Source organism: Rutidosis leptorrhynchoides, chromosome 4, assembly GCF_046630445.1.
Source record: "Rutidosis leptorrhynchoides isolate AG116_Rl617_1_P2 chromosome 4, CSIRO_AGI_Rlap_v1, whole genome shotgun sequence".
NCBI classification, from domain to species: domain Eukaryota; kingdom Viridiplantae; phylum Streptophyta; class Magnoliopsida; order Asterales; family Asteraceae; genus Rutidosis; species Rutidosis leptorrhynchoides.
The window spans coordinates 468,684,081-468,756,169 of record NC_092336.1 but is presented as its reverse complement, the minus strand read 5'-3'; the positions used below and the strand labels follow the sequence as shown (position 1 = coordinate 468,756,169).

At 36.1% G+C, this 72,089-nt stretch overlaps 3 protein-coding genes across 3 annotated transcripts; 1 reads left to right on the top strand and 2 right to left on the bottom strand.

The window, feature by feature from the left end:
- Positions 1-47,736: 47,736 nt before the first annotated feature.
- LOC139842268 (pentatricopeptide repeat-containing protein At2g03380, mitochondrial-like) lies at positions 47,737-49,761 on the top strand. The gene has a single exon (XM_071832431.1). It carries the CDS (start codon positions 47,737-47,739, stop codon positions 49,759-49,761), a length of 2,025 nt encoding a protein of 674 aa, XP_071688532.1.
- Positions 49,762-49,765: 4 nt separating this feature from the next.
- LOC139842266 (putative pentatricopeptide repeat-containing protein At1g69350, mitochondrial) lies at positions 49,766-52,015 on the bottom strand. Its single transcript, XM_071832430.1, has one exon. The coding sequence runs from the start codon at positions 52,013-52,015 to the stop codon at positions 49,766-49,768; it is 2,250 nt and encodes a 749-aa protein (XP_071688531.1).
- Positions 52,016-52,330: 315 nt separating this feature from the next.
- Positions 52,331-55,053, bottom strand: LOC139844497 (putative SNAP25 homologous protein SNAP30). The gene is made up of 6 exons (XM_071834721.1): positions 54,991-55,053; positions 53,918-54,416; positions 53,235-53,325; positions 52,984-53,126; positions 52,765-52,862; positions 52,331-52,448 (listed from the first exon to the last, which is right to left on the bottom strand). The coding sequence occupies exons 2-6, from the start codon at positions 54,335-54,337 to the stop codon at positions 52,349-52,351; spliced, it is 852 nt and encodes a 283-aa protein (XP_071690822.1). The 5' UTR covers positions 54,338-54,416; positions 54,991-55,053; the 3' UTR covers positions 52,331-52,348.
- Between the last annotated feature and the right edge of the window lie 17,036 nt (positions 55,054-72,089).

The following is a 72,089-nucleotide window of genomic DNA, read 5'->3' as shown; positions in this document are numbered from 1 at the left end:
GATTGAAGCTTTACATATTTGAAAAATAGAAAAAAATTAATTCATCTTTCATGTAGATATCATTGGCCAATTGTATCTAGATCTTAGGATAATCGTATGCGAATGTGACTAACGAAATGGGATTCGAATCTGTAAATTGAAAACGATTTTGTACTTTTTGAATTTTTTATATTGATTGAGAATGTATTCTTCTGTAAAATGAAACTTAACATGATATGTGACTTATTGTTAGTTTATGTCAATCTCTGAAACCTTATGCATTGGGCACAATAGAGCCATACTTTATGTGAATTCTGATTTGAACTGAAAACTGAATGATCAACTTGCACGAATAAACTGTACAAATTGGCTAAACAAAAGTGGCTAGATTTTTTATATGTGTTACTTTGATTTGTCCTTGACCTATGGCCACTGGTCTTGTATCAATTGCATCTTTCTAACTCCGGTTATAGCCGAAATGAAATCAGTGCGCGGACAGAAACTGACCTGGCAAACCCCAAATGTATTCCTTCTGATTCCTAACTTTTAATTGTCGTATGAGTCCCTGGCTGGACTTTTTGGAATCGATTTTGAGTCTAATTATGATCTGGATTTTTTCATATTTACTTGAATTTTTTACTATGATATATTGTGCTAAGTGTGCTACGTGTTCGTAAATTTGGTGCATGACGATAAACTGAAATTGTGAAAATGATTATTCATGACCTAAAACGTATTGTATGACTTAGTTTTGACATGTTGACCAATATTTGACATGAACCTACTGATGTTGACTTTAGTTGACTACATTGACCAAGTTTGACTTTCGGTTGACTTTGTTTGACTTGCATGATATAGTTGACTTTTACTTTAAATCGCGTCGAGTCGAGCAATAAGACAACGTACAATATGATACCACACTTATATAAGATACATATATTGACCAACCTATATACGTATACTTAGGTTACACTACTCGGATTTAAACCGTACAAGTCATTTGTCTTTCATTCCGAGCTTATTCAAAGGTGAGTCTACAGTCCCGCTTTTTACATGTTTTCAGGGATGAGAATACACACTGTTATTTACATTTTCAAATGCTTTATATTGACATGAGTACTACACATATGCATATTGAGTTTGTTCAAAAAGCCTCTAGCTTGAATACTTTTAATACCATTTGGTAGGCACAATTTAGATGGACGGATCCGTTAGGTTGACAACCTCACCCACTATAAAAGCAGTGGTGCATTTATTTTGAACATTTAATACATCTGAACGGTGTATAACATTTTACGAGGTAAGGTGGGTATAGTGGCTATACTCGGGTCTTTGCTAGTATTCAGGTGCTCGGTTTATGCTTGCGATAGAATCTTGTGGTCAATGAAATTAAACTATTTTTCTGATAACTGTTTTTCAGACATTGTTACGTTATTTTAAGCTTGTAGATTCACCAACATTATTTGTTGACCTGTTTTTGCGTGTTGTTATTCTCAGGCCCTTAAGAGGTATGCTTCCGCTGTGTTTGCTGCATGTCTGGTCGTGGAGTCAGCATTTGATTTTAAAGAACATTATTTACTTTCGTATTTAAAAATTTTATAATGTTTAAATACTGTTGGCTTGTAGTTACGATCACAACAGTGTTTCTATTTTGGGATTTCTGACTTTTGTTTCTGAAAGTTATTATTTTAAATAAAATTAAATGCGATTGCTTTAAACGTCTCATATAGAGGGCGTAACTGTTAACTGTGAGACCGGAATTAACACGCCGTCAGATGGTATTTTGGCGGGGTGTTATAGTTGGTATCAGAGCTAACGGTTCGTAGGGAAACTAGGACTTGCATTAGTGTGTCTAATTTGGTCATTAGGACGCCTTGATGAGTCTAGACTACGACCGGGACTTAGTCATTACATGAGTACTTTGTGACTAACGTTATTTACTTGACTAATCTATTTTATTTGTGTTCTTGTACTATGAGTTAGATGTCACAGGATTCAGGAAGCAGTGACAGTGACTCCAGTGTGGCTGAGGTGAATGCTCCAGCCCCAGCACCAGTACCTGCTCCGCATCGGATACCTAACCATCCCGTAAACCTTTATGCGTTGGATTTGGTTCATACTAACCGTAACAGGGATATTATTGATTGTGTTAACGCCTTGAGCGATATTGCTAGGACATATCCACACCCCGATGATCTAGAGAGGATGGAGGAAAGAGTCACAGGTATAAATACTTATACGTACGAGGCTGAAGCAAGGTTCGTTGAGATGGCGAGATTGATAGCAGCCTTAACTGCCAGGGTTGCTGCGTTAGAGGTGGAACGTAATAGGCCGAGGAATGATGGACCTACCTTCCGTACCCAACAGAAAAGGAAGTGAAGGGTCGTTGACCATGAGCTTCTTTTCCTTTTTCATCCACCATACCTTCTTTAATTGATTATATAAGACTTACCGGGTGTTATAAACCGGGCTATTAGCACATTATGTTTATTGTTTGGTTTACTACTTTGGAATTTGGTTTATCACTCTGGGATTATACTTATATTAATGGTGGATTATGCTATTGGTAACTATTATCTTTTATTGCATGCGGTAATATTTTGTAATTAGTAACTTGTATGATCATAATACTTGTGTTATGTTATGTTATACTACTACTATTGCCATTAATGTTACTACTTAGTGTTACTATCACCACTATCACTACATAACACTAGTACCACTAGTGTTACTACTAACACTACTATCACTACTTACACTACTTCTCACTACTAGCGAATCTTTTCGTACTATTATTTACTAGTCTTCAACACTCGTTGCTAGTATATTTTCATATATAGCGTTGTTTTGACACTGACCTGGTGTGTTTTTCTGTGTTGAAGATGCCTCTGAAGGAATCAACCGCCGCCCAAATCAGGAGAATGGTCGCCGAAGGAATCGCGGCTGAAAGAGCTGAACTAATGAGAGAATTCAACAACGCTCGAAACAGTAATGATCGTGGTGGCTCGAGCAACACTAATGGAAATGGCACACAAGGCCGTAATGGATGTTCTTACAAAACGTTCACTAGTTGCAACCCGCATTCTTTCAACGGAACCGAGGGACCAGTTGGTCTCACCAGGTGGTTTGAGAAGCTCGAATCTGTTTTCCGCATTAGTGGTTGTAATGATAACGACAGGGTAGGCTTTGCAACGGGCACACTGGCAGACAGTGCGCTCACCTGGTGGAACAACTATGCTCAATCCCTGGGTCGTGATCAGGCTTATGCCCTACCTTGGGACACTCTGAAGCAAAGAATGATCGAGGAGTATTGTTCGAGGAACGAGGTTAAGAAAATGGAACGCGAGTACCGAGAGCTGAAGTTAGTAGGCAACGATCTCACCGCCTATAACAAGAGGTTCTTTGAGTTGGCGTTAATGTGTCCTGAAATGGTTACTCCGGAAAGGCGTAGGGTAGAACTGTACATTGAAGGTCTGAGTGAGAACATTCAAGGCAGGGTCACTACTTCAAAACCCGCAAATGTGCAGGAAGCTATTGACATGGCTAGTTTGCTGTTGGATCAGATTGCCCAGAGAGGGAAGGGCACTACAGTGAATGAGAATAAGTCAGACGATGGTAAAAGGAAGTGGAACGGTGGTCAGGACAGGAATTTCAATCAACAGCCGTTCAAAAAGCAAGATTCTTACCGTAACGACACTGGAACCACAGGAACTAACTCCGGGTATAAGGGCAAAAAGCCACAATGTCAGAAGTGTGGCAAGCATCATACTGGAAATTGTTCTGTTCTAAATTGTGACCGTTGTAAGAAGTTTGGTCATTTGTCAAAATATTGCAAGGTTAATCTCAACGGCAACACCAACAACAATAGCACTGGAAGCAATACGAACAATGCTAATGGTGGTAAGAACTGTTATGGTTGTGGACAGCTGGGTCATTTCAAGAAGGACTGTCCTAAGAACAATAATGGGAATGCTCGAGGAAGGGCGTTCAACATCAATTCTGCGGAAGCTCGTGATGATCCAAAGCTAGTCACGGGTACGTTTTCACTTGATGATCAACTTGTTTATGTTTTGTTTGATACTGGTGCTGATAGAAGTTTTATATCAAAGGATATTTGTCACAATGTTAAGAAACCTGTTTCTCCCCTAGATAACGTGTATTCCATAGAACTAGGGAATGGTAACTTGATGAGAGCTGATAAGATTTATCGTGATTGTACTTTGACGTTAGAAAGTAAGCCTTTTAGCATTGATATGATACCTATTAAACTGGGAAGTTTTGACCTTGTGGTTGGAATGGACTGGTTAGCTGATAACAAAGCCGAGGTGGTATGTGACCTAAAGGCTATTCGTATTCCTATTGCTGATGGTGAACCTATGATGATTTATGGTGAAAAGAATGGCTCACAATTACATCTCATTAATTGCTTGAAAGTCCAGAAGTATGTGAGAAAGGGATGTATCGCGTTCTTGGCTCATGTAAGCCAAATTGTACCAGAAGAAAGGAGACCCGAAGACGTTCCTGTGGTTAAGGAATTTCTTAAAGTTTTTCCAAAGGAATTACCTGGTCTCCCACCGCATCGAGAAATTGAGTTTCAGATAGACTTAGTGCCAGGAGCGGCACCAGTGGCTCGCGCACCATACAGACTTGCACCTCCAGAACTTCAAGAGCTGTCTAGTCAATTGCAAGAGTTGTTAGACAAGGGATTTATTAGACCGAGTTCTTCGCCTTGGGGAGATCCGGTCCTGTTTGTTAAGAAGAAGGATGGGTCGATGAGGTTGTGTATCGACTACAGAGAATTGAACAAGCTGACAATCAAGAATCGATATCCGCTACCGAGGATTGATGACTTATTTGATCAGTTGCAGGGATCCAGCTGCTATTCGAAGATTGATTTGAGATCCGGGTATCATCAATTGAGAGTCAAAGAAGCTGATGTCCCAAAGACAGCGTTTAGAACACGTTATGGACATTATGAGTTTACAGTAATGTCGTTTGGTTTGACGAACATACCAGCAGTGTTCATGGACCTCATGAACCGTGTGTGTAAGCCATACATAGATAAATTCGTCATTGTGTTCATTGATGATATATTGGTGTACTCCAAGAATAGAGAAGAGCACGAACAGCATCTACGTTCGATATTGACTATGCTTAGAGAAGAGCAGTTGTATGCAAACTTCTCTAAGTGTGACTTTTGGTTACCAGAAGTACAATTTCTTGGCCATGTTGTAGGGGCCAATGGAATACAGGTCGATCCAGCAAAGATTGAGTCGGTTAAGAATTGGGAAACTCCAAAGACGCCAACGCAGATTAGGCAATTTTTGGGTCTAGCTGGTTACTACCGGAGATTCATTGAAGGATTCTCTAAGATCGCCCGACCATTAACTGCATTGACTCATAAGGGTAAGAAGTTTGAGTGGTCAGAACCGCAAGAGACTGCATTTCAGTTGTTGAAAAAGAAGTTAACAACTGCACCAGTATTGTCTCTACCTGAGGGAAGTGAAGATTTTGTTGTTTACTGTGATGCCTCACGTCAAGGAATGGGTTGCGTGCTTATGCAACGAAACAAAGTTATTGCTTATGGATCGCGTCAGTTAAAGATTCACGATCAGAACTACACTACGCACGACCTTGAGTTAGGAGCTGTTGTCTTTGCACTTAAAATATGGAGACACTACCTGTTTGGAACCAAGTTCACTATCTTCACTGACCATAAGAGTTTACAGCACATATTCGATCAGAAGCAACTCAACATGAGACAACGACGTTGGATGGAACTACTTAATGATTATAACTGCGAACTTCAATACCATCCGGGCAAGGCGAATGTTGTGGCAGATGCCCTGAGCAGAAAGGAGCGAGAGAAACCTCTTAGGGTTAAAGCGCTTAACATAGTCGTCCGTACAAATCTCACATCATAAATTCGCGAAGCACAACAAGAAGCCATGAAACAGGAGAATGTTGATATTGAATTTCTCAAAGGGATGGATAAGAAGTTTGACATCAAGGAGGACGGAACACGGTACTTTGCTAACTGAATTTGGGTACCAAAGTTTGGTGGATTGAGAGAACTAGTGTTGGAGGAAGCTGAAAGGACCCGTTCATATACATTATAAACGATTCACAATAGTTGATTACATCGCGAGGTATTTGACCTCTATATGATACATTTTACAAACATTGCATTCGTTTTTAAAAGATAAACTTCCTTTACAACAAAAGTTGAAGGCATGCACACCATTTCATAATACATCCAACTATAATCTGGCTTAATAATAATCTTGATGAACTCAATGACTCGAATGCAACGTCTTTCAAAATATGCCATGAATGACTCTAAGTAATATCCTTAAAATGAGCTAATGCGCAGCGAAAGATTTCTTTAATACCTGAGAATAAACATGCTTTAAAGTGTCAACCAAAAGGTTGGTGAGTTCATAGGTTTATCATAACAATCATTTCAATATATTAATAGTCCACAAGATTTCCGTTTATAAATATATGTACACTCGCAAGTGTATAAAAGTATTCTATAAGTTGTAGGCACCCGGTAACAAGCCTTAACGTTCATGTTTTACCCTCTGAAGTACACCAGATCAGGTGTGTTTAAAATAACCTCGAAGTACTAAAGCATCCCATAGTCAGGATGGGGTTTGTTAGGCCCAATAGATCTATCTTTAGGATTCACGCCTACCGTACATAGACAAGTAGTTTAATGTTACCAAGCTAAGGGTATATTTCTGGTTTAAACCCACATAGAATTAGTTTTAGTACTTATGCCTACTTCGTAAAACATTTATAAAACAGCGCATGTATTCTCAGCCCAAAAATATATATTGCAAAAGCAATTAAAAAGGGAGCAAATGAAACTCACAATACTGTATTTCGTAGCAATTATGTATATGACGGCACTGAACAAGTGCAGGGTTTGTCTCGGATTCACAAACGTATCAATATTGTGATTCAATATTACAGGAAAGTACGTAGACGCAACGAAAATGATAAACGTTAGGTTGACCTCACGAGCAATACCCTCGATCAATACCCATAACCTCCATAGCTATAACCCATAATTTCCTTAGCTCTATCTCGTTTGAAAACTTATTTTGAAATCGTCTAAGTATAACTCCCTCGTAGTATTTTATGTATACTAATAATATCTTGAAATAATACAAAGAAAATATATATATGTAATTCGATTGAGAGAGTTTAGAGAAATATATTTTCAAGTTTCTATGAAATAATGAAACCTATTGAATTCTATTTATAATAGATTTTTGAATTATTAAAATGAATTATTAAAGTATGAATTATTAAAGTGAATTATTAAAGTATGAATTATTAAAGTGAATTATTAAAGTGAATTATTAAAGTATGAACTATTAAAGTGAATTATTAAAGTTTGAATTATTAAAGTGAATTATTAAAGTATGAATTATTAAAGTGAATTATTAAAGTATGAATTATTAAAGTTAAAGTAAAATAAAAGTAAAGTAAAGGTAAAGTTAAAGTATAGTAAAAGTATAAAACTATATACGTATAATACGCGTATAAATATATATAATATTAATTTAAAGCGTTATATATATTTAATAAAATAAAATATAAATATCATTATCTTATCATACTGGTTAAGTAATGAGTTGTCAAAAGTGGTTCTAGATATTTATAAAAGATATATACGTTTTAATAATAAAGTTCTTTTTAAACTGAAAACGTTTTTTTTTGTACTTTTGAAACTAAATCAAATAAATATGATAATTTTGTTTTCCAAAACTGAATATATTTAAGAATCATTTTGTTAAAAGGTTAACATAATGGAAATCGTTATATCACAAAACATTTTAAAAAATAGAATTATATATATTCATAATAGGTTTCAAGTTTTTAAATTACAGTTTGTTGGTGAAGCATGGGATAAAGTCCAAAGGTTAAATAAACGTATGAAATCATCTTAATGAAAAATGTCGAGTTACTTAACTTGTCGATATCCAACATCTAAGTTATTTACACTCCACGTTCTTATTTTCATATTAAATAAAATGAAAGTTAACATAGTTATCTTATCAAGGTCACGAGGAAAATATTATAAAACATGCCTTGGAAATTAAACAGGAATTTCCACTAACCCTTGTCTAGTTCCCGTTAATTGACACATTTATTCTTATTTATAAATCACTTTACCATTTTCCGAATGTTGTCAAAAAGAATAGATTTATTAAATCACGGTGGACCTCATAACATAGGCCCATAATCATATCATAATGTATCTGATAATTCAATCATTTGATATTATCTCTTAATTCTGTCGATAAATATATCGAAACAAATACGTTCATGTAAAGTATCATATATCTAATACTTTGTTAATGTTTTCAGTTAATATTATATATTATATATACATATCTATATACTCATAATTGTTCGTGAATCGTCGAACACGGTCAAAGGGTAATTGATTACATGAATGTAGTTCCAAACTTTTTGAGATTCAACATTACAAATTCTGCTTATCGTGTCGGAAACATATAAAGGTTAAGTTTAAATTTGGTCAGAAATTTCTGGGTCGTCACAGAAGCACACAAGTCGAGATACTCAATTCATCCGGGATCAGATAAAATGTACCAAGATTTGAAGGCATTTTATTGGTGGCCGAACTTGAAAGCTGACATTGCCACTTATGTCGGGAAGTGCTTGACTTGCGCTAAAGTCAAGGCTGAGCATCAGAAGCCATCAGGATTATTAATTCAACCAGAGATTCCCCAGTGGAAGTGGGAAGGAATTTCCGTGGACTTCATTACGAAACTGCCGAGAACGGCAGGAGGTCACGATACTATTTGGGTTATCGTGGATCGTCTCACTAAGTCTGCACACTTCTTACCGATAAGGGAAACTGATAAGATGGAGAAGTTAGCTCAGATCTACATTAAGGAAGTCGTCTCTAGGCATGGAGTGCCTATATCCATTATATCCGACCGCGACAGCAGATTTACTTCCAGGTTTTGGCAATCATTGCAGAAAGCAATGGGGACTCGTTTAGATATGAGTACAGCATATCACCCCCAGACGGATGGCCAGAGCGAACGAACTGTTCAGACTTTTGAGGACATGTTGAGAGCGTGTGTCATTGATTTCGGAAACGGATGGGATAAGTATTTACCACTAGCTGAGTTCTCATACAATAACAGCTACCATGCGAGTATTAAAGCTGCACCATTTGAAGCATTGTATGGAAGGAAGTGTAGATCTCCCGTTTGTTGGAGTGAGTTGGGAGATAGTCAGTTGACAGGTCTTGAGATTATTCAGGAGACAACTGAGAAAGTTCTACAGATTCAGGAATGATTGAGAATGGCTCGAAGTCGACAAAAGAGTTATGTCGATGTTAGACGGAAGGACATAGAGTTCCAAGTTGGAGACAAAGTTATGCTTAAAGTATCACCTTGGAAGGGTGTTGTACGATTTAGGAAACGAGGTAAACTGAGTCCTAGATATGTTGGACCGTTTGAGATAATTGAAAGAGTTGGACCAGTAGCTTACAGATTGGAACTGCCACAAACACTCGGCGGTATTCATGACGTTTTCCATGTATCCAATCTAAAGAAGTGTTTAGCCGATGATAATTTGATTATTCCTCTAGAGGAACTACGTATCGACGACAAACTTCATTTCATTGAGGAACCTGTTGAAATCTTGGGCTGTGAGGTCAAGCAGTTGAAGCAAAGCAGAATTCCTATCGTTAAAGTTCGGTGGAACACGAGAAGATGACCAGAGTTCACATGGGAGCGTGAAGACCAGATGAGGCTGAAGTATCCGCAATTGTTTCCCGAGGAAACCACTTCAGCGGACGATCACTAAAATTTCGGGACGAAATTATCAATAACAGGTGGGTAATGTAACAACCCTGATTTTTCTGTTACTTTCATTAACCTCCCGTTAGTTTATTTAACGGCGATTATTTAACTTTTATGTGTTTACGTGTATTAAATGCGTACTTGACCTTTGGAGGGTTTCAATAATTGATATGGGTTGATATTAATTCAAATAAATATTTCGGATAATGAAATACGATAAAAACGATACGATTTTGATAATAGCTTTTTGAGCAGCGAAACGCTCGGGTTTATTTTAATAATTAATTTAATTAATTATTAACTTTTTAAAATATTTAATTTATTGGGTTTTTAATAAATTAAGCGATTGTTTGCGTTTAACGATCGGATTAGCGTTCCGGGCCTTCGGTATGACAAAACGACACTTAAAACGGACCACGAATACGGGGAATTGCAAAACGAGAACCCGAGAACCCATGGTGGGCCCCATTCGGCCGACCCCTCCCCCTTGTAACATCCCGCCTTTTTCCGTTAAATTTATTTTTAACACCGTCTTTTTTTTTAAATAATACCTTTCGTTATTTAAATTCGTAGTTTCCGTCGACTAACGTTCATAATAATTCCGTCATTTAATTATAACATCTCTCGTTAACTTGCGTTTTAAAAATATTCGATCGGTTAAATCCCGCACCCGCTTCTAAACTCGAGGGACTAAAATTGACACGGGGCAAACTAGTTGACTAGGTCAACTAGTCCACCCCAAACACCACCATTCAATCACCTCCCTCTCTCTCTCTCTCTCTTTCTTTCTTTTTTTCTCTCAAGAACACAAACATAATTCATCATCTAAATTCAAATCGGGAAGCAAACTTCAAAACAAATTACATATTCGTGATCCTCTCATCATCCTCTTCGATTTGGTACCAATTTCATCCATTTTGGGTAACATTTCTAAAACACTAATTTTCTCTAAATTCGTTTTATATACTTGAAATTGTGTTAGTTAGTGTCTATGGCTCGTGTGTAACATGAATATATGTTTTGTTTGCTCGATTTGTGGATTGGAGTAACTAGTTTGAGTTTTTGAAATGGGTTTGCTTAATCCTTGATTTTGGATGAGTTAATGTTGTTAGATTGTTAAAGTGCATGTTTTAATTGTGTTACTAGTATCATTAGCCACATTTGGATGTGTAGGTTGATTAAGAAAACTTCAAAAACCCGATTAATGATTTTGTGATGTTTGACTAGGGTTTGATAGTTCTTGACATGAACTTTTGGATGCTTAAATGCCATGGAATGTTAATTGTTAGTGTTTAGTAGTAATGTATGCTTCATTACCTTCAAAACGGCATATCGTATGTGTAAATTGGATTCCCGAATCATAAAATACGTTTTACGAACTTGAAACTTTGAAAATAAACCTTTCTTGATCAATTGACGAGTTTTCGGTTATTGTAAATGATGTTTTTGATTAATGATATGTGGTTAGTTGTATTCCTCGTCAAAATACCTTTTCGACGATATATGATAGGCATTATAAGTGTTTGCGGGTCAAGAGTTGGGTTGGAAAAGGTTTTGGTTCGTGCATACTTTGAAAAACTGACCAGAATTCTCTGCCCAGATGGTGGCGCGGCGCGCCCCATCCCCGCGCGGCGCGCGGATTGGCCTGGTCAGATTCTGACCTCTTTGTCCCATTTCACGTGAAATGTTTGACTAGCTACCGACCTCCGATTCACATGAAACTTGTTCTAATATACTTGTATATGAATAATTAGCTTAGAAAAATAGTTCGGGACCCGACCCGAACGCGTTGACTTTTTCGTTGACTTTGACCAAGTTTGACTTTTAGTCAAACTTAACCAAACTTTTATACAATCATTCTAACATGCTTTTATACTTGTTTCTTGTATGAAACTTGACAACGTGATTCACATGCTATACTTAATCGAGTCGTAACGAGCCATAGGACTAATTGAACACATTTCACCCGACCTTGTGTCGTAACCGGTTAATTGATATAACTTACTTGTTTAGGTCAAGGCTAAGCAACTTTCATGCACACGTTTACTTGTTGAAGTACCTTTATACTCGTGCACTCGAGGTGAGATCATAGTCCCACCTTTTCAACAACTTTTATACTTTTAAATCGTGGGCTGAGAAAACATATACTTTGTTACATCTTGTACTACTTACTTTTATGTTTTGAACCCAAGTGTGAAAACAAACATTCCACGTGCGAGTTAGAACAAAAATGCCTCAATTCGATTATCATTAGTTACACTTGCAGGGTGTAAGCGAGAACTTATATTGTGTGGCCATACGGGTTTAACAAACCCTCATTCGGACGGTTCGCTACCGTTATGCGGATGAAATATATTTTTGTGTTTTAGTGTGGGTTCTAGCACTGTGTGATGGGGTAACGTTGGTTAAGTTTTGATAATTGAGTGCTCGCGTATAACAATACTTTTGGAATGCAAATGATTTGGATAATCTACGTTATGGAAATACAAAATCTTGTGGTTCAAAAACAACGTTTAATACTTACTAAACCTATGATTTCACCAACGTTTTCGTTGACAGATTTCTATGTTTTTCTCAGGTCTTGCACGATATGTGATACATGCTTCCGCTCACTATTTGATACTTGCATCCGATGTCGAGTATACATGCATTTCATGGAGCGTCTTTTGACTTTACTTTAAACCGTGTCGCCTAGATTTCAATCGTACTTATAACGTTGTAACTTAACTTTTGGTTGAACAATTCTTGTAAACTTTGAAACAATCTTTATTTTGAAATGAAGGCGACATATTTTGGTCAAACGTTATCTTAAAGACTTATAATCAGGTAATGGGACCCACGTAGCCGACGCCGTCACTTGACGATTTGTCGGGGTCGCTACAAGTGGTATCAGAGCCTTGGTTGTAGGGATTTAGAGTTCATTTGTGTCCACCCCGAGTCATAGGGTACATAGGTGAATCTAGACTACAACCGGCATATAGACTGAAGTAGGGATTACTTGACTAATTGTGCATTTATACTCGAACTCTTCTATCATATCTAACTCGTATTCGATCTTAATCTTAAGTTGATAAATTTTGTTGATGCGCCACCTTGACTTTATGAAGTAATGTTAAATGCACATGAGAATCAGGGTAATATAATTTCCGGGATTATATTACGGTGATTCACATGGACGTTCCGACATTATGACATAAAGAATTTAAGGCGAGTCAAGGAAAATTTTCTCTACATCATCATTCCCTATCATGATTAGTATTATTGAGAATACTAATCAACGATATTCTTGTGTCTTGAAGGAACAATGCTTCCCCGTCGCGGACCACGTAATGAAACTTCCGAACAAGCTTTTCAACGCATGATAGCCACCGCCATAGGTGCGGCTATGGCTAGTATCTCCTCCGACATCAATAACAACCACAACCACAACAACCATGGAGCCGGTAATTCAAACGAGGGTTGCTCCTACAAAACTTTCATGGGGTGCAAACCTCACACCTTCGATGGGACCGGAGGACCGGTTGTGCTCACCCGATGGTTTGAGCAAACAGAAGCCGTTTTTAGCATAAGCGGTTGTCGGGACCAAGACAAAGTCAAATATTCCACCCACACTTTTGCCGGTATCGCCCTCACATGGTGGAATACGTATGTGCTGTCGGTGGGTATCGATGAAGCCCACACACTCTCATGGGCCGACTTAAAGAAAAAGATGATCACCGAATACTTCCCGCGCGAAGAGACCCGTAAGCTCGAACACGAACTAAGAACTTTAAAAGCGGTCGGGAATGACCTAAAGGCATATAATCAACGATTTTCTGAGCTATCCTTGATGTGCCCAAACCTCGTGACCCCCGAACCTCTAAGGGTTGAACTTTACATGGATGGTCTTCCCAAGAGCATCAAACAAGGAGTAATGTCATCCAAACCCAGTAATCACCAAGAGGCCCTGAATATGGCCCGTCAATTGATCGAAACGGTAGACGAGATTGAAGTGCCGGCACCTAAAGCCGAGGATGAGTCGGGTGACAACAAAAGAAAATGGGAAGCCCCCCAATCGAGTAACTACAACAACAACTTTTCCAAGGAACCTCTCACCCCCGTCGGCAAGAAAAGTTATGCCGGGACACGACCTTTTTGCAACAAATGCCACAAGCATCATTTTGGTGAATGTGGCAAGCTAATTTGCCATCGGTGCCAAGGTAGTGGTCATATTGCCAAGTATTGTGGAAGTACCGCCCCCGTCACTCAAAAGGGGCCCGACGCACCAAAGCCGAGTATTTGCTACAAATGTGGCCAATCGGGTCATTTTAGGAATGAATGCCCAAAGAATAAAGCAAAAACCAACGCGCGCCGTTGAACTTACAACATCGACACCTAGGATGCCCGAGACGATGATGGACTAGTCACGGGTACGTTTCTTCACAACAAACCGTATATTTCATACTTGTTCGATTCGATTACCGCTAGACGTTTTACAACCAATACTTTGACTTGTACTCATTACCTTCCATCTTTTCCCCTCGATACTATTTAGGCGATTTAAGCGACCAACGGAAAAATATTGTGTGCCTATAAATATTATCGGAGGACATACGTTAAGAAATTTAACTCGACACCAATAGAACTAAGGAACTCAAAACCTATTCATTAAGGAGAAATTGTTGCCCTACATTTATGTATAGATTATTGTGAACTAAGAAATTTTCGGTTGTAAACCGATACCCTCTCCCTCGCATCCATGACCTCATGATTATTTGCACGAATCCCGTATATTCCAAATCGACCTCCGTTCCGGTTATCACCAATTGGGGGTTAAGGGAGACGATGTCTCCTAAGCCACTTTCCGAACTCGCTACGTTAGTTGTAAATCTCTCTTAGTACCGTTTGATTTATTTAGGGCTCGCCCGTATCCATAACCCTCTTGAACCGCGTATGCAAATTCATATAGACTAACCTGTATTTATAGATGACATCTTAACTTATTCAAGTAAAGAAGGAAAACGAACAACATCACCATCTTAAGCTCGAACTTTTGAGAAAAGAGCAACTTTATACCAAATTCTCCGAGTGAGAATTTCTGTTGAACGAAGTCCAATTTTCTAGACCATGATGTTAAAGGTCAAGGCATTACAATAAATCTCGAAATCAAGCCACATGTAATCAGGAAACTCTCCCAACTCAGACTTGTATTGGTAAAATCTTAGATCTCGTCTATTTTTACCGAAGATTCATTTCTGACTTTTCTCGTGTTACACGACTTTTAAACTCGTTAACTCACTAAGGAAAACTTTAAACCTCTTCATGTCTGAGCCTTGAACGTGATTCTTCACACCAACCTTCCTAGCTAAATTCGTATAGCACTAGATGGAACTCAAACATGGAAATATTTCTACTTGAACGCCGAAAGGCATACTCTCTCGTCTCAAAAAAAAAAAAAAAAAAAAAAAATCAACATAACTAAAATTCGTTATTTTACACGAAGAATTCGAATACTAAATTGTGGATCCGATCAAACTTCTCGTCATCACGTACCACACTACATACCTCTGTTATTTCACCGTCACCGTCTGATATTACTGGAATTTAAGATAACACACAATCCAACGATACTTCACTCTTCTTTGATTTAACGCCCTTGTGTTTCTGATAATCGGTCAACTATTATTCAACCCCGAACTATACAACTACGTGTACTACCTCGTTTCTCTTTCAGACTTCAACTTTTGACAACTAGAGGCACGTTATGGCAACCTCGAGATGCAAGCTCATCCTATTCTAAGTCCTCATTTCACTCCTATCTTTATCGCTCGCATTTCCGTTTAAAGAAATTCCTCATATTACCTAAGTATTCGCCACGAGGGTGAATAGTCCTAACGAACATTTTTCGAACCCTAACTAACTTGTTCAAACGTATCTTAAGAGATTCTATTCCAACACGTCGTATCTTTGTCAATTATTCTGTATCGAAATACTCGTTTCACTTCTAGTTTTACAAGAAACCTTGGAGACCCGTTTAGACATGAGTACCGCGTACCACCCACAAACCGACGAACCGAGCAAACGAACGATTTACGTCTTGGAAAGACATGTCACAAACTCGTATTGTCACCTTTAGTAGATCACTCTTACAACAGTAGTTACCACTCGTGTGTTCACGCGCACTTTCCGAAACCCTATATGACCGCTAATGTCATACCCCTGTTCATTTAACCAAAGCATCGACCACCGAAATCTGAACTCCATCAAGAAACAACAATTGAAATCATTCAAATCCGAGGAGGGCTCGAGACGATCCGTAGTCGCCAGAAGAGTTATACCAAACTTAGATGAAAACCTCACAAATCCCAGTGTGTAACCGCGTAATATTGAGAAACCGCACCTTGGAAAGGTGCAATCCGTTTCGGGAAAACGTAGGAAGCTAAATCCGCGATATTTTGATCCTTTAAATTCTTGGGGTGTTTTGGACCCGTCGCTAGCCGTTTAGACTTTTCCGACTCATTTTGGGTCTCCGTTTATCCTACATTCGATGTATCAACTCAAAGACGTGTTTTGCGAAACGAGAACTTGTTATCTCCTTTGATGAACTCACTATCGACGATAACCCTCACTTCCTAGGAGGACCGGTTGAAACCATAAATCGTGAAGCCAAACCTTAAAACAACATATGATCCCGACCGTCAAAATTCGTTGAAATACCCTAGAACGTACTTCTCCCTCATTCGTAGAATTGGCAACACAAGATCTCGAGGAAGATTCAACAACTACTACTTCCAACTAAATTTCGGGACGAAATTTCTTTTAAGGTGTAGGTAATGTAACATCCCGCCTTTTTCCGTTAAATTTATTTTTAACACCGTCTTTTTTTTTAAATAATACCTTTCGTTATTTAAATTCGTAGTTTCCGTCGACTAACGTTCATAATAATTCCGTCATTTAATTATAACATCTCTCGTTAACTTGCGTTTTAAAAATATTCGATCGGTTAAATCCCGCACCCGCTTCTAAACTCGAGGGACTAAAATTGACACGGGGCAAACTAGTTGACTAGGTCAACTAGTCCACCCCAAACACCACCATTCAATCACCTCTCTCTCTCTCTCTCTTTCTTTCTTTTTTTCTCTCAAGAACACAAACATAATTCATCATCTAAATTCGAATCGGGAAGCAAACTTCAAAACAAATTACATATTCGTGATCCTCTCATCATCCTCTTCGATTTGGTACCAATTTCATCCATTTTGGGTAACATTTCTAAAACACTAATTTTCTCTAAATTCGTTTTATATACTTGAAATTGTGTTAGTTAGTGTCTATGGCTCGTGTGTAACATGAATATATGTTTTGTTTGCTCGATTTGTGGATTGGAGTAACTAGTTTGAGTTTTTGAAATGGGTTTGCTTAATCCTTGATTTTGGATGAGTTAATGTTGTTAGATTGTTAAAGTGCATGTTTTAATTGTGTTACTAGTATCATTAGCCACATTTGGATGTGTAGGTTGATTAAGAAAACTTCAAAAACCCGATTAATGATTTTGTGATGTTTGACTAGGGTTTGATAGTTCTTGACATGAACTTTTGGATGCTTAAATGCCATGGAATGTTAATTGTTAGTGTTTAGTAGTAATGTATGCTTCATTACCTTCAAAACGGCATATCGTATGTGTAAATTGGATTCCCGAATCATAAAATACGTTTTACGAACTTGAAACTTTGAAAATAAACCTTTCTTGATCAATTGACGAGTTTTCGGTTATTGTAAATGATGTTTTTGATTAATGATATGTGGTTAGTTGTATTCCTCGTCAAAATACCTTTTCGACGATATATGATAGGCATTATAAGTGTTTGCGGGTCAAGAGTTGGGTTGGAAAAGGTTTTGGTTCGTGCATACTTTGAAAAACTGACCAGAATTCTCTGCCCAGATGGTGGCGCGGCGCGCCCCATCCCCGCGCGGCGCGCGGATTGGCCTGGTCAGATTCTGACCTCTTTGTCCCATTTCACGTGAAATGTTTGACTAGCTACCGACCTCCGATTCACATGAAACTTGTTCTAATATACTTGTATATGAATAATTAGCTTAGAAAAATAGTTCGGGACCCGACCCGAACGCGTTGACTTTTTCGTTGACTTTGACCAAGTTTGACTTTTAGTCAAACTTAACCAAACTTTTATACAATCATTCTAACATGCTTTTATACTTGTTTCTTGTATGAAACTTGACAACGTGATTCACATGCTATACTTAATCGAGTCGTAACGAGCCATAGGACTAATTGAACACATTTCACCCGACCTTGTGTCGTAACCGGTTAATTGATATAACTTACTTGTTTAGGTCAAGGCTAAGCAACTTTCATGCACACGTTTACTTGTTGAAGTACCTTTATACTCGTGCACTCGAGGTGAGATCATAGTCCCACCTTTTCAACAACTTTTATACTTTTAAATCGTGGGCTGAGAAAACATATACTTTGTTACATCTTGTACTACTTACTTTTATGTTTTGAACCCAAGTGTGAAAACAAACATTCCACGTGCGAGTTAGAACAAAAATGCCTCAATTCGATTATCATTAGTTACACTTGCAGGGTGTAAGCGAGAACTTATATTGTGTGGCCATACGGGTTTAACAAACCCTCATTCGGACGGTTCGCTACCGTTATGCGGATGAAATATATTTTTGTGTTTTAGTGTGGGTTCTAGCACTGTGTGATGGGGTAACGTTGGTTAAGTTTTGATAATTGAGTGCTCGCGTATAACAATACTTTTGGAATGCAAATGATTTGGATAATCTACGTTATGGAAATACAAAATCTTGTGGTTCAAAAACAACGTTTAATACTTACTAAACCTATGATTTCACCAACGTTTTCGTTGACAGATTTCTATGTTTTTCTCAGGTCTTGCACGATATGTGATACATGCTTCCGCTCACTATTTGATACTTGCATCCGATGTCGAGTATACATGCATTTCATGGAGCGTCTTTTGACTTTACTTTAAACCGTGTCGCCTAGATTTCAATCGTACTTATAACGTTGTAACTTAACTTTTGGTTGAACAATTCTTGTAAACTTTGAAACAATCTTTATTTTGAAATGAAGGCGACATATTTTGGTCAAACGTTATCTTAAAGACTTATAATCAGGTAATGGGACCCACGTAGCCGATGCCGTCACTTGACGATTTGTCGGGGTCGCTACACCCCTCACCCCCTTATATTTCAATTTTTGTAAGTTTAGGGGCTTATGTGCTAATTTGTGAAACTAGGGTTAGTATAAATAGAAGTATTAACCTAAAATTAGTAAACCCTTACACAAAAACTGCAGTCGATCTCTCCCTGGCTCCTCCCCATCATCGCCCAACATCACCATCATCATCACCTTCAATTTTTGATCTTTTGATAAAACCTTGAACACGAAAGTTGCAATTCTCGATCTCCTCTACGCGTTGGTGTATTTAATTTAGCGATCAAAGGTATAATTGTATGAACCCTAATTCTTAAAAATCTGATTTTTATAAAGTTTCATAGTTATGTTGTCAATTGCTCAAGTCTATACGCGTACGTGTTAATTGTAATCGTTAATTTGATTGTTTGATGCGCTAGGGTTTAAAAACGAATTTGTATTTATTTGATCAGAAAAATTAAGTTTTTTAAATGTTAATTATTATGTTATAATCAGATTCCTTGCGAAAAATTATTGAGTTTAGGCTTTGGATTCGCTTGATTTCGTTTCCGTATGATTAAGTTATGTCGATTTGAATTATCGTTGTGTTATTGCTGCTTGATCAGAAATCTGGTATTGATAGAAAATGAATTGGCATGTGAGACTTATACCACTGGAAATATAATTAAAAAACACTCAAGTTAGACTAGGATATCATGTCGTTTGCTTATGTATAGCCCGAGATATTCTAGAATTAGTGTAAATGAAGTTTTATACAGTACTTGCATGAAAATAACCTTGTATAATAAAATGTGTTAACTTCTGTGATTGAAGCTTTGCATATTTGAAAAATATACAAAAAGTAATTCATATTTCATGTAGATATCATAGGCCAATTGTATCTAGATCTTTGGATAATCGTATGCGAATGTGACTAACGAAATGGGAATCTAATCTGTAAATTGAACACGGTTTTGTACTTTTTTAATTTTTTATATTGATTGAGCATGTATGCTTATGGAAAATGAAACTTAACATGATATGTGACTTATTGTTAGTTTATGTCAATCTCTGAAACCTTATTCATTGGGCATAATAGAGCCATACTTTATGTGAATTCTTGAACTGAAAACTGAATGATCAACTTGCACGAATAAACTGTACAAATTGGCTAAACAAAAGTGGCTAGATTTTTTATATGTGTTACTTTGATTTGTCCTTGACCTATGGGCACTGGTCTTGTATCAATTGTATCTTTCTAACTCCGGTTATAGCCGAAATGAAATCAGTGCGCGGACAGAAACTGACCTGGCAAACCCCAAATGTATTCCTTCTGATTCCTAACTTTTAATTGTCGTATGAGTCCCTGGCCGGACTTTTTGGAATCGATTTTGAGTCTAATTATGATCTGGAGTTTTTCATATTTACTTGAATTTTTTACTATGAGATATTGTGCTAAGTGTGCTACGTGTTCGTAAATTTGGTGCATGACGATAAACTGAAATTGTGAAAATGATTATTCATGACCTAAAACGTATTGTATGACTTAGTTTTGACATGTTGACCAATATTTGACATGAACCTACTGATGTTGACTTTAGTTGACTACATTGACCAAGTTTGACTTTCGGTTGACTTTGTTTGACTTGCATGATATAGTTGACTTTTACTTTAAATCGCGTCGAGTCGAGCAATAAGACAACGTACACTATGAAACCACACTTATATAAGATACATATATTGACCAACCTACATACGTATACTTAGGTTACACTACTCGGGTCTAAACCGTACAAGTCATTTGTCTTTCATTCCGAGCTTATTCAATGGTGAGTCTACAGTCCCGCTTTTTACATGTTTTCAGGGATGAGAATACACGCTGTTATATTTACATTTTCAAATGCTTTATATTGACATGAGTACTACACATATGCATATTGAGTTTGTTCAAAAAGCCTCTAGCTTGAATACTTTTAATACCATTTGGTAGGCACAATTTAGATGGACGGATCCGTTAGGTTGACAACCTCACCCACTATAAAAGCAGTGGTGCATTTATTTTGAACATTTAATACATCTGAACAGTGTATAACATTTTACGAGGTAAGGTGGGTATAGTGGCTATACTCGGGTCTTTGCTAGTATTCAGGTGCTCGGTTTATGCTTGCGATAGAATCTTGTGGTCAATGAAATTAAACTATTTTTCTGATAACTGTTTTTCAGACATTGTTACGTTACTTTAAACCTGTAGATTCACCAACATTATTTGTTGACCTATTTTTGCGTGTTGTTATTCTCAGACCCTTAAGAGGTATGCTTCCGCTGTGTTTGCTGCATGTCTGGCCGTGGAGTCAGCATTTGATTTTAAAGAACATTATTTACTTTCGCATTTAAAACTTTTATACTGTTTAAATACTGTTGACTTGTAGTTACGATCACAACAGTGTTTCTATTTTTGGATTTCTGACTTTTGTTTTTGAAAGTTATTATTTTAAATAAAATTAAATGCGATTGCTTTAAACGTCTCATATAGAGGGCGTAACTGTTAACTGTAGGACCGGAATTAACACGCCGTCAGATGGTATTTTGGCGGGGTGTTATAATTACTAACAATTAAACAAGTCTCTAATGGCATTTACATCAATTTAATCAAGTTCATTAATTTTATACCTAAAAAGTCCACTTTAATTCTCAAAAATCATGTTTAGATCAAAGTTTGGATCATTTAGCTACCTAAACATGTTACACTACTTAATTTAGCAACAATTCATGACAAAAATCAGCCATAACCTGTTTATATCAAAAAGCCCCAAATTGCTCAAGAACACAAACCCTAGATTTCTAAAAATTTTGAAGTTTTTGGCTTCAAATCATGTTAAATAGCATCAATCTAGGTTACACATGCATAAAATACTAACAATTTAACTCTAATTACACTAGAAACTAACAAAATTAAATTAGGAAAAATATAGCTCAAGAACACTAAAAATCAAATTTAAAGAGGTTTAGGGATGTAATTGTTACCTTTCTTGATAAACTTCTGAACAATTTCATGTTTAGAGCGGATTGGAGCAAGAAATTTGGTGAATTTTGGTGAAAAAATGATGAAATTTGAGAGGTTTTGGGAGTGTGGTTCGTATATGTGTGTGTGTGTGTGTGTTGTGGTGAAGAGAGCAGAACAGACTGCCTTTTGTTTCTGGCCAAAATTCCAGCTCCATGCGATCGTATGGATTGGAAGGCCAAATCTCATGCGATCGCATGGGGTTCGGGTACAGTACATTTTTGCTTTTTTTTTATATAAAAACCTTATAACTTCTAAAACATAAATTAATAAAATTTTAAAAATTTGTTTCTTTTTAGGAGTGAGGGTGTTTCGGATCGTTGTCCTAGTCCGTCCCTCGACAAAATTTTAAAATTTGTCAATTCAAAGCGTTGTTTTAAAAGCAAAGATTTTTGGGTTTTTTAATGTTTTTGGCATACTTTAATTCAATAAGATTAAAAATAATGATAATAAAAGTTCTCGTCCCTCCCTTGGGTAGAGCAATTTCGGTTCAACGACCTAGTTTTCAACTCACGAAGAATTTTAAAAATCATATTTTTAACTTAACGAAATAAAGTAAATTTTTGTTTTTAAATTCACACCAAACTTAAATTTAAAATGCATAAAATTAAAAATTCATATTAAAATTAAAAATTCATACCAAATTTATATTATATTTTTGTTTTTATACATACATACTTATATTAAAATCATAAAAAAAAAATTTCAAATATTTACAAACTTAAATATATTGATTTTAAAAGGTTTACAATATTAATTTAATATTAATTTTAAAAACAAAGTAAAAATAAAATTAAAAATCTTTTTTTTTCTTTTGTCCCACTTTAATCAATCAAATATTATCAAAAATATACGCCCCTCTTTTCGGTAAATTAATTTCGGCTATATTACCTAGTTTTACTCCTGAAGAATTTTTGAAATATTTTGGATTGATTGATTAAAGATATTTATACCTTATGAATAAACGGTAAATTTCGCAGTGATGTAATAAATTTTTGTATGATATCAATAATTTCGGTTACGCATACCTAATTTTATTGAATACCAATTTAATACTTTAAAGCGAACGATTTAGCGTTTATTATCAAAAGGTTAAAAGCAATAAAATAAAAATAAAAACTGTACATACTTACCTGTGAAATAGAATTCTTAGTGACCTGCTTTAGCCCACTCATAAGATAGTCGGACTAATTAGTTTTCCATAGCTACATAGGCGTAACCTCGAGCATTTAATGTTTTTTCTTTGAAACATATGAACGGCCCATCTCTGCATAAAGTAACGAATTCGGTATTGGAATATGTCTGATTCATCGGACATTTTCCTTTGTGTGACCATTTTCCGCATTTGTGACATCTTTCAAGGTGTCGAGCTCTTCTTTTCGCTGCGGATTTTGATTTTCCTTTACCAAAATGTAACTTATTATTTTCGTTCCTGGATTCTTTTCTTACTCCGTCCAATTTACCTCTGATTAATGATACCAATTCACTTGGAAGGGTGTCATTATTACGTTTAGTGATCAAAGCGTGTAGCATTAGACCATGGTTTAATTCACAGAAAGTCTTCATCTCGTAAAACCTAAAAAAAATAAAAATTCGGAATGGGGGGAGAAGACTAGTTCTTTAGGGTCTGCTAGGAAAAGAACATTCGGATTCCATTCTAGAGAACTACACGAAAACATAAAATCAAACTCTAACAGAAATACATATTACCCTAAAAATATTCGAACCTCCCCACACTTAGTTGAAATTGTGATTAACGTTATTTTCAATTGGATCATCAACAACTTGAATATCTTTGACTTTTACTTCAATCCATTTGTTGATTTCCTCCGTAACTTTCACAAATTCAACTAACATCGCCTTTTCTTTTGGTGATAAATTGGATATTAATCGGTTACATAACTTAAAGTTTCCCTTAATCTTAGCATCGTGAATCCGTTTATAAAGTTTCTTCGTTGAACTGTTAAAAACGGGTTCATCTAATTTCTTATCATCAACGGGGTTCTTTGTGATCGGATCATCATTAAGTGTTTCTTCATCTTCCCCACACTTATGCATTTTTATTGGTTTAACAGTTTTGGTTGGTGGAGATCTAAACTTTCGGTTCACAAAGGTGATCGATGTATCACCATCCCTAAGTGTCATTCTACCTTCTCTTACATCAATGAATGCCTCGGTAGTTGCTAAAAATGAGCGACCTAAAATTAGAGGAATATCAAGGTTTTCCTCCATATTAATCACTATGAAGTTTGCAACAAAGGTCAAACTTCCCACGTTAACAAGTAAATTATTTGCTATTCCAACCGGGTGTTTAATGGTTAGGTCAAATAATTGAACACCTATTTTGGTTGGTTTTAATTTACCCATACCTAATCTTTTGTATAAGGAAAGAGGCATAATATTTGCACTTGCTCCTAAATCTGCGAGTCCATTATATACAACACCATCATTAAGCAAGCAAGCAAGAAATGATAAATTCACCCGGGTCTCCTGCTTTAGTAAGTCGAGTTGGTTTGTAAACCTTTTTCGGGTGTTCTTTTCTTTGTTCTTTCACTTCTATTTGAACTTCTTGTTTACATTTTTCTTCGTTTCTTGGAATGGGAGGTTTGTATAAGAATTCTTCTTCATCACTCCAATTTGAATCCTCCCTATTTTCCAATTTTGATTTTTCATATGTTGTTGATAACATATTTATGTTTTCATTTTGAAGGTTTTCTTGGGTGGTGAAATTATGATTGACTTCATTGTCAACTTCCATCGGACCATGTATGTAATGTTTAACTCTGTGACCATTAACTTTAAATTCAATCTCATTTGAATTTATTAACTCTATTGTTCCGTATGGGAAAACTCTTTTGACTATAAATGGTCCAGACCATCTTGATTTCAATTTTCCAGGAAATAACTTGAATCGTGAATTGAAAAGAAGAACTCTGTCTCCTTCTTTAAATTCTTTTGAACTTCTGATTCTTTTATCATGCCATTTCTTCGTTCTTTCCTTATAGATTAAGGAATTTTCATATACTTCATGTCTTAATTCTTCTAATTCGTTTAATTGACTTAACCGTAGACGTCCGGCTTCATGTAAATCAAGATTACATGTCTTCAAAGCCCAAAATGCTTTATGTTCAATTTCTACTGGAAGATGACATGCTTTTCCGTAAACGAGTTTAAAATGTGTGGTACCAATTGGAGTTTTATAGGCTGTTCTAAAAGCCCAGAGTGCATCCTCCAATTTAATGGACCATTCCTTAAGATTTTATCCTACGGTTTTTTCTAGAATACGTTTTAAAGCTCGGTTGGTATTTTCAACTTGTCCACTTGTTTGTGGATGATATGCAGTGGAGATTTTATGAGTTACTCCATATCTTTTGAGAACTTTCTCAAGTTGATTATTACAGAAATGAGTACCCCGATCACTTATTAAAGCTTTCGGTGTTCCGAACTTTGCAAAAAGACATTTTAAAAAGTTGACTACAACTCGTGCATCATTAGTTGGGAGAGCTTGTGCTTCCGCCCATTTAGATACATAATCAATGGCAACGAGAATGTAGAGATTATTATGAGATTTTGGAAATGGACCCATAAAGTCAATACCCCAAATGTCAAATACTTCACATACTTGAATGACATTTTGTGGCGTTTCATCACGTTGACTTATTTTTCTGCCCTTTGACAAGCATCACAGGATTTGCAAAGGAGGTGTACGTCTTTGAAAATTGTAGGCTAATAGAATCCAGCATCGTAAACTTTTCTTGCTGTAAGTTGAGGCCCATAATGCCCTCATGTTGGTCCTGTGTGACAATGGTTTAAGATTTGACTAGCTTCATCTTCGAATACACATCGGCGTATTATTCCATCGGGACAACTTTTAAACAAATGTGGATCTTCCCAGAAATAGTGTTTTATATTACTAAAGAATTTCTTTCGTTTTTGGTACGATAATCCTTTTTCAAGGAATCCACATACTAAGTAGTTTGCATAGTCTGCAAACCATGGAATTTCATTATAATCTATCTTCAATAGATATTCATCAGGAAAGTTGTCTTGTATGGCCGATTCATTTAGAACTTCTAATTCAGGATTTTCAAGACGAGAAAGATGATCAGCGGCGAGATTTTCTGCTCCCTTTTTATCTCGGATTTCAATATCAAACTCTTGTAAGAGTAAGATCCAACGGATTAATCTTGGTTTGGCATCTTGTTTCGAAAATAGGTATCTAAGAGCAGAATGGTCGGTATAGACCACCGTTTTAGCTAGAACGAGATATGAACGAAATTTGTCAAAAGCAAAGACAATCGCAAGGAGTTATTTTTCAGTAGTTGTGTAATTCGTTTGTGCTCCTTGTAACGTCTTACTAGCATAATATATAGGTTAAAATCGTTTTTCAATCCTTTGTCCTAAAACAGCTCCCATTGCAAAATCACTTGCATCACACATAAGTTCGAATGGTAGATTCCAATTTGGAGTTATCATGATCGGCGCATTAGTGAGTTTTTCTTTAAGAATATTAAAAGATTTGATACATTCATCTGAAAAGATGAATGGAGCATCCTTTTCTCGGAGTTTATTCATAGGAGTGGCAATTTTAGAAAAATCTTTTATGAAACGTCGGTAAAAACCGGCATGCCCTAGAAAACTCCTAACTCCTCTAACATTGGTGCAATGTGGAAGTTTAGCAATTACATCTACTTTAGCTCTATCCACTTCAATTCCTTCCTTTGAAATTTTATGACCAAGAATGATGCCTTCTTTAACCATGAAATGGCATTTCTCCCAATTAAGTACTAGATTTGATTGTCCGCATCTAATAAGCATTCGTTCAAGATTAACTAGACATGATTCAAAAGTATCACCGAAGACTGAAAAGTCATCCATGAAAACTTCCATGCATTCTTCTATCATATCGTGAAAAATAGCCATCATGCACCTTTGAAAGGTTGCAGGGGCGTTGCAAAGTCCAAATGGCATGCGTTTGTAAGCAAAAGTACCATAAGGGCATGTGAACGTGGTTTTCTCTTGGTCCTCGGGTGCTATTGGAATTCGAAAATATCTGGAAAAACCATCAAGAAAACAATAGTAACTATTTTCGGCTAATCTTTCCAACATTTGATCAATGAAAGGTAAGGAAAAGTGATCTTTTCTGGTGGAGTCATTTAATTTTCTATAATCAATACAAACACGCCATCCTGTTACAGTCCTAGTAGGAATAAGCTTATTTTTTTCATTTGTGATGACAGTCATGCCACCCTTCTTAGGTACGCATTGAACTGGGCTTACCCATGGACTATCAGAGATTGGATAAATTAAACCTGCATCAAGCAGTTTAATAATTTCTTTCTTAACAACATCTTACATATTAGGATTTAGTCTTCGTTGGCGTTGCACATACGTTTTATGACCTTCTTCCATAAGGATTTTATGTGTGCAATACGAAGGACTTATTCCTTTAATATCATGAATTTTCCATGCAATAGCTGGTTTATGAGCTTTTAACACAGAAATGAGTTGAGATTTTTCATTTTCAGTAAGAGAAGATGATATTATTACAGGTAATTCAGATTCACCATGTAAATAAGCATATTCCAAATGGTTTGGAAGTGGCTTTAACTCTAATGTCGGTGGTTCTTCTATCGATGATTTATATCGATATCTGTCTTCTTCTTTTAGCATTTGAATTTCTTCTATTGTTGGTTCATATCCATTAGCCATAAGTGTAGCTAACATTTCAGTTTCATCAATTGGTTCAGTTCCTTCTCCTAAAGAACATTCTCCTGTTCCTTGTAATTCTGGAAATTCTTCTAATAATTTTGCAAGTGAATCTATAGTTTGAATATAATAGCATGTATCATCTGCAGATTGCGGTTGTTGCATGGCTCTATCAACAGAAAAGGTAACACTCTCGTCCTCTATACTTAGGGTCAGTTTCTTACCAAACACGTCTATTATTGCTTTAGCCGTGTTTAAGAATGGTCTTCCTAATATGAGAGGTACTCGAGAATCTTCTTCCATGTCCAGAATAGCAAAATCTACTGGAAATACTAAAGTACCAACTTTAACTAGCATGTTTTCCATTATCCTTCTAGGATATTTTACTGATCGATCGGCTAGTTGTATGCTTATTCGTGTTGGTTTCAATTCTCCAAGGTCTAGTTTAGCGTATAGTGAATACGGCATTAAATTTATACTAGCACCTAAATCTGCCAATGCTTCTATTGAACTAAGACTACCCAGAAAACATTGAATTGTGAAACTTCCTGGATCAGAGAGTTTTTCTGGTATCTTATTCAACAGCACTGCTGAACAATTAGCATTCATAGTAACGGCCGAGAGTTCTTCCATTTTCTTTCTATTTGTGATTAGATCTTTCAGAAATTTAGCATATCTAGGCATTCCTGAAATTACATCAATGAAAGGAAGATTGACATTTATTTGTTTAAACATATCCAAGAATTTGGATTGCTCGGCTTCAAGTCTCTCTTTTCTCATTTTACTCGGGTAAGGAAGTGGTGGTTGATATGGTTTAACATAAGGTTTAGCCTTAATTGTGTTATCTTCATTAACCTTTTCAACTACCAGTTCTGTTTCCTTATCTTGCTCAGATTGTAGTTCTTGTGGAGTAGGAATAGCTTCATCAGAAATTACAGGTATTTCAGGTGGTTTAAGTGTAATACCACTTCTTTTGGTAATGGCTTTAGCTGTTTCATTCCGGGGGTTAGTATTTGTATCACTAGGTAAACTTCCCGGTTTTCTTTCACCTATTAACCTTTCTAGGTTGCTTACTTCTTGTTCAAGATTTTGAATAGAAGCTTGTTGATTTCTAAATGCTTGAGCATTTTGTTCATTGGTTTATTTCTGAGATGTGAAAAACTGAGTTTGAGATTCAACTAGCTTCGACATCATATCTTCTAAATTTGGCTTTTTATCATCGGTTTGTGGTGGTTTGTTTTGAAAAATAGGTCTTTGCTGATTGTAAGTATTATTGGATACTTGTTGATTACTAGGACCTTGTTGGTTGTTGTATGGAACATTTCGGTTATAGTTCTGGTTTTGATTGTAGATGGGTCTTGGCGGTTGATAATTATTCTGATAATTATTTCCAGGCCTTTGGTTTATGTATGAAACATTCTCTCTTTGTTCCATTGTTAGTTCAATACTGAGACAATATTTTGTTAAATGTGGTCCTCCACACTGCTCACAACTAATTCGTATTGAGTGAATATCCTTAGTCATCTTTTCCATTCGTCTCTCGACAGCATCTATCTTTGCGGAAATGGACTCTAAGTCATGGCTAGAATCAGCTCTAGCTGCTTTAGATGATCTAACGATATCTTTTTCTTGGTGCCACTCATGTGAGTGGGAAGCAGTGTTATCAATAATTTTTTAAGCATCAGTTGCTGTTTTCTTCATAATGGAACCACCAGCTGCTATATCGATATCTTTGCGTGTAGTGATGTCGCATCCTTGGTAGAATATTTGTACTATTTGACAAGTGTCTAAACCATGTTGCGGACATCCTCTTAATAACTTTCCAAATCTTGTCCACGCCTCATAAAGAGTTTCATTTGGCTTTTGTGTGAACGTAACTATTTCTCCTTGAAGTCTCACGGCTTTAGATGCCGGAAAGAATTGTTTAAGAAAATTTTCAACTAAAACGTCCCATGTATCAATTGCTCCTTCAGGTAACGATTCTAACCAATCTTTGGCTTCTTCCTTTAAAGTTCAGGGAAATAACATGAGATATATCTGTTCATCCTCCACTTCTCGGATTTTAAATAGTGTATAGATCCTATTAAAGGTACGAAGATGTTCGTTTGGATCTTCCTTCGGCGCACCACTAAATTGGCATTGATTAGTTACCATGTGTAGGATTTGTCCTTTGATTTCATAATCTGGCGCATTAATGTCTGGTTGAGTAATTGCGTGACCTTGGCCAGTGCGTTTAGCTCTCATTCGGTCTTCCATACTTAGAGGTTCCAGATTCTCCATGATTGAATTTGTTGAATCTGAATCACTAGAGGATTCTGATTTAATGGTTGGTTCCTCTACAATCTCTGTTTGAATGATTGGTGGTTCCGGAGGAAAGATTAATGGTTCAGGATCTCGAAATCATCCCTGAATATTCTCCGGATTCTCAATTGTGAGGTCGGGTTCAAAAAATGGATTATCGGAAATTTGAATTGGAGTACTTGTTCGACTGGATGACGATTCTAAAGAAAAATCAACGGCGACAATATTTGCTAGATGTCTTGATCGAGTTACAGGTGGTGAACGTACGAAAGGTGGTGAACGTTTTACTCGGTGCATTCACTGAATATCCTATTAGTTATAAAAATAAAAATTATATAAGTTATCAAATTAATAGACTTTTCTGCTTTTGCCCACGTTTCGAATAGCCAATAGATGCAGCAGGGAGCCAGAACCCTTTAAATCGGAAGCTCACAACTCAGCCACTAACAAATCCAACTATTACTACGAAGCAGAAAATTTGGATGTCTATCAATTTAACCACTTAAAATAATTTTTTGTCGATATTTAAAGAAATTTTAGATAAGAAATAGAAAATAAACTAAGTCCTAAAAACTAGAGTGGCGAAAAATAAGAAAGAAAAAGAGCGCGTCGAAAAATGTCGAAAAATAATAAAAAGAACATAGCGCGTCGAAACTTAAAAGTCTAAAAACTAAGAATTAAAAGTTGCGTCTAAATATATTAAAGCTTACAAGAAATACTATATCCAAAACAACAATAACTTAAAAAGGTACTAAAATATAAAAACAGCGTCGCAAAAATCTAAAGCACCTAAATCTTAGTCTAAAGAAAAAGCACTTAAGGAATTTTACGGCAAAGCCTAAAAATCTAGAAATAAAAATAAATATGGCACAAAAAATGACTTAAAACTAAATACGAACGAAAAATACAAATATTACGAATAAACGATTAAAAAGGTACCAAATTTTAAAAATAAAACTTAAAGTTGTAAAAATACAATTTTTATAAAAATATTATTTTTATATTAAGTATTTTATAAAAATAGTAGTTTTATATATTAATAAAACTAATTAAAACTTAAAATTAATTAAAACTAAACTTATACTAATTATATTAAATTAAAACCCTAATTTTAATTAATAATAATTAATTTTAACCCTAATTTCGTAATAAATGAAATCTGATGTTGCAGCTGTCAGAAGGCTCCGCGAGTGCGGATGCCAACTGGCAAAAAGTACCGCGAGTGCGGATACCTCAGATTCAGATCAGATGCAGGTCAAAAAATTCGACAGGTTCTGTTTTTTGTTTTTTATACTTTTTATTTTATTTTCTGTTTTATATATATATATATAATAAATAAAAACTAAAATAGAAATATAAATACTTAATAATTTTATAAATTTTAAACAAATTCTTAAAAATTATATAGATATTTTTTTTATATTTTTGTATTTTTAATATTTAAAGCGTATTTATACAAAAACGTAATTAAAACTTTAATAAAAAAAATCTTTTTTTTATTAGCGTTGCGCTTTCGGCATTTAACTTTCCCCAGCAGCGGCGCCAAAAATACTTGATGTTATGCGAGGGGTATATGAAATAGTATTAATTTTTACAAGGAAATACTATTAAATACGATACAATTTTACACAAGATATTTATTTATTTATAGAATGGATATACCTAAACCTTGCTACAACACTTATAGGCAGTGTACCTAATCGTACAGTAGTGTAGTTTTTAGTAAGTCCGGTTCATTCCACAGGGATCTTTTAAACAAGCTTAACGCTATATTTTTAGCTTATAATTGTAAAAATATAAAAATATCTATAAGTAGTATTATTATTATAAAATGGGGTTTTTACCGTTTAATGACCGGTTTGTCGATTTTTAAAACTTTAATCGCAGTTAAAACCTAATGTAAAATATTAAAAATAAATATAACTTAATTTAAAACGTAAAGTAAATAACGATAATAAAATAACGATAAATAAAAGTACGATAATTAAAAGAGTACGAAAATTAAAAGTGCAATTAAATACAAAGACAATAAATAAAAGTGCGATAATTAAAAGTGCAATTAAATATGAAATAAAAGAATTATGCTTATTTATACTTCCATAATCATGATGTTCGACGTGTTAATTTTTAGTTTATTCCCATGGGTTAATTGTCTTTTGTCCTGGATTATTTGATAAGTCCATACGGATTTGTCCATAATAGTCCATCAGTCATAATCATAAAATGCGGAAGTCTTCGTCAAATTATTCTTATTCCCGAAGTCAAATATTCCAACTAATTGGGGATTCGAATTGTAACAAGGTCTTAATACTTTGTTTAATGAATACACCAGGTTATCAACTGCATGTAAACCAAGGTTTTACTACTTTGTTAACAATTACACCAATTACCCTTGAATGTACTCCACCCCTGTTTCAACAAGTCTATTAACTATTAATCCAGTTCCGTGTCCGGTAAAATGAACAATTATTGGTATTTATAGATATCCCGCCCCCGTTCTTTTATCCAAACCCCAATTATGGTACAAAGCCCAATTACCCAATTTTAATATTTAGCCCAACATCACGATTATTTCGGCATTAAATAAGCATAATACTAACTTAGCTACGAGACATTAAATTAAAAATAACATTAACCATAACTTACAGTGATTAAAAATAGCGTAGCGTTACACGGACAGAATTTCGACTTACACCCTTACAACATTCGCTAACATACCTTTATTATTAGAATTTAAAATTAAAATTAAAATAAAAATATAATATATATATATATATATATATATATATATATATATATATATATATATATATATATATATATATATATTACGTATATGAATGAGAAGAGAAAAAGATGATCGAATTCAGCAAAATGCGTTGCCTTTTATAGGCCCCATCTGGATACTGTGCACTCCGCGAGTGCGGTTTTTCTTGCCTTCTAAGCTCCGCGAGTGCGGAGCTGTGGATTCCAGCTCACTCTTTTGATCCTAGCTTTGCTGACGGTTTTTATTATATAAATATAATATATATATATAATTTATATAATTAATTATATATTATATTATATTTATATACATAATTAATTTGTAACTTTCAGTCCGTTGCGTCGAGCGTTGAGAGTTGGTTCATGTCTTGGTTCCGGATTTTTGAACGCCTTTTCGTATAATTTAATATCTTGTACTTTGCGTTTTGCGTCTTGTACTCTTGTAATTTTGAGACGTTTCTCACCAATAATTTGAACCACTTTGATTGTACATTGTACTTTTGAGCTTTTTGGTCGTTTGCGTCTTCAAATCGTCGAATCTGTCTTTTGTCTTCACCTATTAATATTTAAACGAATATCACTTGTAAATAGGACAATTGCAACTAAAAGCTTGTCTCTCTTGAGAGATAATGCTATGAAATATATGTTCGTTTTTAGCATTATCAGTATGCCCCGGTGTTGCTTGCTTTTGCTACCTTGTATGGACCTTCCCAACGGGGGCCCAATTTCCCAGTATTCTCCGCATGACTTGCGTCATTCTGATGCCAAACTAAGTCCCCGCACTTATAAGAGCGCGAACGCACACGCTGATTGTAGTACATTGCAATTTTCTACTTATTATTGGCTTCGTTCACCGCCGCAGAGAGTCTGCGTTCTTCAAGCAGATTAAGATTTTCCCGCAAAGCTTCTGAGTTATTCTGCTCGTCAAAATTCTGTATGCGGAACGTTGGTACCCCAATCTCTGCGGGTACAACAGCTTCTGACCCATAGACCAAACTGAACGGAGTCTCACCAGTGCTTGCTTTGGGTGTTGTTCTATGTGCCCATAAAACCTTTAGTAGTTCGTCCACCCAACCAACGCGACCATGACCCAACCTAGCTTTGATTCCAGCTACTATATCCCAGTTGGTAACTTCGTACTGGCCATTCGCCTGCGGATGCGCAACGGAAGTAAAGGTTTACTTAATATTAAGCTCCGCGCACCAACTGCGAAAAGGATCCCCCGCAAACTGTGTACCGTTATCACTAACGATTTCGTTTGGTATGCCGAATCGACAAACAATGTCTCCCCATACAAAATTTCGCACCCTCTTTCCTGAAATTGTTGCCAGCGGTCGCCCTTCAACCCACTTAGTGAAATAGTCGATTGCAACAATCAAGAATTTGATGTTTCCTCGGCCTTTTGGAAATGGTCCGACTATGTCGATTGCCCATTGGCAGAATGGCCATGGTGATGAGACTGGGATCATTGGATGCGCAGGTGCTCTACTGATAGGTGCATGTATTTGGCAAGATTCGCATTGCTTAACTATGCGCGCGGTATCTGCGTACATGGTGGGCCAATAATAACCTAGCCGCATAATTTTTGACACAATAGACCTGTGACCCGAATGAAGAGCGCATGTGCCCTCATGCACCTTGCGTATAACCTCATCTGCCTCTTTCGGGCCAATGCACCTCAAATGTCGTCCTAAATAATTTTTTCGATATCGGACGTCACCCTCAAGGGCATATAATGGTGCCTTAGTGCGAACTTTCTTTGCATCAATAGAATCCGCAGGTGAGGTGCCATCCCGCAGAAAAGCAATGATAGGTGTCATCCATGTTGAGCTGGATTCCTCAACAGGTGCCACTAAAGGCATCATAACAATGGATTTCGCATGAAATTCTTCTATAAGAACTTTCTTCCCCAGATGATCAAAGGCCAAAGCAGCCAATTTGCTAAGCGCATCCGCCTTCTTATTTTGCCCCCGCATTACGTGGGAGATTTGAAAAGCATCAAACTGGTCAGCGAGGTTATGAACAAGTGATAAATACTGCTGCATGGCTATGTCATGCGTTTCGAAGTCTCCGCTGACTTGACTGCATATTAGCTTTGAATCCACATAAGCGTGCAGAATTTTAACATTTAATTTATGCGCAATACGCATACCTGCTAACAAAGCCTCATATTCTGCTTCGTTGTTCGTAACAGCAAAATTAAACCGCAGCACGTATGTATGCTCTTCGCCGTTTGGGCCAGTTAAAATTACACCTGCACCAGCGCCAGCTACGCTGCAGGCACCATCGGTGTATAACTCCCATGGTGACAAAGGTGGTACAGGCGTATCCTGATGTTCTGCCGATGCCTCAACATCCGCAGGCAACTCTTCTAGGTAATCCGCAAGTATTTGACCTTTAACCGCGCTGTGTGAAGAAAAATTTATTTCATGTTCTCCTAACTCAACTGCCCATTTAGCCATTCGGCCAGAAATCTCAGGCTTGTATAACACCTGAAAGAAAAATGATTGCGTTAGTCAATGCGGTAACCCCGGACATTGCCGCAAATTAGGCATGTACCAACCTGTTTGATCGGTTGATCAGTTAGAACCACGATTGGATGTGATTGAAAGTACCGGCACAAACGCCGCGCCGTGTGGACTAGCGCATATATGAGCTTTTCTATTGGTGAATAGTTTACTTCGCTTGATGTCAGCGTCTTGCTTACGAAGTAGACCGGCATTTGTGTCTGAGAAAATCTCAGCGTTATATTTCTGCGAAATAAATAATGCATGTAAATAAAAGTGGATTACCTTTCAGCGATCTGCGATAAGAACCGAGCTGATAGCTTCTTTCGATGCCGCAAGGTACAGCGTAAGCGTTTCTCCTGATACTGGTGCGGTGAGTGTTGGTAATTCAGCGAGCACCTTCTTCATCTCCTGAAAGGCTGTTTCTGCTTCCTGAGTCCATACGAAGTCCTTTTTCTTCAAGCAATTCTTCAAAGTATTGAAGAATGGCAACTGTCGCTCTGCAGCTTTTGATAAAAACTGCGTTGAAATGTCCCGTTCTTATTGATTAAAAACGTTCCATATTAATTGATTTCGTTGCGAGGTTTTGACCTCTATATGAGACGTTTTTCAAAGACTGCATTCATTTTTAAAACAAACCATAACCTTTATTTCATCAATAAAGGTTTAAAAAGCTTTACGTAGATTATCAAATAATGATAATCTAAAATATCCTGTTTACACACGACCATTACATAATGGTTTACAATACAAATATGTTACAACAAAATAAGTTTCTTGAATGCAGTTTTTACACAATATCATACAAGCATGGACTCCAAATCTCGTCCTTATTTAAGTATGCGACAGCGGAAGCTCTTAATAATCACCTGAGAATAAACATGCTTAAAACGTCAACAAAAAATGTTGGTGAGTTATAGGTTTAACCTATATATATCAAATCATAATAATAGACCACAAGATTTCATATTTCAATACACATCCCATACATAGAGATAAAAATCATTCATATGGTGAACACCTGGTAACCGACATTAACAAGATGCATATATAAGAATATCCCCATCATTCCGGGACACCCTTCGGATATGATATAAATTTCGAAGTACTAAAGCATCCGGTACTTTGGATGGGGTTTGTTAAGCCCAATAGATCTATCTTTAGGATTCGCGTCAATTAGGGTGTATGTTCCCTAATTCTTAGATTACCAGACTTAATAAAAAGGGGCATATTCGATTTCGATAATTCAACCATAGAATGTAGTTTCACGTACTTGTGTCTATTTTGTAAATCATTTATAAAACCTGCATGTATTCTCATCCCAAAAATATTAGATTTTAAAAGTGGGACTATAACTCACTTTCACAGATTTTTACTTCGTCGGGAAGTAAGACTTGGCCACTGGTTGATTCACGAACCTATAACAATATATACATATATATCAAAGTATGTTCAAAATATATTTACAACACTTTTAATATATTTTGATGTTTTAAGTTTATTAAGTCAGCTGTCCTCGTTAGTAACCTACAACTAGTTGTCCACAGTTAGATGTACAGAAATAAATCAATAAATATTATCTTGAATCAATCCACGACCCAGTGTATACGTATCTCAGTATTGATCACAACTCAAACTATATATATTTTGGAATCAACCTCAACCCTGTATAGCTAACTCCAACATTCACATATAGAGTGTCTATGGCTGTTCCGAAATATATATAGATGTGTCGACATGATAGGTCGAAACATTGTATACGTGTTTATGGTATCTCAAGATTACATAATATATAATACAAGTTGATTAAGTTATGGTTGGAATAGATTTGTTACCAATTTTCACGTAGCTAAAATGAGAAAAATTATCCAATCTTGTTTTACCCATAACTTCTTCATTTAAATCCGTTTTGAGTGAATCAAATTGCTATGGTTTCATATTGAACTCTATTTTATGAATCTAAACAGAAAAAGTATAGGTTTATAGTCGGAAAAATAAGTTACAAGTCGTTTTTGTAAAGGTAGTCATTTCAGTCGAAAGAACGACGTCTAGATGACCATTTTAGAAAACATACTTCCACTTTGAGTTTAACCATAATTTTTGGATATAGTTTCATGTTCATAATAAAAATAATTTTCTCAGAATAATAACTTTTAAATCAAAGTTTATCATAGTTTTTAATTAACTAACCCAAAACAGCCCGCGGTGTTACTACGACGGCGTAAATCCGGTTTTACGGTGTTTTTCGTGTTTCCAGGTTTTAAATCATTAAGTTAGCATATCATATAGATATAGAACATGTGTTTAGTTTATTTTAAAAGTCAAGTTAGAAGGATTAACTTTTGTTTGCGAACAAGTTTAGAATTAACTAAACTATGTTCTAGTGATTACAAGTTTAAATCTTCGAATAAGATAGCTTTATATGTATGAATCGAATGATGTTATGAACATCATTACTACCTTAAGTTCCTTGGATAAACCTACTGGAAAAGATAAAAATGGATCTAGCTTCAACGGATCCTTGGATGGCTCGAAGTTCTTGAAGCAGAATCATGACACGAAAACAAGTTCAAGTAAGATCATCACTTGAAATAAGATTGTTATAGTTATAGAAATTGAACCAAAGTTTGAATATGATTATTACCTTGTATTAGAATGATAACCTACTGTAAGAAACAAAGATTTCTTGAGGTTGGATGATCACCTTACAAGATTGGAAGTGAGCTAGCAAACTTGAAAGTATTCTTGATTTTATGTAACTAGAACTTGTAGAATTTATGAAGAACACTTAGAACTTGAAGATAGAACTTGAGAGAGATCAATTAGATGAAGAAAATTGAAGAATGAAAGTGTTTGTAGGTGTTTTTGGTCGTTGGTGTATGGATTAGATATAAAGGATATGTAATTTTGTTTTCATGTAAATAAGTCATGAATGATTACTCATATTTTTGTAATTTTATGAGATATTTCATGCTAGTTGCCAAATGATGGTTCCCACATGTGTTAGGTGACTCACATGGGCTGCTAAGATCTGATCATTGAAGTGTATATACCAATAGTACATACATCTAAAAGCTGTGTATTGTACGAGTACGAATACGGGTGCATACGAGTAGAATTGTTGATGAAACTGAACGAGGATGTAATTGTAAGCATTTTTGTTAAGTAGAAGTATTTTGATAAGTGTATTGAAGTCTTTCAAAAGTGTATAAATACATATTAAAACACTACATGTATATACATTTTAACTGAGTCGTTAAGTCATCGTTAGTCGTTACATGTAAGTGTTGTTTTGAAACCTTTAGGTTAACGATCTTGTTAAATGTTGTTAACCCAATGTTTATAATATCAAATGAGATTTTAAATTATTATATTATCATGATATTATCATGTATGAATATCTCTTAATATGATATATATACATTAAATGTCTTTACAACGATAATCGTTACATATATGTGTCATTTAAAAATCATTAAGTTAGTAGTCTTGTTTTTACATATGTAGTTCATTGTTAATATACTTAATGATATATTTACTTATCATAGTATCATGTTAACTATATATATATCCATATATATGTCATCATATAGTTTTTACAAGTTTTAACGTTCGTGAATCACCGGTCAACTTGGGTGGTCAATTGTCTATATGAAACATATTTCAATTAATCAAGTCTTAACAAGTTTGATTGCTTAACTTGTTGGAAACATTTAATCATGTAAATATCAATCTCAATTAATATATATAAACATGGAAAAGTTCGGGTCACTACATGCGTGATCGCCGCAAGCTTCCCGGTTAGACTCTGCACGTCTTTCTTTGTCTTCGAAGATGACAAACTATCAATGGCTTCAATCTTTTTGGGATTTTTCTTGATTCCCCGCGCTGTCACCACATGACCTAGAAACTTGTCTTCGTCTTCCCCAAAACTACATTTGAGCGGGTTAAGCTTCATGTTGATCCTGCGTAGAGACGCAAACGTTTCTAGGATGTTCGCGAGCATTTCTTATTCGGTGTTACTTTTAATCACCAAGTCATCGACATATGCTTCAAGATTTCTGCCGATTTGGTGCTTGAAAGCTGCGTCAATTACGCGCTGATAGGTCGCGCCTGCGTTCTTTAATCCGAAGGGCATGTTTGTATAACAATAAATACCTTGCGGCATATGAAAAGCAGTTTTTTCCTCATCTTCCGCAGCCATTAAGATTTGGTGATAACCCTTGTATGCATCCAGAAAACACTTATACCGGAAACCTGACAATGATTCCACTTTCCAGTCCATCTCCGGGAGAGGGTAGTTGTCCTTGGGACACGCTTTATTAATGTCTTTAAAATCAACACACATCCGCCAATTACCGTCGGCCTTTTTCACCAACACAGGATTAGCGACCCATGTCTGATACCGCACTTCCTGCAGAATGTTTGCTTTGACAAGGTTATCAACTTCTGTACATAACCAATCACTGCGCTCAAGAGCCATATGACGCTTCTTTTGCCTTGGGAGTATGAGTGATGGATTGACGTTCAACTTATGTTCCACAATATCACGTGGGACCCCAGTCATGTCTGATTCTTGCCATGCGAAAACATCTGCGTTTGCGGATAATATTCCATGCAACTTTGCCTCAGTTTCGGCTGATAAACCTGCGCCAATTTTAATACGCTTGTCCGGATGCAATCGATTAGCTATGACCGTACTGCTTGCAAGTTGTTCTCCCATGCTGGGAATGTTTACAGGCACAACTGAACCACACAACTCGGTTGTTTGATGTGACGCAATTGTGGCAACCCCTCCCTTCGTAGGAAACTTAATCAAGCCATGCACCACATATGGTATAATATTAAAACGTCGTATGAAATTTCTCCCAAGCAGCGCATTGTACCGCGAAGTTGAAAGAACCACATAAAAGTCAACTATCTCATTTCTGACCAACTGCGGATCCCTATCATCTGCAAGTTCTATGATTAGCTCTATCCGGCCTAACGGTCATGAGCTTTCTCCGTTAAACCCTGATAACGTAATATCAGGCTGGCGTAACTGCGCTTTAACTTCTGCAGGAAGGAAACGATAGCAATACTCATACATAATATCGACGCCACTCCCGGTGTCAACATGCATGCGCTTAATCTGTATTCCGCAATTAGGGATGTGACACTTGATGACAATGGGCTCATTAATTGTGTCGATTGACATGACAGGAGGGAAAGTGATTGGGAGAAGCTCCCAATCCTGGTGATCATTGTACTTTCTCCGCTGGCTAACTTTCTCTGCGTCGACCTTATTAATGGTTAGGTCGGCGTTTTTTGTTTTATCAACTTTTTGCCATGCGAAAGTTTTAGCCTTCGACCCCTCCTCTGTGGCTTTTCCCTTGTCCTTCTTAGGTGGTTTTAGGTGATCCAATTTACCTGCGCGCAGTGCCTCAAGCACTTGTTCCATCAAGTTTTTACATCAATTAGTGTCATGACCGTAATCATCATGGAATTCACAATACTTTGTTTTATCCCGCTTACCAAATTCTGTAAGCGGAGTTGGAATCGCAAAGGTCGCGCACACTGGTTCGGTTGCCAAAATTTCCTTTGGTGTTTTAGACAAACTTTTCAGCAGTGCATAGTTCTGATTATTGATGTCGCGCTGGTTACTGTTTCGATAATTGCCACTTGATTTCCCTTTTATCATTTCTGATAGGACCACCGCTAGGATACCTTCCGCGAGAGTTACTTCTGCGGTTTTGATCACGCGATCGATCATCATCGTCTTTCCTTTCATTACACGAGCTGGCGGTGGGAATATCGTTATCTTCGCCACTCCGCATATAATCATGGCATTCTTTAAGTACTTCAGCATAAGTTGTTGGCACCGTATGGCGCAAACGCTTGACCAACTTTGGGTGACGCTCTGAGTTTATACCATGTATGAGTCCGGAATTCTGCTGCTCTGGCTTAAGATCTGGTATACGCAGACACTCATTAGTATATCTTGTGAGAAATTCACCCAAAGATTCCTTGGATTTCTGCACAATATCATGACATTCGATATGAGTACGTTTGCGTGGCCTCTGATTCTGATATTGCAGCAAGAACTTTGTCCGCAGATCCATGAACCCGGATATGCTACCCGATGGGAGTTTGCTAAACCATTCGCGAGCAATGCCCTGCAGCGTCATGGGAAATATCTGACATGCAACCGGATCCACCCAACCTTGAGTGCGCATTGCGCCTTTGAAACGCTGCAGGAAGTCATTCGGATCAGTTAAACCATTATAAGTACCCAGTGTGTGGGGTATCTGTGGCGCTGATGAAAACGGATATGCAGTTATATGCGGAGGAAACTTATCAAAAGTAGTTGGTAGCTCAAAAGGTGGTTTAACAGGGTCACCTTTGAGCCCTGCGAAGAAACGCTTCATCATATCCTGGACAAAATCAGGTTGCGAAAATAGGTGGACCATGTCAGGAGGTGCCGCCTGCATAAATTGGCTTGCGAGATCCTCCTGCCCCTGAATATTTTGCCAAGGTTGCCCCGGCGTTTGCGGATATAACCAAGGCTGATGCGTTGGAAAAGAAGGCAGGCTTGCCTGTGCAGAGTATACAGGTAGCTGAAAAGGTGCCGAAACCTGCGGCGCAGATGCCTGCGAGACCTGAGGATACGCCGTTATAAGTCCAACTGTATGCGCAGTGCTTTGCTGTTCTGCGGTTATCGGCGTCCAATGAGAATTGGCATCTGGAATGACACCGAACCCCAACTATTAAGTAATGTCTGCGCATCCGCAGGAGTCAAAAACTGCGAAATTGGACGCGGTGGTTGCCAAGGTTGCAGCGGTGTAAACGATGAATTCTGCTGAACACTCTGCGTCTGCAGAGGGATTGAAACCGTGGTACTATATATAGGTACCTGGCCGCAGCATACCACATGCGGACCTACTGTTTCACCGCTAGTGCCTACCAAGATGACCCTTGGATTCACCGAGGAAAAATCCAGCCGCGTGGTTGTGACTGGCGAGTTTGCCCTTGGCGGTGTAATCTCATCTGGATATATCGGCTTATACCTCTGAAAAGGCTCGCCGGATACAGGTGGAGGATATGGCGCGTATCTCGCCCCCGTAGTCATAGCTTGCGTCTGCTGATTACCAGACGGTGTATTTTGAATATCTGTTTGAGTACGTTCCGATGAGTCCCCGGAAGTCATGATACTGTTAAAGAAAAAATTCAAAAAATTTGTGAATAATAAGCCTTATAATTCAAAACCTTTTTTTTTAAAGAAAAAGCAATTAAACAGTCTTGAACTAGTTCGACTCTCAATGAAAGCACCACTTGATTATGCATATTTTTACCATAGGGTTAATATGCATGTACAATACGTAAAGGGGGGTTTAAGGATCTTAGAACAAGGCTCTCCGGTCCGGCTACCGTGAATAACCCTGGCCGACATGATGATGTCGGCGGGGTGGCCAAGTGATTAAGTCCACCTTCGATAACTGTCCTTGATCGGAAGGCCCCATATAAGGCTGTAGGTGCTAGTCAACAAAGAACTAACCTATTAACCTTGAGAAGACGAGAGATGATGCTGGTTACGTAAGATGTGTGGTTGATGATTGTTACGTAACGTGGTTATCCCTTAGAATGATAAGTAGGGTTTGTATATATAGGCAAACTCTAATTCTAGAACCATCCGAGATAATGGTAATTCCTTCCATAACCAACTCCCCCGAATCACGGATATAATTATGGAAAAAATACGTACTTGAGGATCAAGTAACCGCCGTACCGGGAACAAAGGCATTCGATACGAATCCGCATGCCGCATACGCATGCTAGCGAGTGCCCGCCTACGTATATATTGTGCATGCGGGTTGCGGTATCATTAGTAGCTAAAACTGTTAAACTAAAGAGTAAAATGACATAAAGTTGAAAGCTAAAAGGTAAACGCTAGTTCTAGTAGTTTTAGCTTTTTCTCTCTCTTAAAAAGCTTTTAGCTTTTGCAACCAAACGAAACTTTTTATTTAACAGGACCTTTTTCATAAAATCTAAAAGCTTCAAAAAGCTTGCTGCCAAACATAGCCGAGGACTTTTTAGTCATTAATGATGGGGAACTGACGATACCCACTCACGAGATGCACACTAACAATGGGAAATTAGCGATGCCCAGTGACGCAATGCTCACTCAAAAATACTTTAGGTCCATCCATGAAATTTTGATATAATAATAAGGATCAATGACGTAATTTTGTCTAAATAATACTTCGTATAGTTTCTTCACCCCAAAAAATGTCATTCAACATAACTTTTTCAATTTAAAATATTTTAGTAAATTGTCCATCTTCTCCTCTTATTATTGTAAATAAGGTAAGAGATGAAACTAAAAAATTAAAGTTTTACTAGCTTTCATATACAAAAGAGTATAAATATAATTTGAACTTTAATACGGAGTAACATTTTTAGTGTCATATTGAGTAAGACTGATTGTAATGCGCGAGTTCGAGTATATTGGTGGCAAACAACCATGGCGTGTTGGCGTATATCTTTAGACCATTTTTAATGGTGACGGGGAAAGTGGCGTGGTGAGGGGTGAGGTAGGGTGTTTGACGGACGTGCTGATAAATTGAGAAATAATGGGTGGCGTGCTGAGTGACGACGTATTGAGAGCTAGGGGTGAGTATTTTAATTTCTTTTTCATTTTTTGATGTATAATTTATTGTAGTTTTTATTTTGGTTAATTAATAAGATTATTATTTTGTAATTAGGAAAATACATTAAATTAATAAAACACACTTAAATTAAAATTAAGAAAACGATGACAATAATTTTAAAATTACTGAAAATGAAAAATTACATTACTAAAAAGTCCTAATACAATTACTACTTGTTAAAATTCTTAAAAACATAAAATTACAATTATTAATAGTCGTTCAACGACGCTCCTGATTCGGGACTACTTTCGAAATCGAAAGGGACCAGATTAGTTTTTCACCAGCCTAATTGTAAAAGATACAACTGAATTCGACTACCATTTGTCATGGCTCGTTTTTTAACCTTCCATACGCCATCATGAAACAGGTGCAACAATTCTGTCTTATCTTCGTCTGCATACAATATTCAAAAATGGGAACTATATTTCTTTTTCGAGTAAATCCTTCAACTTTGATGGATCAAAGTCACTAATGTAGAAGTCGTTAAATGATATTTTTGTTCCGTCAACGTATGATTTCCAGTTAACCGTTAGTTTAACTCCGTAATGTACGTTGAACAAAACCTTCATTGGAGCCATTGATAGTGTTAGAGAAATTATTGTCTGATAATAAGTAGTACAAAATTTAGAGAAAACGGGAAAAAAGATTGTTGAGTTGTATAAAATTATATTTGAGTGAAGTGTATTTATAGATAAACTTTTACAAATTTATTATTATTAATTTATGTATTTATTAAATTTTTATCCGTATGATTCAATTTGAATTTTGATAACGGTTAAATCATCAGATGAAATGAATGATAAGCTGTCACATACGGTAGTAAACTCTCCATGCCACCATTTCTCTCCTGCATGGAGCTAGCACGCCACCACCCGAAACCCAACCCCCCCTCCCCGGCACGCCGCGCTAGAGGCGTGCTGCCAGCGAGCTTGGTGAAAAAAATCCGATGAACACTCCTCGTTAAATTAGGCCTTATGTATCCACATTTTTAAAATTTTTTATTATAATTCAATTTTAATAGTCTATACTTTCTATTCCCTTTTCATCCAACTTCTAGATATATTTTGACACATCATCTCAGCACTTCCAACTTACAACTTCCTATTTTTCAAATACAATTTTCACCTCATTGTCAACTACCTCACCCCACCTACCAACACACTAAAAGATCCGTACCACTACAATTGTGACAATTATTATATTATATTGTATACTAAGGAGAAAAGTGGATCTTGACTTCCTGTTGGTCCATTTTATTGTTCACAACTTGTATTACCATTTATTATTATTTTTTACTGTTCACGTTTTTAGCTTAGCAGCGAAGCGCGAGACCATCTTTATTATTTTATAACATACATATATATAGTAAAATGATTTTTTTTAAATAATATCATGATTGGTCCCCAAACTTTGCATTAACTGCAAACCACCGAATTACATTAAACTTAAAGATCCAACGAAATAATTACTAACAGAATTAAATTTACGACATTATTACAAGTACAACAAAAGCAACCCAACTTAAAAGTAATGTAATATCCCGTCCCACATCGAAAATATTTTGTAAGTTTGAGTCTCTTATAAAGTAACTCTTATCCTTACCATACATGACGCGTTTTGTACCTACAAACACAGCAGATCCCGTCAGAACTCAACATTTAAGCTTGCTCGAGTGGGAGTAGTACTAGGATGGGTGATCTCCTGGAAAGGCCTCGTGTTGTTGCCGAGAAAAATAGTGCACATGTGAGCAAAGCGGATAATATTGTGGTCGTGGTAAGGTGGGATGTTACCGATGGTATCAGAGCACTAGCCACTCGGTGTGTGACGGGCACTCAGCTCCTGCATCTCATGAGGTATAGATCATGGGTATCAATTTGTTTTAGCTTGACGAGGATGTAGGGATTCTAAGTGAGGGAGTTTGTAATAACCCGTCCCACATCGGATAGAATTTGTAGTTTGAGTCCCTTACGAGGTAACTCTCATCCTTACCAGACACAACGCGTTTTGAGGCTACAATCACATAGATCCCGTAAGAACTTTGCAATTAAGCGTGCTCGAGCGGGAGTAGTACTAGAATGGGTGACCGCCTGGGAAGGCCTCGTGTGGTCGCCAAGAAAAAGTTGTGCGCACGTGGGCAAAGCGGACAATATTGTGGTCGTGGTAAGATGAGATGTGACAACTAATATCCATTTTGATTTTGTTTCTAGTTCATTTTCTGCCTTTAACAACTCTGGAATTTTGTTGACTGAAAGCGCATACATGGGTGAGTCTAACGAAGCTAAAAATCTGCAACTAGACCACTTTACAACTAGAAAACACAAATAAAAGATTGAACTGAATCGTACAAGCATACTGAACGAATTTAAAATAAAAAATGATGTAATTTACTTTAATCAGACAAGCATAGCAACGATTCCTGGATTTCGTGATGTCCATGATGTTCGAATCACTGATTTACGACCACACATACAAAATTTCATTGATTCTGATAGTTTCAATTATGAACGAAATAGTTTCAATATGGGAATTAGGGTATGCAAAAAACAAACACCTGTATTTTGATCTGGGGAATTAACGGTTTGACATTAGTTTTTTAAAGGTAAAAAATAGGGTAACCTTAGGTAATTTAATAAGACTAAATTGCCCCTGATGTGCAAATCACGTGCATGAGGTAACGATGGAGAAACTAACGCTGTTAACATACTGGGACTTGGTGCATATCTTATTCACAAGTTGTAATTAAGTATGATGAATTTAAACTTTAGGTCCATCTTAATTTATACTGCACCCCTGACTAACCAAGATATTTTTTCTTTTTCACGGAGGGAGTATTGTCACTTAAGAGACATGAACTAATAAAACTGTTGCGTCAAATGTCATTGTTGGGCCTAACATTTATTTATTAGATTTAACTAGTTATCGAACCCTCGCTTCGCGCCGGGGGTTCGGTTTTCAATGTATTTTATTGCGTTTAGTAAAATTATTTTGTGGCTAAGGATGATGTCCTTGAAGCGCAACTCGAGTCGAACTAAAAGGTATAACCCGTGAGAGATTTAAATGTTATTTTAAATTAACAATATATGTGCATCTCCGCGTTTCGCTATGGAATTGTCGACTTTTAAAAATTTAACGCAAAATCAACGTGTATTAAAAGTACCCCAAATATTTAGCGTTTTTTAAAAAGCGTCTGTTTTGCGTATAGCTAGTGACATTGTGTTCCTAAAATTATTTCGAGTTTAACGATGGTGTCGGAAAAATTTAACTCGTTGCGAACGAGAAGATATGACCCGTTGAATATTTGAGTGGAGTTTATTTAAGATTTTTTATGAAAATGGTTATTTGACACTTTACCCCTGTTTGGGTGTCGTTTTGAATTTTTCAAAAAAGTGTGGAGGCGTTGTTGGTAAAGTGAAATTTAGTTAAAATTAATAATAAAAAAAAGGTGAAAAGTTAAGAATGACCCTAGCTACTATTCATAAATTGTGTGTGTGTGTATGTGTGTGTGTGTGTGTTAGTATGTAGTAGTAAATTTTAATACAAAGATAGAGTTATTAAATTATAGAATTTTCATTTTCTTTGAATTGAACTCAAAAGAAAGTCGTTGGAGTTTGGTACCCGCCAACCACAACAAAGCAATCAAACCAAATACATTAATATGATCAAGTTTAAAACTTTATTAAAATCGTATTTCCATCCTTCGAAATCCATGATTCATTACAGAACCCTAAATTCATCAACAACTCATCAAACTCTTGACCCCACCGTAGCTTACGTCAATTCAATCTCATCAGACCCACTATATTTCCTATTGGGTTCATGCAGAAACTTGATATCACTCAAGGAGTTACATTCTTTGCTTATAGTAGATGGCCAATTAAACCAACAAAGTTTGCAAACGAAACTTGTAAGTATATACGGATCGTTTGGGGACATGAAAAGCGCACGCTTGGTGTTCGATCAAATGCCTCACCCAAATATGTTTTCATATAAAGTGATGATTAGGTGGTATTTTATAAATGATCTACATTTTGACATTATTGGGTTGTACAAGAGTATGAGCAAAAGTCTATACGAATATGATAACATCGTGTTTTCGATTGTAGTAAAGGCGTGTACAGAATTGCGAGATATTAAAGAAGGGAAGAAAGTGCATTGCGATATTGTGAAGGCTGGTTGTCGGGACGGGTTTGTTTTGACTAGTCTTGTAGATATGTACGCTAAATGTGGCGATCTTATATGTTCACAAAGTGTTTTTGATAGTATTGTTGATAGAGATGTTGTTTCTTGGACATCAATGATAGTTGCGTACGTGCAAAACGGTTGTGCTGGTGAAGCATTAGCGTTGTTTAATCGAATGAGAAGTGGATTAGTTGAAGGAAATCAACATACGTTAGGTAGCGTTGTTTCAGCTTGCACAAAGTTACGAGCTTTACATCAAGGGAAGTGGGTTCATGGTTACATTATAAAGAATGGGGTCGATCTCAATTCACATATAGTTAGTTCTTTAGTAGACATGTATGTTAAATGTGGATCTATATGTGATGCTCGATCTGCTTTTAACGAGCTTACTAGTGTCGATATCGTCACTTGGACAACTATGATTGTTGGGTACAGTCAAAATTGTTACCCACATGAAGCAATTGCATTGTTCACTGATAAGAAGTATTTTTATATTATGCCTAATTCGGTTACTATTTCAAGTGTGATATCCGCTTGTGCGCAAATGGGAAGTTTAAAACTAGGTAGAGGTATACATTGTCATGAGATTAAGCTAGGATTAGAAGATGGTAATCTGATAAACGCTTTAATCGACATGTATGCAAAATGTGAGATGATTAAAGATGCCCGTTACTTATTCGAGAGCTTTTCAAACAAAGATTTGGTTACATGGAATTCAATTATTAACGGGTACGCCCAAATTGGATCTACGTACGAGGTTACAAGATTATTTCATCGAATGAGATCCGAAGGTTTTCACCCGGATGAATTTACTATAGTGACTCTGCTTTCATGTTTTGTTTATGATCTTCTAATTGGTTCTTCTCTTCACGCGTATGCCATAAAAAGATCGCTTTCACGTGATAATAATGTATATGTCAACACAGCACTTATGCATTTTTACGCCAAATGTGGTGATTTGAAAACCGCTCGTCGTGTTTTTGATGGTATGGGTGAGAAGAACACGATTTCATGGAACGTGTTAATCGATGCTTATGGTATGCAAGGAGATAGTAATGGTTCTATTGCAGTTTTTAATGACATGGTCAGGGCAAATTTGGATCCTACTGATGCAACATTCATAGCATTATTATCTTCTTGTAGTCATACAGGAGCAATTGAAGGATGCAAATTCTTTAACTTAATGTGTCAAGAATTTGGCTTTGTTCCAAACATGAAACACTACAGTTGTTTGGTTGACTTGTTGGCTCGTTCTGGCAGGCTCGAAGAAGCATTTGCTTTCATAAAAGATATGCCGGTTCAACCAAACGCGAGCCTTTTGGGATCATTTCTCCATGGGTGCAGTTTGCACTCGAGGTTTGACCTTGGTCAACTGGCAGTTAATTGGATTCTTAACCAGCATCCAATTGATGCTTCCTATTATGTTCTCGTGTCGAATTTATACGCTTCAGATGCAAGATGGAGCCAAGTTTTGCATGTAAGAGAGTTAATGAAGGTGAAAGATTTATCTAAGTTGCCTGGATGTGGATACTTGTACAGTACAACTGCATAATGCATCATCCGCTTCGAACCATACTTGATCCTTGAAGTTTTTTGAGACCATTAGCTTTCATCATTGATCTCACAGTCTGAAATTGTTCCCAATCTGCTTCTTCAGCTGATATATTAGACAACAAAGTATAATATCCTGTGTCATTAATCTTTTCTATTTTTTCTTGAATCAATTCGATCATATCGAGTCTTCTATGAATTCGACAACCACTTAACAACGAACCCCAAATCCCAGAATTGGGTGGAAACGGTATAGAATTAGCGATACTGTACGCATCATCAAGATGACCAGCTCGACTCAATAGATCGATTAAACAAGAAAAGTGTTCTAATTTTGGTTCAATCCCAAAATCTTTCTTCATAGAGTCGAAATAATACTTGCCCTTTTCGACATATCCAGCATGACTACAAGCAGATAAAATGTTCATAAAGGTAATTTCATTAGGTTTTGTATCAGATTCAATCATCATATCATAAACCAATATAGCCATATCAACCAAACCATGCATCCCATAAGCATCAATCATTGCACTCCATGACACAACACTTTTGTACGGCATCACTTCAAAAACGCATCGAGCCATTTGTAATTCGCCACATTTTGCATACATATCTAGTAAAGCTGTTAGTACATATGTATCATTCATCATATTACTTGTAATAAGCTTATGATGAATCCATTTTCCCTTTACTAAATCTCTTAAATCTGAACATGCTCGAATCGCACTCAAGAAACTTACATCGTCCATTTCTACACCATCCAAATACATTTCGTTGAAAAGATTCAGGGCTTCGATGGATTCACCGTTATTACAAAAACCCCACATCATCGAATTCCATGTTACAACACTCTTATGATGCTGCTTATCGAATATACTATATGCTAAATCCACATAACCAAATTTAGCATACATGTCGATTAATGAATTCAAAACGAACTCGTTTAAAGCACCTGCTTTAATAACATAACAATGAATCTGAGTTCCAAGATTCACGAAACCTGTGTTACCACAAGCTGACACAACACTTGTGATAGTAAATTCGTCTGGTGATAACCTTTGTATTCTCATTCGTTTAAATAGATTTAACGCTTCTTCGGAATTTCCCTCTCGAGTATAACCCGATATGAGCATATTCCATGAAATAACATGTTCATCCACGGATATATCGATAATCTTGTGACAAGTTTTCAACTTTCCACAATTAGCATACAAATCGATCAATGTGGGCCCCAAGATATCATTATCAGGGTCGAGGTTTTTCCTTATAACGAAACCATGGATTGATTTACCTTCTCTTAGAAAACATAGTCTAGCACAAGAACAGATAATCACCATCATAGTGATTTCATTTGGTTCCGTTTTCGATTCAAGCATCTTGTTAAAACGGTTTAACGCTTCTAAATAGTAACCATTGTGATTATAACATGTGATCATAGCGGTCCATGATGATGTACAATGATTAGAAACACGGTTGAAAAGCCTCTTAGCATTGTATAATTCACCACATTTTCCATACATAGCAATAAGAGAGTTATTTAGCGTGCTAAGATCACCACTCTCGATATCGTTTGTCACAATATACCCATGAATCGACTTTGATTGTATCCTTAAACCTAACTCACCACATGCTTCAGCTACGCTAAGCAAAGTCACGTAATCTGGTTCGTACCCATCTCTCATCATTTCACAAAACAATTTCAACCCATCACCAGCCTTCCCATTACGCACATACATCGAAATCACACAACTCCAAGACACGACATCTCGTTCAGGCATTTCATCAAACACTTTACGTGCGTCAACCATGTCCGACACTTCACCATACATACTAAGCAACGACGTCCGGATCACACGATCCGACTCAAACCCATGTTTAATTATCCTCCCATGAACGTTTTTTCCAAGACCCAGATCATGAAAACCGGAACAAGCTCGTAAAACAGACGGGAATATGAAGCTGCTAACGATGGTTAGTTTATGTAACATGTTTGAGTATAAAGTAAGAGCTTGTTTATATAAACCGTACCAAACGTAGTGTTTGATTAGTACGCCGTACATAAAGGAATCTGGTGTATGGAAGGATTGAAATACAAGGTTTGCGGAATGTAAAGAGTTCATTTGTGCGTATGATTCGATGAGTTTGGTTGAAGCAAGTTGGCTTGTATGTTGGCCTGTGATAAAGAGATGAGCATGAAGTTGTGTTAGTGTTCTTATGGTAGAACACGATCGAAATAAAGGCATGTATTGTGTCATGTTCGGTTTTGTTTGCGGTTCTTTAATTTGTAGTTTTGGGTTGAAATGTTTTTGGAGGAAGAATAAATAATACAGGGCGGTATGAAAAGGTCAGTACTTTCCTAAATTGCGTATTTTTAAACTCATGCTCCGTACTAAATTTACTTAATTTAAATGATAACCAAATTTACGTCTAATAATGCAATTGTATCTGAAAATTTGAACACTACCGATGATCATACAAATGCTATATTTCACATTTATAATGCAATTTATATATTGTTGGTATACAAAAATAATATACAATCATAGATACAACACGATGAATGCAAATGAAGTTGGATCACCCATCTCTTACTTTGCGATTAGCTTACGAGCACGTGTATTCGCACCTTTGACTCGTGTGTTTATCTCGTCCACATCCTCTGAAAGATTATCAAGAGCATGGTTTTGCCTGCATATTATCCAAATGTTGCACCCAGTTATAGTCAATTTGTAGTTGCTTCGTTTGATATTATTGACAATGACAATTTGACCATTAATTAATTATTGCAATAACAATCTAATTTTATCAACTTTTAAAGAATGAATCAAGAAGTTTTATGCATCAAAACTACATTTGGTGTGATTTGTCTCTGTTAACCCCTTTACTTTATAGTTACTTTATTTTTATAAAAATAAATCATAACTCGACTGAACTCATTTATAACTAAATGAGTTGATTTTTAACATATACAATCAAGGTTAAAAATTGAATGGAAGAAATTGACCTATCGAGTTCAGATCCCATGTCGTTAGCCATTCCTTTCAGATCACCCAATACATCGCTTAACTCATCCAACGCCTCGTCTTGCTTTTCCTTCTCCAACTGATATACAAATTTCTTACCAATTATTATATAAAACTCTTAACATATAAATATAAAATAACATAAACAAGATAGTTGCAGATAGTTTTGATGATTGAACAGCACATATATATTAATATACCTCAACTTTCGCCATGGCATCCTTTGGGTCACCAGAAGAAGCTGATTTTTTATGGCCCTTCTTCTTCTTGTCTTTTTGTGCATGATCCAAACCCAACTTCTCCCTATCTTGCTTACTTGCTTTCTTTCCCGCTTTCCCGTCATCTGCCAAAACAAAACGCACCCCATTCCCCATTCATGTCAAGTATTATTATATCAGAGTGTCAAAATGGACGGGTTGGGTAACGGATCAAAACAGATAAGGAGTTCAACCTATTGGTTCAGGCCCTGTAATTTCCTTGCCCTTTTTAGGCTTCCAAGTCATGGAGAACATTCCTCCAAGGTTCCCCAATATCTTTTCACCCTGTAATCGACATCATCGACATTAATTAAAAAAATCATGTTTGTTATTATATTTTAATAAGTACATGCGCCTAAACATGAGGTAGAAATTTTCTCATTAGTTAAAGTAACTAATAATGATGAGTCATTAAAAAATCCATATACTGTTATCAATATGACATTTTAAGACAAACTACAAAAAACATAAAAAATAATAAAAACAAAAAAATAAAACTGCAATGTATTAGTAATTTTTTTAGGTGCTGGTAGATCTTGCTATGTCTTATGTATGCGCGCTCGCAGATGTTTTTATTACGGACTGTTTATTTATCTGAACACATAAGATAAAAATAATGTCTTTTTTTGCCTGCAAACTCACAAACTTAGAAATATGCCTCTAATTGTTACAGACATGAATAAGTTGTTTTGCAGACATAAAACAAACAATTTTCATTATTGAGTATATAGACCTTTAGGTCACATCTTCTCTACAGACATGGTCTGCAGATCTTCAAACAAAAACATTTTAAAAAACATTCAACACATTATTTATTCTCGGTTAAAACATACAACGATTCTCAAAATAGAGATCATAAAAGATCGATCGAACGCACCTTGCTCAAATCTTTTTCCATATCAGCAGCTTTCTCATGGGTCCTATGAATCTGCTCTCCTTGAGCATGCAAAGTATCAAGAGTCTTATTAGCATCTTCTCTAATACCTTCTGCAATCTTCAAGCAATTATTCACACTTTTTGTAGTTTCTTCAGCTTGATCCACCGCATAGTCTTCTAATTGCTGATTCGACATTTTATCCAGGTCAGCTTTACCTTTTGGTTTCCTAAGTGTAGTAGTACTTTTCACGTCAAAAAATTCATCGTCATCATCCTCATCATCAAAAGGTTTCGCCGAACCCTTTTTCTCTGGCAACGGGAGCACCGGTTCAGACGAAGTCCTTCTAGCTGGGACCTCATTCTTATGTGTCTCGGTTTCGCCATCAGGACTAGGTGAAGCTGCCTTTCTAAACCAAACCATGTTTCCAAAATTATAAATTTTATTATTTATTTATACCTATAGCCTGCAACTATATATATTCTTCTTCGGTAATCGATGCCTGAAATATTCCAAAACAAATTGATATATCTACGGTCACAATTTTCAATTTGAAAACTCAATTATTCCTTTTGGCTTTATAAAATTCAAATAATAACAATACAATTTACGTATGTGTAATAGATGAATGTCGAATGTAATTAGGTAATCATTTCTCTATATGCATTGGACTTCAGAATTTAAATATTATCATGAAATTTCAATTAGCCTCTGTTGTATGTATGTGTTTACATGACCTCTTGGAATCATTGATGTAACAAACTATATAGTTGCCACATCTGCAAAATAACGATCAAAAATTGAAATTTTGTTTAAGGATATATGCTAAGGACATCAAATCAAATACACACAATAAAAAGGCAATAAAAGTTGGATTGATATTTTAACATATGTTTTTTATGAATCTAACATTGTAATGCATTAAGCGTACTATGAAGGACAATGATGGATTTATTAAAAATATGACCGGCCATTACATATGTGCAACATCAAAAACACACATTAAATGGATAAATTCACACGCATTTTACATCTCAAATAAAATAGTGCAGAATGAAAAACGAAAGAATAGTTACCCTATTGGCGATCAACTGTTAGTTTCGTTTATCGGCTTTTGAGGGAGAGAAAACGGTGAAAGAGTCTTCTCTCCGATGAAAAAAAAAAACTTGAGAAATGAAGTAGGATATATTAGGCATGAAATTAGGGGTTTGAGGTTAATATGATTCATACGAAAATCCCAGATATGATAATAATTTAGAGGCATTGCGATTTTTCATGTTGGTTTCATTAATATTGTTTGTTCCTCCATTTTTGGAGGTTCGACCGTTGGTTTTTTCAACTTTTCATTATGCATGAATATTTTTATACGAAGTATTAAATTTATATATTTTTTCAAACCCAAATGAAAAGTTTTCTTCTTCCTCGTAATTAGCAACGAAAAGATACCACATTATTAGTATCAAATTTAACTACTTTACTTGTGTAATTAGAGCGCTCCAAAAGGTAGTGTGATGAAGGCTGCCCTCCTCTCCGCCCAGCACCACGTCTTTGGCACCACCACTCCCTGCTAGCCGCCCTGCTTCCTCGCCCTTGTTTCTTTCTGTTGAAATATAAATGGTGAAAGGTGGGTGGTTGATACATTTGGTCAAATACCACATGTATATTGTGGTAATAAGTTGGTGCCTACAATTTGTGTAGACAAATTTGACTAGGTAAACTTCCTTACACATTCACCTAGCACATTTCTAGTAGTATAAATATGAGCCTTAGCCATGCTCATTCCTCATCCCAAAATCACAAGTGTTCTTGTGTACTAAAAGAGAGTTAATAGAGAGTTAAAGTGTTAACTCCTAATTACAAGAGATATAAAGATTAGTGTTTATCCTTGTAATTAGAGAGAAGTGTAATTCCTATTATTCTTATTAGTGAAACGTTTCTTTCCTTGCCCGTGGTTTTTACCCTATTGGGGTTTTTCACGTTAAATCTCGATGTCTCTTTATTGTTGCTATTTCAATTATTACTAGCGGTTTGCTATAATTTGGTGTCGCTTTTCTCAACAAGTGGTATCAGAGCTAAGGTTCTAATATCTAGTGTGTATTAATCTACTTATCGTATGCTCTGTGGTTGCCACGGGAGTGGATCTTCCACATCAGAAAATAAGTAAGATTAATTTCACTCGATAAAAGTTCCCGGGTACTATTTCTCAGAAAAATAGTATTGTCGAAAAGAAGATTGTGATTATAGCAATGTCTACGAAATTTGAAATTGAAAAGTTCAACGGGAGTAATTTCTCGTTATGGAAACTAAAGATGAAAGCTATCCTGAGAAAGGATAAGTGTTTGGCAGCTATCAGTGGACGGTCCGCCGAAGTCACTGATGAAAAATGGAAAGAGATGGACGGTCAGGCTATCGCAAATCTTCATCTGGCACTAGCAGACGGCGTTTTGTCTAGCATAGAAGAAAAGAAGACGGCGAAAGAGATTTGGGATCACCTCGTAAAATTGTACGAGACCAAATCACTCCACAACAAGATATTCCTTAAGAGGAAACTTTATGCGCTACGCATAAATGAATCTACTTCAGTTAATGAGCACATTAATTCTTTGAATACTCTATTTTCTCAACTCGCTTCATTAAGTTGCAATATAGAGCCAAAAGAGTCTACCTGATTCGTATGATCAACTCATTATTAACTTAACCAATAATGTTCTCTCGGAGTATCTAGTCTATGATGAAGTTGCGGCTGCTATTCTAGAAGAAGAAAATCGACGCAATAACAAGGAGGACAAACAGGCCGGTTCACGACAAGTGGAGGCCTTGGTGGTGTCAGGAGGGAGATCAACGGAACGTGGCCCAAGTGGGAGTCACAATCATGGTAAATCGAAGTCTAAAAAGAAGAAGACCTATACATGCTACAATTGTGGCAAGAAAGGTCACCTGAAGAAGGATTGTCGAAGTTTAAATAACTCAAATCCTCAAGGAAATATTGCAAGCACTTCAGATGATGGGACTGCTTTGGTTAGTGAGGCAGTGGTAGCAAATGAAGGCAGAAAGACATTTGTTGATGTCCGGTTATTTGACTCGGGAGCTACTTTTCACATGACCCCTAGAAGAGAATGGTTCAAACAATATGAACGTATCTCAGGAGGATCTGTATACAGTTGCAATGATCATGAACTAAAGATCATTGGAATTGGAGATATCGTTTTGAAGATGCATGATGGTACAGTTCGTACTATTCAAGGTGTGTGACACGTGGAGGGTTTGAAGAAGAACTTATTGTCTTTAGGATAATTAAATGATCTTGGTTGTAAGATGGTGATACATGAGAAGATCATGATAATCAAGAAAGGCGCGGTTGTACTTATGAAAGGAGAAAAGGTGGGTGCTAATTTATACATTCTGAAAGACGAGACGGTACAGGAATCGGAAGCATCTGTTGCTTCGAATAGTTCAAGTGATAAAGTTGCTATGACATGGCATTAAAAGCTTGGACACATGTTGTAGTGACCCGTCCTAATCCATCTGGATGAAGTCTTCAACAGTTGGTCCCATTGCGAAGTTCTGACCTCTATATGCCATGAACGACTCCATGTAATATGAGCAAATGCACAGCGAAAGATTTCTTTCATACCTGAGAATAAACATGCTTTCAAGTGTCAACCAAAAGGTTAGTGAGTTCATTAGTTTAACATAAATAATCATTTCCATCATTTTAATAGACCACAAGATTTTCATTTCTCATAAATATACGTCCGATGCATAGAGACAAAAAATATCATTCATATGGATTGAACACCTGGTAACCGACATTCACAATATGCATTTAAGAATATCCCCATCATTCCGGGATCCTCCTTCGGACATGATATAAATTTTGAAGTACTAAAGCATCCGTGTCAAAACCCGACCTTAACCATAAGGACGAATACAATAACATATGATTTCATCGCGAGGTATTGACCTCTATATGCGACATTTTTCAAAAACTGCATTCGTTTTTACAATACAAACCATAGCTTTTATTACAAATACAAGGTTTAAACAACTTAATAATGATTATCGTTTAGCGATAATCTTAGACTTACAAACTTTACATGTGATAATAACAATACGACTTCTAACATATTTTACATTAGAAATCCTCCGATATGCAGTTTTATTTTTGACACAAATATGCATACTCAAGATCTTGCTTAAATTTAACTTGTTGCAGCGGAAGCTTTTAGTTATCACCTGAGAATAAACATGCTTAAAACGTCAACATAAAGTTGGTAAGATATAGGTTTAATGCCGGCAGCGTTATAAATATAGACCACAAGATTTCATATATAAACGTTTTAATAAAAATATTCTAAGTTGTTGAGCACTTGATAACCATACTTAACATTTAATCAACGTCGCATATTCCCTTTATTATGAAATCTTACTACACCGTACCAAGTGTAGTCACCGAAACGAAGTACTGTGCAACCGTTGAATACTGGTCGTCTAGTCTGGTTGGGGTTGTCAGGCCCGATAGATCTATCAACAGGATTCGCGTTTACAATACCTCATGTAAATAATAGTTACCAAGTTACAGGGAAGTATGTCAGTGGTACAACTCAACGTAGAATATATATTTTTAATCACTTGTGTCCATAACGTAAATCATAAAATGCATGTATTCTCATCCCGAAATATTTAGAGTTTAAAAGTGGGACTATATACTCACTTTTGCCTTGAAGGTATTTATCACGACTTGGTCTCCGATAGATATCACGAACCTAACCATATATATAATATATCAACATATTTTCTTTTTAAGTAATCGTTACATATATATATATATATATATATATATATATATATATATATATATATATATATATATATATATATATATATATATATATATATATATACTTTTAATACTTTTAATATTTTCTTAGTCCGTAGTTAGCAGTCCGATGTTAGTGGTCCACAATTAGTTGCTTAAATAAAATAAATAAAGACCCCATCGTATTCGTATTGATCAGAATTAATCTCGACCCATGGTACCATGTTGTCAAGTGACGTGTTGCGTACATAAAGTACCGTGTTGTCAAATGACGTGTTGCGTACAATCATGAGGTCTTATGATTAATCTTCTCGTGTTGTTTACGGGTGGTCCTGAAATATATAAAATCAAATCATAGGTAAATATATATGAAATATCATATTAATTAGAAATATATGATTAATTTAATTTTTCTCCAAATATTTTCGTAGCTAAACTAGCTTCGGATACCCGATCTTGTTTTAGTCGTAGTTTCTTCATTACAACTCCGTTTTTGTTGGTTCAACTTGCCACTTCCTTGGATCGAGTCAAATTTTAAGAATATGAACTGAAAATACCTTAGGTTGTATTCGAAATCACAGGTTATAGGTCAAACTTTGGTGAAACTTATGAAAGTGATCATTTTCCATCATAAAAACAACATTTAATGATCATTTTTCTAAAAATACTTACACTCTGAGTTAAACCATGAAATTTTTATGTGTTAACATATTCATAAGAAATATCATTTTTCCAGAACATGAACTTCCAATTCAAAGCTTAAGATGGTTTTTAATTATCCAACCCAAAACAGCCCCCGGTTGCACTCCGACGACGTAGATTCAGTTTTTAAGATGTTCTTTGTAAAACCAAGTTATATCTTGTTAAGTTAGCATATAATTATGATATATTACAGTTCTTGAAGTGTTTTAAAAGTTAAGTTAGAAGGATCTATTTAGTTTGCAAACAAGTTTGAAATCATTCAAACTATGTTCTTGTTGTTAAAATTTTACAACACAAAATAAGATAGCTATATAAATATGAATTGAATAAGGTTATGAACAAGGTTACTACCTCAAGTTACTTGGACAAAGTTACTGTAAAAGATGAGAAAAATCTTAGAATCAAAAGAGTGGTGGAGTTGGATTGAAAGGTTGGAAGTAAACTTGTTTACTTGGAAGGATTTTTGAAGTGTTCTTGAATGGATTTTCTTATGATGATTAAAGGTTATTTTTGAAGCTAGATCTTCATGGTTATTTGCTGAGATTGTGAAGAACACTTAAGGTTCCTAAGAGTGTGTTTTTGGTTAGAGAAAATGTGTAGTAAAAATGAAAATGGAATGGAGTATAAATGGTGGTGAAAAGATGTATAAATTTGTAATATTGTGCAAAAGTCTTGTAATATGCCAAATTGATTAATCATGCATGCTAAGATCCAAAATTGGCTGACTCATGTCTGCTAATAAAGTGATTTTGATGTGTATATACCAATAGTAAATACGTATAGAAGCTGGGTATGATACGGGTACATATACCCTAGATATACGTATAAAAATCTTGAGAAAACGGAACGAGGATTCAAATATAGCTATCTTTTGTAAATATACTTATATTGTTTTATGTATATAAATCCTTTAAAAGTGATAAAATACATATCTATACGATACATGTATAAGCATTATAAGTTTTAAGTATTTAAGTCGAAGAACGTCACATATAGTTATCGTTTTGAAAACTTAAGTTAGTAGTCTCAAAATATACTTATAACTCATTGTTATTAGTACACAATGAGATGTTAAAACATTCTTAGATCATGTTAAATATATAAAAATACATATATATACACAAACGTTTAATTATCGTATGTTATATAGTTCGTGATATCATCGGTCAAATTGGACGGTCAAACGTTGTGTAAAACTCTTTTCAAAAACATAAGTCTCAACAATTTAGATTGCTTATCATGTTGGTAAGGTTTAATTTATGTAAATATTAAACTTATAAGTGTAAAACGTTCGGAAAAATCCGGGTCATTACAGTACCTACCCGTTAAATAAATTTCGTCCCGAAATTTTAAAGTTGTACCTATTTTGCGTTCTCGGGAAACAAATGTGGGTACTTTTGTTTCATCTGATCCTCTCATTCCCAAGTAAACTTGGGACCCCTTCGAGCATTCCAACGAACTTTAACGATCGGTATGTTGCTCTGCTTAAGTTGTTTAACTTCACGGTCCATGATTTCGACTGGTTCTTCTATGAATTGTAGTTTCTCGTCGACTTGGATTTCTTCAAGAGGAATGGTGAGATCTTCCTTTGCAAGACATTTCTTAAGGTTTGATACGTGAAATGTATTATGTACTCCGGCGAGTTGTTGCGGTAACTCGAGTCGATAAGCTACCGGTCCAATGCGTTCGATGATCTTGAACGGGCCTACATACCTTGGGTTCAGTTTACCCCTTTTTCCAAAATGTATTACACCTTTCCAAGGTGACACCTTTAGCATAACCATGTCACCGATCTGAAACTCTAATGGTTTCCTTCGGACATCCGCGTAGCTCTTTTGGCGACTATGGGCTGTTTTCAATCTCTCCTTGATTTGTACTATCTTCTCAGTCGTTTCGTGTATGATCTCGGGACCAGTTAATTGTCGATCTCCTACTTCATTCCAACAGATAGGGGATCTACACTTCCTTCCATACAGTGCTTCAAATGGTGCAGCTTTAATGCTCGCATGATAACTGTTATTATACGAGAATTCTGCTAATGGTAGATATTTATCCCATCCGTTTCCAAAATCGATCACACATGCCCTGAGCATGTCTTTAAGAGTCTGAATTGTTCTTTCACTCTGCCCGTCAGTTTGTGGATGATATGCGGTGCTCATATCCAAACGAGTTCCCAGTGCCTCCTGTAGTGATTGCCAGAACTTTGATGTAAATCTACTATCACGATCAGATATAATGGAAATAGGTATTCCATGCCTTGAAACAATTTCCTTTATAAACAATCGTAATAGTTTCTCCATTCTATCCGTTTCCTTTATAGGCAAGAAATGTGCAGATTTGGTGAGGCGATCAACTATTACCCAAATGGTGTCATAACCCCAAGCAGTCTTAGGTAACTTTGTGATGAAATCCATCGTAATACCATCCCATTTCCATTCTGGGATTTCTGGTTGTTGAAGTAACCCTGACGGCTTCTGGTATTCTGCTTTGACTTTGGAACAAGTTAAACATTCCCCAACATATGTTGCAACATCTGTCTTTAAATTAGGCCACCAATAATGCGTCTTAAGATCTTGATACATCTTTCCAACTCCAGGATGTATCGAGTATCTTGTCTTATGTGCCTCATTCAATATCAACTTCCTTAATCCACCCAACTTCGGTACCCAAATACGGTTTGCAAAATATCGAATTCCGTCTTCCCGCATAACGAGTTGCTTCTCATACTTCTTCATTATTTCATTTCCTATGTTTTCTTTAGTAAGAGCTTCTCGTTGAGCCTCTTTGATTTGTGAGTTGAGATTCATGCGAATTTTTATGTTCATTGCTCGTACTCGAATTCGTTCCCGTTCCTTTCTGCTTAGAGCGTCGGCCACTACATTCGCTTTCCCAGGATGATAGCGAATCTCACAATCATAGTCGTTTATCAGCTCGACCCACCTACGTTGCCTTATGTTCAGCTGTTTCTGATCGAAGATATGTTGAAGGCTTTTATGATCGGTAAACACAGTGCATTTAACCCCATATAAGTAGTGTCTCCATATCTTTAATGCAAACACTACTGCTCCCAATTCTAAATCATGCGTCGTATAATTCCGCTCATGAATCTTCAATTGTCGGGATGCGTATGCTATAACTTTCTTCCGTTGCATAAGGACGCAACCAAAACCTTGTCGCGAAGCGTCACAATATATCTCAAAATCATCGTTCCCTTTAGGTAACGATAAAATAGGTGTTGTAGTCAACTTCTTCTTCAGTAATTGAAATGCATTCTCCTGCTCAGAAGTCCATTCGTACTTCTTCCCTTTTTGTGTTAACGCTGTTAATGGTTTAGCTATTCGGGAAAAATCTTGAATAAACCTTCTATAATAACCAGCTAAACCCAAAAATTGGCGTATCTGCGTTGGTGTCTTAGGAGTCTCCCATTTTTCAATGGCCTCAATTTTAGCTGGGTCAACCTGAATTCCTTTGCTACTAACAACATGGCCAAGAAATTGCACTTCTTTCAACCAAAACGCACACTTAGAAAATTTGGCGTATAACTGTTCTTTTCTTAACAATTCTAATACCAACCTTAAATGTTGTTCATGCTCTTGCTCACTCTTGGAATAGATAAGAATATCGTCAATGAAAACGATAACAAACTTATCTAAATACGGACTACAAACTCGATTCATGAGGTCCATGAATACAGCTGGCGCATTCGTTAATCCAAACGGCATGACCAAAAATTCATAATGACCGTAGCGTGTCCGAAAAGCAGTTTTCGGAATATCTTCTTCTTTGACGCGTAGTTGATGATAGCCCGACCTTAGGTCGATTTTCGAGTAAACACATGATCCTTGCAATTGATCAAATAAGTCATCAATTCTCGGTAGTGGATACCGATTCTTGATAGTTAACCTATTTAATTCACGATAATCTATACACATTCGGAAAGATCCGTCTTTCTTCTTGACGAATAAAATCGGAGCTCCCCACGGTGAAGTGCTCGGTCGAATGAAACCACGGTCCAGTAATTCTTGTAACTGGCTTTGTAACTCTTTCATCTCAGATGGTGCAAGTCTATATGGAGCACGAGCCACTGGTGCAGCTCCCGGTACAAGATCTATTTGAAATTCTACAGATCTATATGGAGGTAATCCTGGTAACTCTTCCGGAAATACTTCAGGAAAATCTCTTGCCACAGGCACGTCGTTGATGCTCTTCACTTTTTCCTTTGTTTCAACTTTATTAACATATGCTAAGATAGCATAGCACCCTTTCTTCAAGCACTTTTGAGCTTTCAAACAACTAATGAGTTTTAGCTTTGAGTTACCCTTCTCTCCATAAATCATTACTGGCGTTTTATCCTTATGAGGAATGCGAATTGCCTTCTTGGCGCACACAACTTCAGCTCCTATTTTGGACATCCAGTCCATGCCGACTATTACATCAAAACTTCCTAATTCTACGGGTATCAAATCAATCTTAAATGTTTCTCCGGCTAAATTTATTTTACAATCACGGCAAATTTTATCGACTTTAATTAGTTTACCATTAGCTAACTCAATCATGTACTTAGCATCTAGAGGTAATGATGAACAATTCAATTTAGCGTAAAAGTCTCTACTCACGTAACTTCTATCAGCACCAGTATCAAATATAATAGATGCGGATAAGTTATTAATGGTAAACGTACCCGTAACAAGCTCCGGGTCTTCACACGCCTCTCTAGCATTAATAATAAATGCTCTTCCACGTGCAGATCCATTATTCTTCTCTGGATTCGGACACTGGCTCTTATAATGACCCTGTTTCCCACACCCATAACAGGTAACAGTGGCCAAGGCAGTTCTATTTGCATTAGTGGCAGGAGTCTTGGTGCCATTTGTATTTGTAACAGGAATTCGACAATCTTCAGCAAGATGACCCCTTCGATTACAATTTTCGCACACCACATTACAATAACCAGAGTGATGTTTGTGGCATATGTTACATAAAGGATTTCGTCCTTTGTAACATGAGTTCGAACCGCTACCCGCACCTTGCGTGGTTTCTTGTTTCTTGTTGGATTGTTGATGATTACCTTCCCACTTTCTTTTGTTTCCCGATGTCTTGACATCGGTGTTCTTATCCAAAATAATCTGGTCCATCAACTCGTTCGCCATGGTGATGGCTTCGTGATTAGTCTTGGGTTTCGATGCTGTAACATTTGCTTTAACATTTTTAGGCAAACCATCTTTGTACAGTTCTATCTTCCGTTCTTCGGTTGGTACCAATTCGGGACATAGCAAAGCTAATTCCATGAATTGCTGATTGTAGTTGGTGAGTCCAGTACCAACAACTTTCAGGCTTCGTAATTCAGCTTCCAACTTCCTAACCTCGTTCCTTGGACAATACTCGTTGATTAGCATTGTTTTGAATTCTTCCCAGGGAGTATCATAAGCTACATCTCCTCCTACGGCCTTCGCATAGTTTTTCCACCATGTGAGTGCACTATCTTGTAAGGTGCACAATGCATACTTGGTCATGTCCTTCTCAATACAACCACTGATTTTAAACACAGACTCAATCTTTTCGATCCACCGGGTTAAACCGACTGGTCCTTCTGTTCCACTGAATGATGAGGGCTTGCAACCTTGAAAAGTTTTGTAAGTACATCCCACACGAGGATTTGGGTTAACTGCAGCACCTCTCGCGGCCTCGACCCATAACATTCTGTCGTCCACTCGCTGATTGATGAGTTCCTCGATTTCTTGTTCCGTCATTCGGTTCAATCGCGCCATAATCTTCAATAAGAATGAAAAAAATAATTATTCACATGGAATATTATAGATGTAGTATGTATTTATAGTACATCGTAGCTTATTAATAATATGAACCAGTTATTATTATAAAAGCCTTTTCTTCTTATTAGCGTTTTATAATTATATCTAGGGTAGTACCTACCCGTTAAAGTTCATACTTAATAGCTTAGTACAGAAATCAATTACTATCACCCAAATAATACTCAACCATGGAAAATTATTGTATTTCACACTTCACTATTTTACATATGCTTATCTTACATCAAACATTAAGCAAACCACACTAGTAATATTATACAAAACATTATATGATCCCATGGTTTAAAATAACAACGCATCATTTAATCCAAAGCTTTTGTGTTCAAAGATATTGCTTAAAGGTTATCCTGGTTGTCTCCCTGCGTTTTGGCTGAGGAACCGAAGAACTGGATGTCGGGATAGAACTAATAGGAATAGCGGGAATAGGTGTGGAAGTATCTGGTGGAGTTGGTGCCACAACATCCTCACTAGACTCGGGATTTGGATTTTCCATTTCAGTAGCCTTTCATTTCTTTCCTCATTCGAACTTGTCTTTCGTAATTTCCTGTATTTCTTCCTCCTCAGGATCACTTTCCGGTTCCTCTTCAATTGATTCATCCGGAACTTGTGAGTCTTCCCCAAAGGTGTCGTTTTCATCATCGGATAGGTTAATGACTGGAACACCATCTGAAGATTCTGGTTCGGAGTCGCTGAATGTGATAACAAGTTCTAAGCTAGACATCTATCACATAACAACTAGCATGTTAGTATCACATAATATTTACATATTAATTTTTTTAACCAACAGGGATAAGCAATAGTTTTCTAAATCAAACACGGTCAAAGTCCAGACTCACTAATGCATCCTAACAAACTCGATAAGACACACTAATGCAAATTTTCGGGTTCTCTAAGACCAACGCTCTGATACCACATGTCAAAACCCGACCTTAACCATAAGGACGAATACAATAACATATGATTTCATCGTGAGGTATTGACCTCTATATGCGACATTTTTCAAAAACTGCATTCGTTTTTACAATACAAACCATAGCTTTTATTACAAATACAAGGTTTAAACAACTTAATAATGATTATCGTTTAGCGATAATCTTAGACTTACAAACTTTACATGTGATAATAACAATACGACTTCCAACATATTTTACATTACAAATCCTCCGATATGCAGTTTTATTTTTGACACAAATATGCATACTCAAGATCTTGCTTAAATTCAACATGTTGCAGCGGAAGCTTTTAGTTATCACCTGAGAATAAACATGCTTAAAACGTCAACATAAAGTTGGTGAGATATAGGTTTAATGCCGGCAGCATTATAAATATAGACCACAAGATTTCATATATAAACGTTTTAATAAAAATATTCTAAGTTGTTGAGCACTTGATAACCATACTTAACATTTAATCAACGTCGCATATTCCCTTTATTATGAAATCTTACTACACCGTACCAAGTGTAGTCACCGAAACGAAGTACTGTGCAACCGTTGAATACTGGTCGTCCAGTCCGGTTGGGGTTGTCAGGCCCGATAGATCTATCAACAGGATTCGCATTTACAATACCTCATGTAAATAATAGTTACCAAGTTACAGGGAAGTATGCCAGTGGTACAACTCAACGTAGAATATATATTTTTAATCACTTGTGTCCATAACGTAAATCATAAAATGCATGTATTCTCATCCCGAAATATTTAGAGTTTAAAAGTGGGACTATATACTCACTTTTGCCTTGAAGGTATTTATCACGACTTGGTCTCCGATAGATATCACGAACCTAACCATATATATAATATATCAACATATTTTCTTTTTAAGTAATCGTTATATATATATATATATATATATATATATACTTTTAATATTTTCTTAGTCCGTAGTTAGCAGTCCGATGTTAGTGGTCCATAATTAGTTGCTTAAATAAAATAAATAAAGACCCCATCATATTCGTATTGATCAGAATTAATCTCGACCCATGGTACCATGTTGTCAAGTGACGTGTTGCGTACATAAAGTACCGTGTTGTCAAATGACGTGTTGCGTACAATCATGAGGTCTTATGATTAATCTTCTCGTGTTGTTTACGGGTGGTCCTGAAATATATAAAATCAAATCATAAGTAAATATATATGAAATATCATATTAATTAGAAATATATGATTAATTTAATTTTTCTCCAAATATTTTCGTAGCTAAACTAGCTTCGGATACCCGATCTTGTTTTAGTCGTAGTTTCTTCATTACAACTCCGTTTTTGTTGGTTCAACTTGCCACTTCCTTGGATCGAGTCAAATTTTAAGAATATGAACTGAAAATACCTTAGGTTGTATTCAAAATCACAGGTTATAGGTCAAACTTTGGTGAAACTTATGAAAGTGATCATTTTCCATCATAAAAACAACATTTAATGATCATTTTTCTAAAAATACTTACACTTTGAGTTAAACCATGAAATTTTTATGTGTTAACATATTCATAAGAAATATCATTTTTCCAGAACATGAACTTCCAATTCAAAGCTTAAGATGGTTTTTAATTATCCAACCCAAAACAGCCACTGGTTGCACTCCGACGACGTAGATTCAGTTTTTAAGATGTTCTCTGTAAAACCAACTTATATCTTGTTAAGTTAGCATATCATTATGATATATTACAGGTCTTGAAGTGTTTTAAAAGTTAAGTTAGAAGGATCTATTTAGTTTGCAAACAAGTTTGAAATCATTCAAACTATGTTCTTGTTGTTAAAATTTTACAACACAAAATAAGATAGCTATATAAATATGAATCGAATAAGGTTATGAACAAGGTTACTACCTCAAGTTACTTGGACAAAGTTACTGTAAAAGATGAGAAAAATCTTAGAATCAAAAGAGTGGTGGAGTTGGATTGAAAGGTTGGAAGTAAACTTGTTTACTTGGAAGGATTTTTGAAGTGTTCTTGAATGGATTTTCTTATGATGATTAAGGGTTGTTTTTGAAGCTAGATCTTCATAGTTATTTGCTGAGATTGTGAAGAACACTTAAGGTTCCTAAGAGTGTATTTTTGGTTAGAGAAAATGTGTAGTAAAAATAAAAATGGAATGGAGTATAAATGGTGGTGAAAAGATGTATAAATGTGTAATATTGTGCAAAAGTCTTGTAATATGCCAAATTGATTAATCATGCATGCTAAGATCCAAAATTGGCTGACTCATGGCTGCTAATAAAGTGATTGTGATGTGTATATACCAATAGTAAATACGTATAGAAGCTGGGTATGATACGGGTACATATACCCTAGATATACGTATAAAAATCTTGAGAAAACGGAACGAGGATTCAAATATAGCTATCTTTTGTAAATATACTTATATTGTTTTATGTATATAAATCCTTTAAAAGTGATAAAATACATATCTATACGATACATGTATAAGCATTATAAGTTTTAAGTATTTAAGTCGAAGAACGTCACATATAGTTATCGTTTTGAAAACTTAAGTTAGTAGTCTCAAAATATACTTATAACTCATTGTTATTAGTACACAATGAGATGTTAAAACATTCTTAGATCATGTTAAATATATAAAAATACATATATATACACAAACGTATAATTATCGTATGTTATATAGTTCGTGATATCATCGGTCAAATTGGACGGTCAAACGTTGTGTAAAACTCTTTTCAAAAACATAAGTCTCAACAATTTAGATTGCTTATCATGTTGGTAAGGTTTAATTTATGTAAATATTAATCTTATAAGTGTAAAACGATCGGAAAAATCCGGGTCATTACAATCCAGTACTTTGGATGGGGCTTGTTGGGCCCGATAGATCTATCTTTAGGATTCGCGTCAATTAGGGTGTCTGTTCCCTAATTCTTAGATTACCAGACTAAAAGGGGCATATTCGATTTCGATCATTCAACCATATAATGTAGTTTTGATTACTTGTGTCTATTTCGTAAAAACATTTATAAAAATTGTGCATGTATTCTCGGCCTAAAAATATAAAGGGTAAAAAGGTAAATGAAACTCACGCATATAAATATTGTAAAACAGTTAATAAAGCATTTACATGTATTCTCAGCCCAAAATGTATATAAAAAGGGAATAATGAAACTCATGCATATAAATATTGTAAAACAGTTAATAAAGCATTTGCATGTCTTCTCAGCCTAAAAACGTAAAGAGTAAAAGGGAGCAAATGAACTCACCAACCTTTTGGTTGACACTTGAAAGCATGTTTATTCTCAGGTATGAAAGAAATCTTCCGCTGTGCATTTGCTCATATTACATGGAGTCGTTCATGGCATATAGAGGTCAGAACTTCGCAATGGGACCAACTGTTGAAGACTTCGTCCAGATGGATTAGGACGGGTCACTACAGGTGGTATCAGAGCGGTGGTCTTAGCGAACCAGGTCTTGCATTAGTGTGTCTAACTGATAGTCATTAGGATGCATTAGTGAGTCTAGACTTCGACCGTGTCTGCATGTCAAAAGTTTTGCTTATCATTTTTGTCGGAAATCATCTGCTTATCATCCTTAGGAAATTACCTGCTCATTATTTTTAGTTTAGACACGTTTTACTGCATTGACTGCATGAATAGTGTATAGACAAAATTTGTATCTTAGCATATCTGTTACTGTAGACCTTGCCTGATATCTCTCGAAAATTTCTCCGTAATTTAAGGGATCCTGGTAATATATATATCGATGCATATTATGCATTCAGAATACATCCAACTATCAATTGCTGTCACTAAACTCTTCATACAAAAAAAAATAATCTGTGATCACGTAAGATGGCCTCTACGAATCGACCACGTTCCTCCGACTCCGAAGACAGCGTGACAGGAGCACACCAACCAATCAACTACCGTGATTACTAGATAAAATGGGGGTGGGTTCGCGACATACTCACCCTATGGAGAAGGAAAGAAGGTACTCCATATCATGAACCGAATCTACCACCTAACCTTGGAGTACTCGACCCGCTCACCGGCGAACCTGTTCGCAACACTGTTTATACCCTTTTTGCAAGAATTTTTCTTCTTGAGGCTACCATTAACGGAACTAGAGAAGAAATCCGACCTCTACCTCACACTGATAACCAACCATGGTTAGTAGAAGAAGTTAAAGAACTCCGAGCTCGAGTGTTAACTTTAGAAAGCACGGTATACAATTTGCAAGCACCAGTAGTATCACCAACACCAGTAACATTACCAGCCTCAGCACCAACAACACTAGTACCACCAACAACAACATCCGTGTCACCAGCTTCGACATCTCATTCTGTACCTCGAGTATAATCATCGTTCTACATATCGTTCTACATCGATTATCTTCATTCTTCATGGAGATTAAGTAATCTCTAAATGTTTTAGAGATTATGTATTCTAGTTCTAACGGTAAACCAAATGAGTTTAATATCATATTAACTCAATGAATCCATAATTACATCTGAAGAAAATATATATGTAAATATATTTTCATAAAGATTGTAATTAAAAATTCTTTTGTACAAACTGTTAATGGTGAAAATATTTTAACGGGTAGGTAATACCCGAGGAATATTTAGATTTCACATTAATAAGTTACACTGTACATTCTTCAAATCTGATTCAACATTCATTTTGAAATGTCCCGTTCTTATTGATTAAAAACGTTCCATATTAATTGATTTCATTGCGAGGTTTTGACCTCTATATGAGACGTTTTTCAAAGACTGCATTCATTTTTAAAACAAACCATAACCTTTATTTCATAAATAAAGGTTTAAAAAGCTTTACGTAGATTATCAAATAATGATAATCTAAAATATCCTGTTTACACACGACCATTACATAATGGTTTACAATACAAATATGTTACATCGAAATCAGTTTCTTGAATGCAGTTTTTACACAATATCATACAAACATGGACTCCAAATCTTATCCTTATTTTAGTATGCAACAGCGGAAGCTCTTAGTATTCACCTGAGAATAAACATGCTTTAAACGTCAACAAAAATGTTGGTGAGTTATAGGTTTAACCTATATATATCAAATCGTAACAATAGACCACATGATTTCATATTTCAATACACATCCCATACATAGAGATAAAAATCATTCATATGGTGAACACCTGGTAATCGACATTAACAAGATGCATGTATAAGAATATCCCCATCATTCTGGGACACCCTTCGGATATGATATAAATTTCGAAGTACTAAAGCATCCGGTACTTTGGATGGGGTTTGTTAGGCCCAATAGATCTATCTTTAGGATTCGCGTCAATTAGGGTGTCTGTTCCCTAATTCTTAGATTACCAGACTTAATAAAAAGGGGTATATTCGATTTCGATAATTCAACCATAGAATGTAGTTTCACGTACTTGTGTCTATTTTGTAAATCATTTATAAAACCTGCATGTATTCTCATCCCAAAAATATTAGATTTTAAAAGTGGGACTATAACTCACTTTCACAGATTTTTACTTCGTCGAGAAGTAAGACTTGGCCACTGGTTGATTCACGAACCTATAATAATATATACATATATATCAAAGTATGTTCAAAATATATTTACAACACTTTTAATATATTTTGATGTTTTAAGTTTATTAAGTCAGCTGTCCTCGTTAGTAACCTACAACTAGTTGTCCACAGTTAGATGTACAGAAATAAATCGATAAATATTATCTTGAATCAATCCACGACCCAGTGTATACGTATCTCAGTATTGATCACAACTCAAACTATTTATATTTTGGAATCAACCTCAACCCTGTATAGCTAACTCCAACATTCACATATAGAGTGTCTATGGTTGTTCCGAAATATATATAGATG

What these genes read in the sequence shown, in the direction of transcription:
- LOC139844497 (XM_071834721.1), bottom strand. Translation starts at nt 54,337, where the DNA reads ATGGTTTGGTTTAGAAAGGCAGCTTCACCTAGTCCTGATGGCGAAACC. An exon ending in TACAGGGCCTGAACCAATAG is followed by an intron (nt 53,127 to 53,234) that starts GTTGAACTCCTT and finishes TTGTTTTGGCAG; the next exon opens with ATGACGGGAAAGCGGGAAAG. An exon ending in ATGCCATGGCGAAAGTTGAG is followed by an intron (nt 52,863 to 52,983) that starts GTATATTAATAT and finishes TTTGTATATCAG; the next exon opens with TTGGAGAAGGAAAAGCAAGA.
- LOC139842266 (XM_071832430.1), bottom strand. Translation starts at nt 52,015, where the DNA reads ATGACACAATACATGCCTTTATTTCGATCGTGTTCTACCATAAGAACA.
- LOC139842268 (XM_071832431.1), top strand. Translation starts at nt 47,737, where the DNA reads ATGATTCATTACAGAACCCTAAATTCATCAACAACTCATCAAACTCTT.